This window comes from Lagenorhynchus albirostris, chromosome 3 (genome assembly GCF_949774975.1).
Source record: "Lagenorhynchus albirostris chromosome 3, mLagAlb1.1, whole genome shotgun sequence".
NCBI lineage: Eukaryota > Metazoa > Chordata > Mammalia > Artiodactyla > Delphinidae > Lagenorhynchus > Lagenorhynchus albirostris.
Window position 1 is genome coordinate 79,617,198 of NC_083097.1, and position 72,089 is coordinate 79,689,286.

At 40.8% G+C, this 72,089-nt stretch overlaps 1 protein-coding gene across 2 annotated transcripts; it reads left to right on the top strand.

The window, feature by feature from the left end:
* The first annotated feature begins 18,231 nt into the window (after positions 1-18,231).
* Positions 18,232-45,381, top strand: RGMB (repulsive guidance molecule BMP co-receptor b). Of its 2 annotated transcripts, XM_060143327.1 has the most exons (6): positions 18,233-18,411; positions 19,377-19,452; positions 22,662-22,930; positions 28,039-28,203; positions 28,492-28,547; positions 41,939-45,381. In XM_060143327.1, the coding sequence occupies exons 2-6, from the start codon at positions 19,448-19,450 to the stop codon at positions 42,605-42,607; spliced, it is 1,164 nt and encodes a 387-aa protein (XP_059999310.1). In that variant the 5' UTR covers positions 18,233-18,411; positions 19,377-19,447; the 3' UTR covers positions 42,608-45,381. The 2 variants fall into 2 exon arrangements, with proteins under 2 accessions (XP_059999309.1, XP_059999310.1); XM_060143326.1 differs by having other exon boundaries at positions 18,232-18,411; positions 28,039-28,547.
* Positions 45,382-72,089: the final 26,708 nt, after the last annotated feature.

A 72,089-nucleotide genomic window follows, 5' to 3' on the forward strand; every position in this document is an offset into this window, starting at 1 on the left:
GCTTATGCTGAATTCTGAATTATCTCTTTCTCATAGATTTTAGCTACAGCATGCAACCAGTTCCCCTACTTAGTAAAATCTCGAATGTTCTGAATTCTTTTTTCTATTGTATATCTGCCTATCCACTTTCCTGTTTGCTTTGTTTCAGTGCATCTTTTTGTCTCTTTCTTGTGAACATGCTGCATAATGCAAACTAATAAAAATATATGCTACTAAACTGTGGAGACTTGAGAACAATAAACAGAAAATAAAGTGAATTGCTCTTCCAGCACCAAGTGTTTCTCAATAAGCATTTTTCTGAATAACATCTTTCCTTCAGACTCATCCTTCAGACCCATAGCAAAAAAGCTGACAGATATATTACATTGCATATATTTTTGATGTGACATCATTCATTTCCTTTCTCTATCATTCTGTGATTATTTAGTTTTATTAATAAGATGTGTTAACATAATAAACCAGAAAGTCTCTACTTTCCCTATAAACATATTTAGTCAATAAATAAAATTTTTGTTTATGTCCAAGAACTACAAAATAATACATGATTAACTGTCTACAATGTAGATATAAAAAACTACCAAGCTTAGCACTCTTCTGTGAATCAGTTAAGAATTTATACAGTTATGATACAATCAAGTCTATTTTTAAAAACCCTAAAACAGGGCTTCCCTGGTGGCACAGTGGTTGAGAGTCCGCCTGCCGATGCAGGGGATGTGGGTTCGTGCCCCGGTCCAGGAAGATCCCACATGCCGCGGAGTGGCTGGGCCCGTGAGACATGGCCGCTGAGCCTGCGCGTCCGGAGCCTGTGCTCCGCAACGGGAGAGGCCACAACAGTGAGAGGCCCGTGTACCGCAAAAACAAAAACAAAAACCTTAAAACAATGATGACACAAGTCACCTCAATATAGCATGAATTCTTACAGCTCTAAGTTATAGTATGTATATGCAAACTACATACTTATCAAACCAGACATGGGAGGGTAGATGATTGGAAAGCTTCAAGTGTTCTGTCAATTACCTCTTATTCTCAGAACAAAGGACAGTAGTAAAAGGTACATAACAAAGTTCTTTCTTCTATCCAATTTAAAATGTCAAATTACTTTACGGCTTTTAACCCTCCTGATTAGAAACATCCTCTGAAGGATAACAAAAAAAAAAAAAGAAAGAAAGAAAAAAATCCCATCAAGGTACATTTTATTGAGTTTTTTTAAATTTAATTTAATTTATTTTTTTATACAGCACGTTCTTATTAGTCATCAGTTTTATACACATCAGTGTATACATGTCAATCCCAATTGCCCAATTCAGCACGCCACCATCCCCACCCACCATGGCTTTCCCCCCTTGGTGTCCATACATTTGTTCTCTATATCTGTGTCTCAACTTCTGCCCTGCAAACCAGTTCATCTGTACCATTTTTCTAGGTTCCACATACATGCGTTTATATACAATATTTGTTTTTCTCTTTCTGACTTACTTTACTCTGTATGACAGTCTCTAGATCCATCCATGTCTCAACAAATGACTCAATTTCGTTCCTTTTTCTGGCTGAGTAATACTCCATTGTATATATATATGTACCACATCTTCTTTATCCATTCGTCTGTTGATGGGCATTTAGCTTGCTTCCGTGACCAGGCTATTGTAAATAGTGCTGCAATGAGTATTGGGGTGCATGTGTCTTTTTGAATTATGGTTTTCTCTGGGTATATGCCCAGTAGTGGGATTGCTGGATCATATGGTAATTCTACTTTTAGTTTTTTAAGGAACCTCCATACTGTTCTCCATAGTGGCAGTATCAATTTACATTCCCACCAACAGTGCAAGAGGGTTCCCTTTTCTCCACACCCTCTCCAGCATTTGTTGTTTGTAGATTTTCTGATGTTGCCCATTCTACCTGGTGTGAGGTGATACGTCATTGTACTTTTGATTTGCATTTCTCTAATAATTAGTGATGTTGAGCAGCTTTTCATGTGCTTCTTGGCCATCTATATGTCTTCTTTGGAGAAATGTCTATTTAGGTCTTCTGCCCATTTTTGGATTGTGTTGTTTGTTTCTTTAATATTGAGCTGCATGAGCTGATTATATATTTTGGAGATTAATCCATTGTCCGTCGTTTTGTTTGCAAACATTTTCTCCCATTCTGAGGGTTGTCTTTTCGTCTTGTTTATGGTTTCCTTTGCTGTGCAAAAGCTTTTAAGTTTCATTAGGTCCCATTTGTTTATTTTTGTTGTTATTTCCCTTAATCTAGGAGGTGGATCAAAAAGGATCTTGCTAACCCTCTTACACTGTTGGTGGGAATGTAAATTGATACAGCCACTGTGGAGAACAGTATGGAGGTTCCTTAAAAAGCTACAAATAGAACTACCATATGACCCAGCAATCCCACTACTGGGCATATACCCTGAGAAAACCATAATTCAAAAAGAGTCATGTACCAAAATGTTCATTGCAGCTCTATTTACAATAGCCCGGAGATGGAAACAACCTAAGTGTCCATCATCGGATGAATGGATAAAGAAGATGTGGCACATATATACAATGGAATATTACTCAGCCATAAAAAGAGACGAAATTGAGCTATTTGTAATGAGGTGGATAGACCTAGAGTCTGTCATACAGAGTGAAGTAAGTCAGAAAGAGAGAGACAAATACCGTATGCTAACACATATATATGGAATTTAAAAAAAAAAATGTCATGAAAAACCTAGGGGTGAAACAGGAATAAAGACACAGACTTACTAGAGAATGGACTTGAGGCTATGGGGAGGGGGAAGGGTAAACGGTGACAAAGCGATAAAGAGGCATGGACATATATACACTACCAAACGTAAGGTAGATAGCTAGTGGGAAGCAGCCGCATAGCACAGGGAGATCAGCTCGGTGCTTTGTGACCGCCTGGAGGGGTGGGATAGGGAGGGTGGGAGGGAGGGAGACGCAAGCGGGAAGAGATATGGGAATATATGTATGTATATAACTGATTCATTTTGTTGTGAAGCTGAAGCTAACATACCATTGTAAAGCAATTATACTCCAATAAAGATGTTAAAAAAAAAATTATGACAATACATACAAAAATAAATAAATAAAAAATAAAAAAAATAAAAATTACATTCTAGAAAGAAAAAAAAAAAAAAGGATCTTGCTGTGATTTACGTCAAAGAGTGTTCTTCCTATATTTTCCTCTAAGAGTTTTATAGTGTCCAGTCTTACATTTAGGTCTTGAATCCATTTTGAGTTTATTTTTGTGTACAGTGTTAAGGAGTGTTCTAATTTCATTCTTTTACATGTAGCTGTCCAGTTTTCCCAGCACCACTTATTGAAGAGACTGTCTTTTCTCCATTGTATATCCTTGCCTCCTTTGTCATCAATTAGTTGACCATCGGTGTGTGGGTTTATCTCTGGGCTTTCTATCTTGTTCCATTGATCTATGTTTCTGTTTTTGTGCCAGTACCATATTGTCTTGATTACTGTAGCTTTGTAGTATAGTCTGAAGTCAGGGAGTCTGATTCCTCCAGCTCCATTTTTTTCCCTCAAGACTGCTTTGGCTATTCGGGGTCTTCTGTGTCTCCATACAAATTTTAAGATTTTTTGCTCTAGTTCTGTAAAAAATGCCACTGGTGATTTGATAGGGATTGCATTGAATCTGTAGATTGCTTTGGGCAGTATACTCATTTTCACAATATTGATTCTTCCAATCCAAGAACATGGTATATCTCTCCATCTGTTGGTATCATCTTTAATTTCTTTCATCAGTGTCTTATAGTTTTCTGCATACAGGTCTTTTGTCTCCCTAGGTAGATTTATTCCTAGGTATTTTATTCTTTTTGTTGCAATGGTGAATAGAAGTGTTTCCTTAATTTCTCTTTCAGATTTTTCATCATTAGTGTATAGGAATGCAAGAGATTTCTGTGCATTAATTTTGTATCTTGCAACTTTACCAAATTCATTGATTAGCTCTAGTAGTTTTCTGGTGGCATCTTTAGGATTCTCTATGTATAGTAGAATGTAATCTGCAAACAGTGACAGTTTTACTTCTTCTTTTCCAATTTGTATTCCTTTTATTTCTTTTTCTTCTCTGATTGCCATGGCTAGGACTTGCAAAACTATGTTGAATAATAGTGGTGAGAGTGGACATCCTTGTCTTGTTCCTGATCTTAGAGGAAATGCTTTCAGTTTTTCACCATTGAGAATGATGTTTGCTGTGGGTTTGTCGTATATGGCCTTTATTATGTTGAGGTGGGTTCCCTCTATGCCCTCTTACTGGAGAGTTTTTATCATAAATTGGTGTTGAATTTTGTCAAAAGCTTTTTCTACATTTTTGAGATGATCATATGGTTTTTATCCTTCAATTTGTTAAAATGGTGTATCACATTGATTGATTTGCGTATATTGAAGAATCCTTGCATCCCTGGGATAAATCCCACTTGATCATGGTGTATGATCCTTTTAATGTGTTGTTGGATTCTGTTTGCTAGTATTTTGTTGAGGATTTTTGCATCTATATTCATCAGTGATATTGGTCTGTAATTTTTTTTTTTTGTAGTATCTTTGTCTGGTTTTGGTATCAGGGTTATGGTGGCCTCATAGAATGAGTTTCAGAGTGTTCCTTCCTCTGCAATATTTTGGAAGAGTGTGAGAAGGATGGGTGTTAGCTCTTCTCTAAATGTTTGATAGAATTCACCTGTGAAGCCATCTGGTCCTGGACTTTTGTTTGTTGGAAGATTTTTAATCACAGTTTCAATTTCATTACTTGTGATTGGTCTGTTCATATTTTCTATTTCTTCCTGGTTCAGTCTTGGAAGGTTATACCTTTCTAAGAATTTGTCCATTTCTTCCAGGTTGTCCATTTTATTAGCATAGAGTTGCTTGTAGTAGTCTCTTAGGAGGCTTTGTATTTCTGCGGTGTCTGTTGTAACTTCTCCTTTTTCATTTCTAATTTTATTGATTTGGGTCCTCTCCCTCTTTTTCTTGATGAGTCTGGCTAATGGTGTATGCATTTTGTTTATCTTCTCAAAGAACCAGCTTTTAGTTTTATTGATCAATTTATTGATGTCATTTATTTCTGCTCTGACCTTTATGATTTCTTTCCTTCTGCTAACTTTGGGTTTTGTTTGTTCTTCTTTCTCTGGTTCCTTTAGGTGTAAGGTTAGATTGTCTATTTGAGATTTTTGTTGTTTCTTGAGGTAGGCTTGTATAGATATAAACTTCCCTCTTAGAACTGCTTTTGCTGCATCCCACAGGTTTTGGACCATCGTGTTTTCATTGTCATTTGTCTCTAGGTATTTTTTAATTTCCTCTTTGATTTCTTCAGTGATCTCTTGGTTATTTAGTAATGTAGTGTTTAGCCTCCATGTGTTTGTGTTTTTTACATTTTTTACCCTGTAATTCATTTCTAATCTCATAGCGTTGTGGTCAGTAAAGATGCTTGACATGATTTCAATTTTCTTAAATTTACTGAGGCTTGATTTGTGACCTAAGATGTGATCTATCCTGGAGAATGTTCCATGCACACTTGAGAAGAAAGTGTAATTTGCTGTTTTTGGATGGAATGGCCTATAAATATCAATTAAATCTATCTGGTCTATTGTGTCATTTAAAGCTTCTGTTTCCTTATTTATTTTCATTTTGGATGATCTGTCCATTGGTGTACATGAGGTGTTAAAGTCCCCCACTATTATTGTGTTACTGTTGATTTCCTCTTTTTTTTTTTTTTTGCGGTACACGGGCCTCTCACTGCTGTGGCCTCTCCCATTGTGGAGCACAGGCTCTGGACGCACAGGCTCAGTGGCCATGGCTCACAGGCCCAGCCGCTCTGCGGCATGTGGGATCTTCCCAGACCGGGGCACGAACGCATGTCCCCTGCATCAGCAGGTGGACTCTCAACCACTGCACCACCAGGGAAGCCCGATTTCCCCTTTTATAGCTGTTAGCAGTTGCCTTATGTATTGAGGTGCTCCTGTGTTGGGTGCATATATATTTATAATTGTTATATCTTCTTCTTGGATTAATCCCTTGATCATTATGTAGTGTCCTTCCTTGTCTCTTGTAACATTCTTTATTTTAAAGTCTATTTTATCTGATATGAGTATTGCTACTCCAGCTTTCTTTTGATTTCATTTGCATGGAATAACGTTTTCCATCCTCTCACCTTCAGTCTGTATGTGTCCCTAGGTCTGAAGTGGGTCTCTTGTAGACAGCATATATATGGGTCTTGTTTTTGTATCCATTCAGCAAGCCTGTGTCTTTTGGTTGGAGCATTTAATCCATTCACGTTTAAGGTAATTATCGACATGTATGTTCCTATGACCATTTTCTTAATTGTTTTGGGTTTGTTTTTGTAGGTCCTTTTCTTCTCTAGTGTTTCCCACTTAGAGAAGTTCCTTTAGCATTTGTTGTGGAGCTGGTTTGGTGGTGCTGAGTTCTCTTAGCTTTTGCTTGTCTGTTAAGATTTTGACTTCCCCATCAAATCTGAATGAGATCCTTGCCAGGTAGAGTAATCTTGGTTGTAGCGTCTTCCCTTTCATCACTTTAAGTATATCATGCCACTGCCTTCTGGCTTGTAGAGTTTCTGCTGAGAAATCAGCTGTTAACCTTATGGGTGTTCCCTTGTATGTTATTTGTCATTTTTCCCTTGCTGCTTCCAATAATTTTTCTTTGTCTTTAATTTTTGCCAATTTGATTACTATGTGTCTCGGTATGTTTCTCCTTGGGTTTATCCTGTATGGCACTCGCTGCACTTCCTGGACTTGGGTGGCTATTTATTTTCCCATGTTAGGGAAGTTTTCAACTATAATCTCCTCAAATATTTTCTCGGGTCCTTTCCCTCTGTCTTCTCCTTCTGAGACCCCTATAATGCGAATGTTGTTGTGTTTAATGTTGTCCCAGAGGTCTCTTAGGCTGTCTTCATATCTTTTCATTCTTTTTTCTTCATTCTGTTCAGCAGCAGTGGATTCCACCATTCTGTCTTCCAGGTCACTTATCCGTTCTTCTGCCTCAGTTATTCTGCTATTGATTCCTTCTAGTGTAGTTTTCATTTCAGTTATTGTATTGTTCATCTCTGTTTGTTTGTTCTTTGATTCTTCTAGGTCTTTGTTAAACATTTCTTGCATCTTCTTGATCTTTACGTCCATTCTTTTTCTGAGGTCCTGGATCATCTTCACTGTCATTATTCTCAATTCTTTTTCTGGAAGGTTGCCTATCTCCACTTCATTTAGTTGTTTTTCTGGGGTTTTATCTTGTTCCTTCATCTGGTACATAGCCCTCTGCCTTTTCATCTTGTCTATCTTTCTGTTAATGTGGTTTTCGTTCCACAGGCTGCAGGATTATAGTTCTTGCTTTTGCTGTCTGCCCTCTCTTGAGTTATTTTTAGGAAAATAAAAGAGAAAGATTGACTTGTAATGTCTGAGGCTTTTTTTTTTAAATTGAGGTATAGTTGATTTACAATGTTGTGTTAGTTTCTGCTGTACAGCAAAGTGATTCAGCTTTACCTATGTATATATTCTTTTTTACATTCTTTGCCATTATGGTTTATCACAGGATGTTGAATATAGTTCCCTGTGCTATACAGTAGGACCTTGTTGTTTCTCCATTCTATATATAATAGTTTGCATCTGCTAATTCAAAACTCCCAATCCATCCCTCTCCCACCCCACCTCCCCCTTTGCAACCACAAGTCTGTTCTCTGTGTCTGTGAGTCTATTTCTGTTTTGAAGATAGGTTCATTTGTATCATGTTTTAAATTCCACATATAAGTGATACCATGGTATTTGTCTTTCTCTTTCTGACTTACTTCACTTAGTATGATAATCTCTAAATCAATCCATGTTGCTGCAAATAGCATTATTTCATTCTTTTTTTATTGCTGAGTAGTATTCCACTGTATATATATACTACATCTTCTTTATCCATTCCTCTGTTGGTGGACATTTAGGTTGCTTCCATGTCTTGGCTATTGTAAATAGTGCTGTTATGAACATAGGGGTGTATGTACATTTTTGACTTATAGTTTTGTCTGGATTGGGATTGCTGGATCATATGGCAGCTCTATAAGAGACTTTAGAGTCATAGACGTGGGTTTGAATCCTACCTCTTCAACTTCCTTCTTTTTCCTGGGGCGGGGGTGGGGTGAGGGGAGGGTGGGTAGCATGACTTAGTAAGTTACCTCACCTTCTAAATTTCTTATCTGTACAATGCAGAAAATAATGATATCAGATTGTAAGATTGTTATGAGAATTCAATGAGATAATAGTGAAGTTTATATTGGTTTCTGAGCTAATTTCCTATGTTAATTAATAGAATTTAGTTACAATTATTGCCTTTCTAAAGCCAAAAACAGGTAATACAAAAGATATCCCAAGTATGGATTACTTTAAAATCAAGTCATTCTTTCCCCAAAATAAAGGGGATAGTCTAAATCAGATTCCCAAACCTGCAAACAAAGCTTGTTTATAATATTTTATAACATTTCACAAGTGCCTTTTGTCCTTGGACCAAAGTATAGTTTGTTCTCACTCTTTTTATCTTTTGTTCCTTAAATTTAACTTCTAAGATTTCTAAACTCAACATGTTCTTTCCTACCTAAAACTTCTCTATCGTCACTCTTTTCTCATTCCATATACATATAATTTACAATCTACTTTTTTCTAGTCTTTTCCCCAAAAGGCCTACATTTCCTACCATTTCTCTGACTGCTTTGATCAGATTGGCTGTCCTGAATTCATATGAAACATGAGGCACTCTAGGTGTTGGCAGGACATGTGAGAAAAATCCAGACCATTAACCTCTAACACTATAATCCAATGAACCATTTTATGTATTTTATTGTATATAGATATCAAAAAGGTTTTCATGTATCTTTAGGCAAATTTACTAAAGATAGGTATGTTTTTTCTAATTTACTGGACCTACAGGGGAAAGAACATATGATACACATAAGTAGGTGTGAATATGAAATCAATCATGACCAGTACCCTACAGTCTTTCGTGATCCATGGATCCCATCACTGAGATGTGGAATATCTGAAGTGTCAGATAAAGGAAAATTTGGTTCCAATTTCATTAAAATAATTTTAGTAATATGAAGGCTGTTAAAAACAAAAATACTGGGCTTCCCTGGTGGCACAGTGGTTGAGAGTCTGCCTGCCGATGCAGGGGACACAGGTTCGTGTCCCGGTCCGGGAAGATCCCACATGCCGCGGAGTGGCTGGGACCGTGAGCCATGGCCGCTGAACCTGCGCGTCCGGAGCCTGTGCTCCGCAACGGGAGAGGCCACAACAGTGAGAGGCCCATGTGCCGCAAAAAACAAAAACAAAAACAAAAATACTTATACAATAAAAAAATAATTCAGAGACTTCATCTGTTTACTGAAATGAAATAAAATTGATTATTCAAATTACATGTTTTTATATGCAGTGTGAGAATTCAGGGCTGGATACAGCAAACATCTTGATGTCAGGCAAGGAAATATTGAAGAGATTTTCACCAGGAAATCTAACAGAAATCTTAAACCTAATAAGTCCAAAACTAAACTCTTACTTTTCCTCACAGACAATATTTAACTTTACCTGAGCCCTCTGCTCCCACTCTTTTGTGTTCGAAGAAATGGCTAACCATGAAGCACCACCCTGCCCTCAAATATATCAAGATAACTCACCTCCACTCTTCCTCAAATGAATCAGATGAGAAAGAGCCCTTTCCATCCTTCCTCATGACTCCCATAAGATGACCTGATGACTCCATTTTGTACCTGCCTCTCCCTCAAGGCCCCTTCCTTGTTTTTGAGATGGTCCTCATTAATGAACTTTCTCCTTACTGCAACAGACTGAATAAAATCATCTCCTTAACTGGTGCATTTTGTCTTTCCAACCTGTTCCAACTCAGCTCAGTTGATGGCATTCCATCTTGATGGTGCCTCAGGCCAAAAGCTTTAGAGGGATCCTTGACTACTCCCTAACATCTCCATCTGATCTATCAAGAAAGCCTTTTGAGGGCTTCCCTGGTGGCGCAGTGGTTGAGAGTCTGCCTGCCAATGCAGGGGACACGGGTTCGAGCCCTGGTCTGGGAAGATCCCACATGCCGCGGAGCGACTAGGCCCGTGAGCCACAACTACTGAGCCTGCGCATCTGGAGCTTGTGCTCCGCAACAAGCGAGGCCGCGACAGTGAGAGGCCCGCGCACCACGATGAAGAGTGGCCCCCGCTCGCCACAACTAGAGAAAGCCCACGCACAGAAAAGACCCAGCACAGCCAAAAATAAATAAATAAATGAAATTTAAAAAAAGAAAAAAAAAGAAAGCGTCCTTTTAAAAAAAAAAAAAAAGAAAGCCTTTTGATTCAAACATCCAAATATATCCAGAATCAAACCACTGCTAAGGAATTCCTTTGCTACCACTATTGGTCTGACCTGCTATCGTCTCTTACACAGATTATTGAAATAACAATCCCAATGGACTCCCAGCTTCCACGTTTGCCTGGTCATAGTAAATTCTCAGCAAAACTACAGGAGTGAACGCCTAAAATTCAAATCAAGTCGTTCATCTGCTCAGAATTCTCTTAGGGTTCCCAAATTCAGTTAGACTCCTTACAATTGTCTTGAAGTTCTCTGTGATCTGGGGCCGCTTAATGTATCTAAACTCATAACTCTCCCTTGCTCACTCCATTCTGACAAAACTGGCCTCTCTTCTCGTTCTCAAAAATGCCAGGTATGCTCCTGCCTCAGAATCTTTGCACTGGCTGTTGCTTCTGCCTTGAACTCCCTTCAGATAGTTGCGTGGGTCACTCAATCAACTCCTCCAAGTCTTTGCTCAAATGTCACTTTCTCAGCCAAGCCCACCTTAACCACCCTTTTAAAAATTATACATAAAAACCAGCATTCCATATCTCACTATCATGTTCTATTTTTCCCAGAGCATGTTACTACTTTTAATATACTCTACAACGTCCTCATGTTTATGTTTATTTTCTGTCTCTCCTTCTAGGTGGGAGGATTTTTATGATTCATTCATTGATATATTTCTCAGTTCTTAACTCTTTTTTCTTTCACCGATATATCTCTAATGCCTAGAAGCGTACAGGCACATAGTAGGTAGTTCAATAAATGTTTATGGAAACAATGATTGGCTCAATAACCAACTGACTAGATGAATGAACAGTGGATAAAACAGTACTAGCTCTCTGTTAAAAGTAATAATGGGTACAGTAATGAAGTTGTGCATTGATAACTCGGATTATTTTCCATTGTGATTATATCAGACTTTTTCCACATAATTACCTCTCGTGTTCCTTCCAGGCTCTGGATGTTGTAGGAAACCACTAATATTATTGTGTACCTGGCACCATGGACACCACTCATGCATTTCCATAGTCGCACAGCCCTTACTAAGGAAATGGCACGAGCTACGTTGTGAAACAGGCACGATTATATCCATAAGATAATTCTGCTTGTGAATTCCCTAGAAACGTATAGGCATCCCATTGAAAGAGTGTGCATCAAACCTGTACTCCTGTGATCAAGCCATAGGCTACTGGACATTTAATCAAGTGAAGAAAGTTCATTCAAGTCTTGACAAAAGCTATATAGAGCGGCAGAGTATGAGTTGAGAAAATCTTTGGCTCTCTGCACTATTGAGGAGAGATTCTTGATTGGGCTAGAAGAGGACTACATTTTTAATTTTAAATTTCTAAAAGTAATTCTTAATGTTTTTTCCCAATTAGTTCACCTTTTAATCCTCCTATTAATTACACTCATTTTATTCGTCAGGGGCGCAAAAACTTTATGATGAATCTCTGTGCATTCTAACGCCAGGACTGTCCTTAAATAACATACAGCGATGAAGTCTAATGGAAAAAAACTGTACTTTAGAATCAGAAAAACTTGGTTCAAATCCTGTACCACCCACTTATTATGTATCTTTGGGCAGGTTTTTCAATCTTTTGATCTAAATTTCCTCATCTACAAAATGAGAACAATCTGTGCTTCAGAGAGAGGTTATGAGAGTGCACTTAGAGCCCAACCAGTCCCACCTACGTCGGAGTCAGACACAAGGTGTCACTCCTAATAGTAATTAAATAAATGCTTCTTCTGTTTCTTACCTTCCTGAGGTTTGGGAACAACCAAGAAATCTCCCTCATTCAAGTGCCAAAGAAGTCTGCCTTAGATTGCTAAAAATTCTCCCGGGTAAAATACTTTTTGCCATAGTTTTTTCCATTCCTTGAACACTGAAAGATTGTTCATACCTTGAGACCCTGACCTCTGCCTAGAACCCTTTCCCCCATATTATTACAGGCCTTTCCATGATATCTCAGAAAGCCCTTTCCATTAATGGTGACTCCTTCTCACCCTTGTTGCTAACATGCACCCTGTTCCTTAAACTCTATAGCATTATTAAAGTTATTTTGTTTATTGATTTGTTTACCTGTTTATTTTCCCACCATCCGAATGTACATTCTTCAGAGCCTTGTCTGAATTATTTTCAGCAGTATCCCCAGGATCTAGAGGATTGCCAGGCTCACTGGTGGGTGCTCAAAAATCATTTGCTTAATCGAAGGATTAAAAGAAAGGAATTATATTTGTGCATGATCCTTTCTGTAACAAGGAGTACGTATCCTGGATGCTGATTGTTTACCAGGGGGTCTGGAGGGGGGGTATATCCCCCATCTCCCTTGTGGCACCCCTACCAGGGGGCAGGGGAAAGGGAAACTTCATCTATTTCACATAGATCCCTGCACCAGTCATGCATTCCTCACATTCTTAGTTGATGGACAGTCCCAGCTGGGACAGCTGAAGAGCACATTAACAACTCAACAGCAAGAGCCTGACCTCTGAGAAGCCTTTCCTACTCTTGTGAAATAAGCCCCACTCCTGAATTCAGCCAGATTTATTTCACTAAAACATCTGATGAACATGCACTGTTTTCATCCCTGGGTTCATTCTCAGGCTCCAATCTAACCTTACTTCTGGCACAAACACTGCCTGAGTCTCTTTGTGTGGCTTAGACAACTTGAAAGGATGGCATGATGAAATATGAGAAAAAAAGAAGAAAAAGGAAAATACTTATTATTTTTGTATTTGTGATTATTTGAACACTGATTTCTTTGGTCCCATTATTTTTTCAATTTATTAAGTTGAATTAAAATATATCTCCTTGAAATTTTCTCTGATATTGGTAGGTATAAACATAACATTCATATATTAGAACACACTTAGTTTTTTTATTATTTAAACTCTTAATTGGTAATATTGGCTATTAGAATTGAGGTTATCCAATTTCCCAAATGTCATAGATTTCATGACATTTTAAGGATTTTGGCATATTCCATTCTGTCATATTTTTATAATGTTCTTGCCACTCTGTATACAGGTGAGTGTGGGAATAGAGACTTCATCTCTAAAAGAAGTTATGAATTACCATGGTAAGTCTAAATTGGTTCACAGAAGTGTAACTTTACAATTTTTTACCTCTCTTAAAAGGCTCTTTTCCAGCTTCTTGAAATTTATCTTTTATAGAGCAAATGTAATGTAAAAGAAAGTGAATATTTGGGGGATATATATTTTGCCTCTTAAGATTTATATTACAATAAACAAATGGGACCTAATTAAACCTAAAAACTTTTGCACAGCAAAGGAAACAATCAACAAAATGAAAAGACAACCTACTGAATGGGAGAAAATATTTGCAAATGATATGACTGATAAGGGGTTAATATCCAACATATATAAACAGCTCATACAACTTAACATCAAAAAACAAAACAAAACAAACAACCTGATTAAAAATGGGCAGAACCGAATAGACATTTTTCCAAAGAGGAAATGCAGATGGCCAATAGGCACATGAAAAGATGCTCAACGTTACTAATCATCAGAAAAATGCAAATCAAAACCACAATGAGATATCACTTCACACCTGACAGAATGGCTGTCATCAAAAAGAACACAAATAACAAATGTTGGCAAGGGTGTGGAGAAAAGGGAATTCTCGTACACTGTTGGTGGGAATGTAAATTAGTGCAGCCACTGTGGAAAACAGTATGGAGGTTTCTCAAAAAACTAAAAATAGAACTACCATATGACCCAGCAATTCCACTGCTGAGTACAGATCCAAAAAACAAACAAAAACACTAATTCAAAAAGATACATGCACCCCTATGCTTATAGTGGCATTATTTACAATAGCCAAGATATGGAAGCAACGTAAGTGTCCATCAATAAACGAATGGATAAAGAAGAGGTGGTATATACATACAGTGGAATACTACTCAGCCATAAACAAGAAAACAATTTTGCTATTTGCAGCAACATAGATGGACTTGGAGGGCATTATGCTAAGTGAAATAAGTCAAAGAAAGACAAATGTTATATAGAACAAAAAAGAAGCAGACTCACAGATATAGAGAACAAACTAGTGGTTACCAGTGGGGACGAGAGGAGTGGCAATATGGGGTGGGGGAGTGGGATGTACAAATTATTGGGTATAAGACAGGCTCAAGGATATATTGTACAAGATGAGAAATATAGCCAAGATTTTGTAATAACTGTAAGTGGAAAATAACCTTTAAAATTGTATAAAAATTTTTTTTAATGTTAAAGACATATTACAAGATCTAGAAAATTTGTGTGTGTGTGGGTGTCTTTAATGACTACAACTGAAAAAAATCTACAAATACAGTAGGGAAAAGGTCAGTCCCTGCTGTTCCTTGTTCTACTATCTTACACTGTACTGGATGGCTAAACGATTCATGACAAGAGCTTTTCTAATAGCAAGCCCACAAAAAATTGTAGCTTTTTCCCTAGAACGTCAAGGAGATTATTGTCTACTTTCTTTTTATCACATATGTTTTCAGGAATATTTATTAATTTAATACACATTCATTTATCTACTTTATTGTATATGTATGTAGGAATACTTTAGAATTGCAGGGTTTCTCTAAAAACTCAGGCTTTCTTTGCTGATAGAATGTAATAGTTTTCATCTTCTGAAGGATTTAAAAAATTTTTTTCTTTGTTCATTAGCTATGTGTCCAGGGGTTTCATTTTAAAATTTACAATTTACCAGAATTCTTTACTTCAACCATCACATGAGCTGATGGTTCAAGACAGCTGTCTTACATCTTTGTATAGAGGGAAAAAAGCAAAGCAAACTCTCACCCTTTTACAGATAGAAGTAGGTCTTAGATCCTTTATGTTTTCACTCAATTTAAACACTGATCCTGTAAAATAAAAAAGATCTTGATGAACTTCAGTAACATTTAACTAAATTAATCACATGTAGAAAGTGTAACAGCATTTTCTCCCAGCATTATTTTATATATGTTCTATTCCTTACCAATCTTACTATTGGTGCTACTAACATTTAAAATAGTGTAATTTATTAGCAATAATAATAATTCTCAAACATTATGAGTAAATAAAGGATATTAAATTGAGCATTAATCTGAAACTAGAAAAGAAGTACAACACATGCAATAAAAAGGAAAACAAATACTGAAAAATGGATTCATTTGGTGCTTGATCATTGAGATGACTCTTCCAATTTGCAAAAGGAAAAACTTAGAAATATCAAAAGTAAGCAAACTATGACCTTGACAACTGGAGAGTTGAATGTATACATTAACCGAACATTTTAAAAGCTGAAGTTCTATCACGTTTAAGTGGAAATTCAGAGGATGGTGCAAATACACATTGAATCATTAGAAAGTTTCTTTACAGTCAGTAGAGAAATGCTAAGTCAAACAATGAAGGTGACTTTTTTGTCCCTTTTCTATTCCCATCTTTGGTTTATTTTGGTTGGTATGAGAAAAAAAAGAAAGATTAAAATGAAATAAGAGAAAAAAGTTATGGAGCATTGAGCAAGATAAAGAATTTTGGGAGGAAAAAATAAGCCATGTTCTTTTACTAGTGGAACATACAGTGTCTAATAAGAAATATAACTGTTTTTAGCATATATGAATGGGACAGTTATGAGGGTGGGTGTGATTGATACAAGTGAAAGCAACAGAATTAAAAAAAGCTAAAAATGTTTCTCCACCACTATTGTTTAAACAATAACTTATATTCCCCAATGAAAGTGTACTTAAGAATTCTCTTTAATATATAACTTTTTAAGTGTGCATTGCTATGAAAGCTAAGCAATTCTAAAATTCTTTTGATAAAACTGAAGAAGCAAGAGATTTGTAGTTTGAAAATTAGCACTGCATTATGAAATTTCACTTTTTTTGTCTTGGTTTCAGAAAAGATTCCACACAAAACAGTCAAGGTTGTCCAGAGGGAGAACTAAGGCTAAAGATTCCAAAGTGAATAGTGAATTGAAAATTCTGGAAAGTATGAGGCTAAGGAAAAATTTAGTGTATTGATTTGATGAATGCATTTACATGAAGACTGACAACATTTGATGAATGCATTTACATGATGATTGACAATACAAATTCCACTGACCAATATTTATGGGAAGGGGGTGGGGAAGGGGATTCTGGCAGCTTCTGCCTACTATTTATGTGCTGTCCAAAGCCAGCTTTAGCAGGGGAGTGTTGAAGGACTGGGGCTGCATTAGAAAACGTCCTCTGGGCTGGCTCTCTAGTCTTGCTTTGAACTCTTGTTCATCATTATTTTATGTGGCAGCTTGTCTTTGTGTTGGTGGAAGGAAAAAGAAAAACACAGGAGACTTGCCTTTACGTTCTAAATTAAAGCTCTGCTCTGCTGCTCTGCTGATTGCTGGAGTGGCTTTTCAAAGGCAGGCAAGTGAGGACATTAAAATTCCTTGTTTCTGTGGACCAGGAGCTGAGGGTTATTATTTTTTTAATTCTCAATTGCAAAAAGAGCATTTTTCAGTGTATCTTACGTTTACCGTGACACATCCCCAGTATTTTTTTTTCTCAATTTGATTGGCATTTGGAGGAGATAAAGCAAGGTGGGTAAACGCTTCAAAGGGGAAAAGGGAACCTACAGAGAGGGTGCAAGGAGACGTCTCTCGTCATAGGATTTCAGAACCAGAAGGAACCCGGCCATTGCCCCTAACACACCCATTTTGATAGTGACCCAAGGTCCAAAGACATCAGTTGCCTAAGACTCCTATTCAGAAAGTTCTTCCTGGACCCTCCTCACTAGATTCCCACTCCTCCCCGTTTACCCTGCCCTATGCTGCCTCTAGCGTTAGACCGAGAAACTATAAAGAGTGGGGGCAGCAGAAGGTGAAGTAAAGCTAGAGAGGGTCGGAGAAACTCCTAAGGAGGCAAAAAGTGAAATACCTAGGTCAAGACACTTGAATATTTATTTGCCTGGACAAAGAGAAGCAGCCCGCTCGCCCCAGGCCTTGCACAGAACAGTAGCTACTGCTGAATACCTGTGATGCTCATTTTCAACTTTGGAAGATCAGCTAGTCCCTTCCCTCTCGCCCTGCATACATTCTACTCTTACCCAAGTGATTCTTTCCTTGAACATTGCGTGGGCTTGTTCTTAATAACACACTTCCTCACCTGTGTCTTAGATGTCTCTCTCAACCCTCTCTCCCCTCGTAATTCCCAAATCGTTATCCTGGGTTTTCTTAAGCTGCAAACTCAAGCCACATTTAGATGGACAGGAAAGGTCTTTGGATTCCTTATTTCAGCGAAAATCCAGAGGACCACTACTGCCCCCCTCCCCCAGTTTAGACATACTAGGAAGACACTCAAAGATCATTTATGCAAAGGAAGGAATGCATTTTGTGGCCGCTGGTGGACAGCTAGAGAAAGCGGTAGAACGGGGGACAAGGGACCGCACCTGTGCCTGTGCCGAAGCGCAGAGCAGGAACAACCTGCACACGTTCACTGCCGCCCTGCCCCGGCGAAGGCTGGCACACTCACCAAGCGGCAATGCGCTGGTGCCGCGGGTGGGCAAAAGCAATGCAGCCGTTCTGGAGGGCGGCGTGGCGGGTGGCGCTGGCAGCGTGAAAGGCTCTTTGTGCAGGCCTTGGGGTGGAGGTGTACGTGCGAGAGGCGCCAGCAGAGCGGGAGCCGGGGGCTGGGGTTCTGGGACACCGCTACCTGCCACTCCGCAGCCGCGCTGGAAAGATCCGGGATGTGCCGGCAGGGGGAGATGTGGAGGGGTGGGGTGGAGGCCCCTGGGTTTGGTCTTTGATTCCGGAGGGAAGAGAGAGCAGCTTGGAGAAAGCAAGACGGAATCGAGGGGTTTGCCTCACGCCCCCTCCCCGAGGTAGCGGAGACGTCGCGGCAGCCGCTTGCCGGGCGCTCACGCAGCAGTCGGGGAACAGGGACAGCAGCCCCCGAGCCGGAACCTCCCTCCTGCCTCGGGTTACCGCCGCCCCGACCTGGGGAAGAGAAGCGGCCGCCGCGCTGCCCCCCTCAGCGCCCCGGCCGCGTGGCTTGCCGCTTATTTTCCCAGCTGGCAAGCGTCGCGCTGCAGACAAGGGAATGCCTGTGGTGAGTTGTTTATTTTGTTGAAGTTTGCGGTGGGCCAGAGGGACGTGGGGGGTGAGCGGCAGGCAGCGGCCGGGACTATTTTGTTTAGGTCTCCGTCCACCTGTGTGGTATAAATCTGCCAGCCTCGGGGCGGCGAGAACCAGGGTGAGAAAACCCCAGCCCTCCAAAAGGCCCCTTCTTGCCCCTTGTAGACCTAGAACCACCTTTGCTTCTCCACTTTTGGAATCGGCTGGATCCTAGCTAACACTACCCCCACGCCCCTGATCAGTGCTTCCCGCCCCCGCTGCGAACAGGGCTGGCGTTCCAAAGGGGAGTCAGCGCCCACTCCCCGGGGACAGCTTGCTATTGAAGTTCCTCCCGGGTACCCTCCCCCGTTCCTTGAGGATAGGGGAGCTGAGGACTTGATACGAGGGGCTCTTGTGAAATTAGTGGGAACTTGTTTGGGCTGCTTCCGGCATGAAGTCGGTTCGGGGTGTCGGGTCAGCCCATTAGTACAAACTGGGATTTGGGTTGGCCAGAGTTTCCCAGCCTGCAGGCTGGGGGGAAGTAAGCGGTTGGCTCCCGGCGGAGCTCAGAGGAACCCCCGGGGCTGATGGCAGTCGCGGCAGCGGCTGCGTTTGCCTGGAAGAAAAGCTTAAATACATTAGCGAGCTGGTAAAGCTTTTAAGGCCTTCTCGGGAATGAGTGGCTGGGTAATGAGAGGTTAATTTTGTTTGGAAGGGAAGGCTGCGCTGGTTTCCTGAGATAAATGGACAGGAAGCGCATTACCTCCGCGCGCTGGCAAGCGACTCCAAAATGCTTTTTGCACCTGCCGCTTTGAGCGGTGCGAGCCGCGGCTGAGCCCGAAGGGATCGCGGGGGCCGGTTGTATACGCTCGGGTGATGAGCCCCACGCACGCCCCAGGCCCTCTCCTTCCGGGGGCGCAGCGCTTACCCCTGGCTCTGGGACTCTCCTCTCACATCCAGGTCCTGCGTGTTCCGGAGCTCAGGGATCCCCTGATCCCGCCAAGCCCCCTCCAGGAACGGAAGGGTTAAGAATGATGTAAGTACAATATACAAGCTGCTTGCCGCTGGGCTGTCGGACTCCGGGCTCCTTCACCCCTGCCTTGCGTAGGGTGGACTGGGGAACAGCAGGGGAGCCTTTACTCTAAAATGGGTTGCACAAATCGCAACCCCGGGTCTGATTCCTGGCTCCTCTGCCCCCGGTGATCTGTTAGAGACCTCGTGTTAGATTTCTGGAAATGGAGATTCTGTTTATTAACAGGGGAACAGTTAAGACATCATGTAAAGGTTAAGGATAAGAAACCACATCTTGTTTAGAATCCATTAATGTTGCTGGCATGTGTTTTAATTCTACCCATTTTGCACGGATGCTTTGCTGTGTCCCCTAATTATACTGTTCCAGTCTCATCTTTTTTTTCCTGAAAACAAAGACGCAGGAGGAAAGAATACAAGTGGCAAGAAACAGGGTGGATTTGTGAATTGTGCAAGCTGTCACTTCACGATTTTTTTTCTGATTAAAATGTAAAAACTTTTATAAGTCATCGATTTTATGTTTGTGTTCTAGCTCCCTCCCCAGATTTTTCTTTGTAGAGTCTTAAAATCCTCCTTAACTTGCAGCATACTAGCTGCGGGAGTGGATGCGCTGTAAGTGACCATTCACTACGCTCTTGCTTCCCAAGCTGATTCGGGATCTTACTAACAGTCCGAATTTACCCCGCCAATGTGTCAACTAGACTAATGTCTTGAAAATAGGAACCACCTTGTGGTTTAATTGTGAAAATTAACATTTTCCTCTAGCAGGCTGAACACTTATGCAGCAATAAAAAGTGAATTGTTAGGCGTATAAATATTAAGCTTGTCAAATTTTACAACAGAGGAGCAGTAAAGTGCCTTAGAAAAAATGAAGTTTTTCCTCTAAAGAACAACAGCTCCATTTCAGGACACCAGGATTTGCAGTGACTCGAGGGTGCCCTCTGTTGATAAAATCTAGAGCATCCGTGTACTTAAGGAGCAGGATGTAGGAGGGAGAAGAGGAAAGGCGGGGAAATCATAGAAAATCAGGAGTGAAAAGACTCAAACTAAACTGAATTTGATCCTTAACTCTTGGTTATATGTTTTAAAGTATGGTCAATAAAGTAGGATGCTTCTTTCATAGGGGTCGAATTAAATCTTGGGTTAAGGAAGAAGAAACATCTTACTGTTAGTCTTTGCTAGCAAAATACTTTGAAAGATAGTGTTCACATTTGATTACTATTTAAAAGACACTTACCAGTATTTCATTAACTTGATTTCATTTGTAATATGTAGTAATTGTAAGAGAGTAAATTTTTGATTTACAACACAGTATCATCTAAAAATCATATCAGATAACTCCCCCCAAAATGTCATTTCTCCAGGCAACTCTGAAGCTACTATTAAGCATATTATAGATACACACAAGGTTTGGATTATATCTTGGGCAGTGAAAGGTGTGTTTACCACTTGAGTCATCATAGTACGTAATAAGTAAGTAATGAAAAGTTGCAGTAAAAATAGATAGGCATCCTTCATTAGGGACCTAGTGGTTTGTATAATTCAGAATGCGTCTAATGAGTAAGCTGGAGCGTTGGAAGGTTTGTCCTCAATTATCCTGGTCCATTGATTAGCACTTTTTAACATGTTGGAATATTAACGTGTCCGTGGTTGATACGAAATTCCTAATTAGAGATTCTAAGTAATGTAGCAGGTAGGGTTGCAGACTGTGACTTGGATATCAGTGAATTTAAAATGGCAGCCCTTTGCCGTTTGGAGAAGGGCAAAGACAAGGGCAGTACGAAGTGGCTCCCGGCCTTTGAGGCCATTCTTGAGATTAGATACCACTTCACACCTACTCATAACAAATTAGAACCTATCATCAATCTCACAACATGCTTTCCTGTATCTCCACTGGCAACCTCTTTTCTGGCAGACAATTGGTTTTCCCTCATTTTGGGATCCATTCAATCGCAAAAGTAGAAACCGACCTGCCATTGGGTTAATTTGCTAATAGACGATGAAAATTTGTGGAAAAGCCACTGAGCAACAAGAAATCATGGCATAATTATTCTACACTGCATTAAAAACTTACTATCCTCATTAATCTAATTACACTGTAGCCGAACACGTTGAAGTTCGCCCGCTCCCAGACCCCTCCCCGCAGCTTTCAGGAAGGGAAATGTCAAAGGAACAAGAACACCGGAGCCTCGCACAGCTGCCAGCGAACTCCGTCGGGAGCTGGCGGGTACCTTCCCAGCCTATCCGATTTGTTCCGGACCGTGGGTCACATTCGGATTTCCAACGCGACTGGGTGGTAGCTTTACCAAAAGTCCGCAACAGGCTAAGAACGCGGTTCCGCAGATGTGATTGGCTGCGAAGGGACCTGCCGCAAGGCTCAGGGTAAAAGCGTCCGCTTCCTCCAAGGAGCCGTAGCCGTAGCTGGAGCTGGAGGGACAGAGTGAGGGTGATGAAAAAGAAATTTTTAATAAAAGTCATGGAGGGAGGTTGAACCTGATCACATTAATTCAAGGAGAGGTCAAAGGCCGGTGCCTTTGTAACGACGCCAGGACAAAGTTGCTGTCGCCTGTTTCAATTGGGTGCGAGGAAACAGTAAATCGCAGAACGGGGTGGAGGGAGAGCAGAGGAGGGAGCCGGAGGGAGGCTGGGCCCGGGCGCGAAGGACAGGATTCGCAGCGGGCGGACGCGGAACCCGAACTACACGGGGCAGGCAGAAAGAAGGAGGAGGCACGGAGGGGCGGGCGCTTTGGGCCCTACGAGTGGCGGGCTGGGCCCAGAGCGTCCGCCTCTCAGCCAATGGAGCTAGAGGGAGGGGCGAGGTCGGGGTGGGGACGACTCGGATTGGCGGGTGTAGGGCGGGCGGGGCGGCAGTGAGGGGCTGAGATTGATTGAGAGCTGGGCAGACGCGGAAAGATATCCTGGCCGGCGGTGGCCGCTGGTTGGGGCTGCGTGCTCCTCATTTTCGTCCACACCCGAGCTCCACGCCTGGTGAGCCCACGCTGGCCGCGGCCAGGGCGCCCGCGCGCTGCAGGTCGGGCCCCTCACTCGCTCACGGTCTTTGTGTCTTCTCTCCCGCCCCTTCTCCCTCCGCCCGCCGCCGTCTCCGGCCGCCACGATGCCACTGCGCCCTGTTGCCGCCGCCGCCAACTCGCTCCGCCCGCGGCGCACTGCTCGCTGCGGCGGTGGCGGCGGCCCGTGCTCGACGCGGGCCTGAAGGAGGAAGAAGAGGAAGCGAGGCGCGTCCTCCGGCCCATGCCGCAGCCACGGCCCGGGACCCGCCACGGCGCCCGCGCCGCCGCCCTCGCCGGAGCCCACGAGACCTGCATGGACGGGCATGGGCTTGAGAGCAGCATCTTCCTGCGCCGCCGCCGCCGCCGCCCTCGCCGCTGCCGCCGGGGCTGAGCAGTGCCCCCGCCCCCGGCTCTGCCCGCCGCCCCTGGCGTTGCTGCTTCTGTTGCTGCTCAGCCTCGGGCTGCTTCACGCAGGTATGAGGCGCGCGCGCGAGGGGAGCCAGCTCTAGGGCCGAGTGCTTTGTTCCCCGACACCCCCGGTCCCGTAGGCGCTTGCCGGGGCGGAAGGCGGCGTGGCGCGACGGGAAAGGCCTCACTAGCCCCTGCCATGCACCTTAGCTGGGCTCGCGGGGCGGCGGCAGGAACACACCCACTGACCGAGCGGAGCGCCCGGGGCGCAGAGGAGAGGCCTCTTCCCCTCCCTCCCGCCTTCCCAGCCTTCTGCTCGGACCGTTGATAAATCTCCCCTCCAACAGCCACTTTATCAAAGATGTAGCGGGCGGGGGCTGCGCACCCGAGACAAATGTTCCGGATGCTTTATTGCTCTCTGCATTGGTGTTTACTGAAAGTCAGGCTGGGATCAGGTTTCCGCAGCCGCCGCTGCCGCCTCGGTGGGGTGACTAGGAGCCTTGTGCTGCTTCTCTGGAGTTGGGGTTGGCGGCGAGGCGAAGAAATCGCACCAGATGGAAAGATTTTCACCAGAGCTGGAAAACCTGGGGGTTAATCTCGAAGTAACTTAAACTTTTTAAAACTGGGATTTCTTTCATATTTGCGAAAGCTGCTTTTAATTCAGCTTTCAACCTCTTTGGAAAAACTCGTGCTTTGTGGCTAGCCGCGTGTTTTCGGGTTCCAGGAGAGGCTGACAGATGTCTTGCCTTCTGGAGGTTTGGCGCTTCCCCTATGGAAGCAGCGGTGAGGAATCTGTTCTTAACGAAGTAAGCCTTCTTCGTTCTTCTTAGCGAAGATGAGCCTTTTAGCATGTTTAACCTACTTTTCTTTTTAAAATCGTTTCATTAACACGATGTTATATGTGAGTTGCATTTCAATAAAGCTGGGGAAAAATCTAGGACACTCTTTACTAATAAGTACCACTTCTAGGAGCAGATCTAGACAAAGAATTTTTTTTTATACCAAATTGAAAGATAATTTATCTTGTAGTTTGAGCACACTTAGAGCATTAGGTAAGTTTTCCTTCGCGAATTTTTTGTCCTGTATTTGTAGGACAGCAGTCACAACGCTCTGATCTGGAGAATACTGAACTTTAATGCCACCCAACTGTACGGAGTAATTCTTATTTATTTACTAAGTCATAGCAGCAGTGTTAAAAATCCAGGAGGTCTTTTAAGTAATAGGGAAAAAATGTGGCATTTGAGGAGGCGACTTAATTTACTTTGCATAACTTTGCATTGTGATGTAACAGCTGCATTTTAACACTGTCACTTGTGGAAACAGACCGAGGTCTTAATAGTGTAAATAGCAAGTTTTATGATGATTAAGGTTTTAAATTAGTGACTTTAGAACCTTAGAAAATAAAGTCAGTTTGCTTATGGTTACATGGAAAATTTTTTATGACGTGTCAAAAAATCTGCTCAGGAGGGTTTTGTGTGAAAAAAATAAGTGTCCATAATGTCAAAGTGTAGGTTGCTTGAAATGGAAATTGAAGTGGTAGGCAGGACTGTGTCCCTCTTGACTACTTGGATATCGTTTCCTTTAGTTGCCATTGGGTCCTATAACAGGATTGGAATGTGGTCCTTGAAGATTTCTTCGCTGGCCCATGAAAGGCCTAAGAAGTTGGTTTAAAAGTTTAGAAAATTAAGGTGCCTTAGTTCAAGAACTTGGAATGTGAAACTCCTCTCAGTATCCTAATGTGCTCACGCTGAAGTCACCATTAGATTCTACCCAGAGTTGCTGTGGTGAGTGATATCTGTGGACAGCTTGTTGGAATGGAGCAGTTAATCTGGTTACAGAAAAGAGGGCTCCTTTTTGAGAGATTTCTTTGAAGAGCAGTGCTATTGAAATGCAGGGGGTGTTTCTCCTCAGAGCAGGGAGCCTAGCCGAGTGCTCTTTACAGATGGGCTACCATATGTTTGATGCCTGGATCCATATAATTTGCCTCTGCACCCCATATGGCTCTGCATTTCACTTAATTCACTTCAGCATATCTGATTTATTTTATTATAAACTGGTGATTGGGCTGCAGATTCACACGCGCAGTCCGGACATTGAGGAAACTGTCTTGAATGGTGAGGTCTTTATGTCTGGATCATTAATGAAAGCTATAGACCCACAAATCCCTTAGTAAGTTTCATTTACCGGAATGAAAATACTGTCACATCATAGATGATCTGATTTGAAAAATAGATCTGTAGCTGCAGATTTTGAATTCTGCCCTTGGGAAATGAAAAGAATACTTTTATTCACTTTTTTTTTTTTTCCCTTAAGCAAACCTCTGCGCTTCCTGAATGGAGATCCAATATGGGAGTTCCTTGCTTACTCATACACTTCATGGCCTTCTTGGCTGCATCCTTGAAATTGTTTCTGCTCTGCATTGTCTTGGTATTTTGACAGGAGGCTTACTTTACCGCCTATAACAGGCAAAGTGCGCATTGTCATTATAAATTCATGAAGCCTGGATGTTTCTGGGTGTATGCTGCAAATTAGTCATTATACAGGAGCCTGTGATGGGGCTGAAACTGCTGACCCAAATACACTTTCTCTCTATTTAGCCCTCCTCCCTCCCATCTTCTCTATTCAAAAAGTCTGTTAGAAACCTCATCCAAAACAAAGGAACCCAAGGAGTTCTGTTTTATGTGAGATTTCTCAAAGGAATCGGCACCCACCTGCTATGAAAAAGCGAGAGGGGAGGAAGGAAAGGAACAAAAAAGGAGCTGGGAATCTAAATTCTGCTTTTCTCTTTCTTTCTGAACAGTTGCATCTGCATTTCCATGCTGGTCTTACTTCTGATATTTTATGACTATTTGAAATAATGATTAGTAAGTGTATGCTTGGCTAGATTTTATAGGCCATAACAAAGAATAGGCACTGCAAGTTTAGCAGAAAGTTCTTGTGCTGTCATTTATATGTTGTCCAAGAACTGTTCATTACTGAGTGATCTTGGCCCATATTTTATTTTCTTGCTTACTGCTTACTGTGAAGCTGATTTTAAAAGAAATACTGTAGTTACGTCTTTTTTTAAGCTATCAAGTACTGTCTTGAGAATCAGGCATTTAGTAGAGATGTGACATGTGGAGGAATGAAAACAGGATTTGAGGAAAGGCACCATGCTCTGGGCTTCATACTAGCTGTTTACAATCCAGCCAGGACAAGGCCTTTAGTGTCCCTTTGTCTTGATTTTCCCATCTGTAAAATGGGTTTAATACCATTTGGGGGGTTGTTGGTTGGTTGTATTTTTTTGTTCGCATTTTTGCTTTTTTGAGTAAAAATAGTTGAAAAATGATTTGATCTACTTTATAGAGAGGAATTCTATAAATATCAACTTTAGAATGAGCAAACATAAAAGGGACCAAACACATCAAGATGTATTTGATTTTTTTAAGTGCGATTTAGTGATAGCTGTAAATTCATAGCTCCAAAATATTAAAATATTTTAATCTCTTTTACTTGTGTTAAATCAAATATCCAATCTTGACTATATTTTTCCCTTTTTGGTTTTTGAAATTTAAGAATGGTTGGGAAAGTGCCTTAAGAGGTTGTCATTTCCTACCCTTTGTTTCCCCAGCTGATGCCATGAGCAGAGATTACAGGCTATTTTATTCAGATTTAAAAGCAGTTTACTACTGAAAAGATTAAAATATCTTTCTAAGATGATTATTAGGGTTAGTTTTAAGTCTTTATCAGGTAAATTACTAAATCTTGATATTATCCTGAAGTTTTGTTATGCCTAAATCTTGAATAATTATACATTTAATAATACTCTACTGACTGATTCCCCCCCCCATAGATATTTTATGCCTAGAAAAGATCACAGAGTTTACTGTAGAACAACCTACTCATTTCTCATATGAGGAACCTAAGACTTGACACTGAGGCTCCTCCATGGTTGAGAGACCTATAAAGGATGGGCAAAAGTAATACAGATACGCGTTACAGTTCATTTGTATAAAATTTGAGGTGGATGATAAAGAAAATTGTTTCTCATTTCAGTAATCCTGGTGTTCCCATTTTAAGGAATATAGTGTTAAACTGATTGGTGCACACCACTGACCTAGTCTTGGCAGTTCATTGTGTTTTTTGTGCTTTGAGAGATTTTACACATTTTTATATGAGAGGCTAGGGGCAAGCCATAATTTGAAAACTGACTTTTTAAATAGTAGGGCAGTAATCACATGATTTTTCATTCATTTTAGCTTGACTTAAATCATTAAGTTAATGTGAATTAATCATTAAGTTTATGTGAATTGTTGATTTAGGGGAAAAGTAGTTTATACTCTAATAATTCTGTCTCTGGTTCTGTTTCTGGAAAAAAACATAGTTGGTGGGATCACCTGTCAGTGTTACGTACTTTTTGATTTAGTGTACTTTTACTGGTGAACTGTTTAGGAGCTGGAATCCTAGTGTGGTTGATGTTATGGGATAAGTGAATACCTAGCTTGGTCAAATCAATCACTTCATTTTTTTAAGGGAACATTTACACTTTGTATTGATAGAAACCAGGAGATTAAGTGTTAATTTATATGCAATTTGTTGATAAACATTCCTCAAGAAATGCAGAATAACTTAGTACCTGGATTTTTTTCCTGATATTCTTTGCCTATAGCCATAGTAGAATCAGGTAAAGGTGTTTTAACTAATCATGCTGTAATTTAGGAGTTTCCCCTCCCTGAGGTGTGCAGGCTTTACTCGTGGTTTTGTGCATAGACAGTGATTTCCAAAGCACATTACTTATGCAGTTTTCAAAATCAAAACAAAGTTCATATCTTTGACTTGGTCTTAAAGCAAAGACATCTTTCTCAAAATCTATATAAACAATAGCAAAGTTGATAAAATATTTCGTTTATCATTCCCTTGTAATTTTACCCTAAGAACACTGGGCTAGACTCCTGTTTACTCACAATGGCCCATGCTTTAGTCTCAAGTTAACTAACTGCATGCAGTGTTTCTCCCAGTGGCTTACTTTGTGAGAGGCCAAGAAGCACAATACAGCCCTATTTCTGAAGGCCTTCTTAAAATAGGAGTATATGAAATAGAACAAACAGTTCCCAGAGGAGAATGTCATTTTCTCATGTAGCTCAGGAAGTTGTGAAGCATTTAAAAAATGTTTGTTCTTATCTTCTTTCTCATAGGTGACTGCCAACAGCCAGCCCAATGTCGAATCCAGAAATGTACCACAGACTTTGTGTTCCTGACTTCAAACCTGAACTCTGCCATTGATGGCTTTGACTCTGAGTTTTGCAAGGCTCTGCGTGCCTATGCCGGCTGCACCCAGCGAACTTCAAAAGCCTGCCGTGGTAACCTAGTATACCATTCTGCTGTGTTGGGTATCAGTGACCTCATGAGCCAGAGGAACTGTTCTAAGGACGGACCCACATCCTCCACAAACCCTGAAGTGACCCATGACCCTTGTAACTATCATAGCCACGCGGGAGCCAGAGAACACAGGGGAGGGGACCAGAACCCTCCTAATTACCTTTTTTGTGGCTTGTTCGGAGATCCTCACCTTAGAACTTTCAAGGATCACTTCCAGACATGCAAAGTGGAAGGGGCCTGGCCACTCATAGATAATAATTATCTTTCAGTTCAAGTGACGAATGTGCCTGTGGTCCCTGGATCCAGTGCTACTGCTACAGATAAGGCAAGTGTGCTTTTTTCTTCTTTCCAATAACTTTCAGAGTTTGATTCTTCAGGCAACTTTTGAAGTGTGATACAAAAGACCTAGTTTAAAAGGAGCTTCTCTTGGTCATCTTGGCACGCAGGGTGGATGAAGGATTAAATGAAAATTACTTGGTAAAAAATTTCTCAGTGGAATTCTAGGGCTTATGTAAAATGTGGGTCTAAATTTAAATAGGCAGTGATATGAAACATAAAAAGTAAACATTGAAGTTGGGTTCTCTAGGGAAAAGGCAGGCTTGCTTAATGAAAAAAAAAGTTCTTTATTTTTTCAGTGGTGTCATTTTTAAGTGCAGATGTGTGTGGCTCTTGAAGAAATCCATGTTCAGATTTATCAGATGACTGAAATGGGTGTTCTGAATAAAGAACGCTGTGAAGCCAGAGGCAGTAACCCATCAGGAAATTTTATTGGGAACTTGGAAGCTATAGTAAAATGTAATGGCTATAAGCCAGCTTCTCAGTGGCAAGCCCACAGTGGTGTTTTAGTTCCTAACCTAGTGGTGACCAAGGAAGTTAAGAATTGGATATTGCAGAGCAGTGATTTATAACCCCATGTCATCTCAGGATAAAAATGTAAGTCAGCCTGAGGGGAAAACTGACATAGTTAAGTTAAACTTAACCTGTCTAGCTGCCAGTGTAGGTGGTTGTTGTTTGTTTGTTTTAAAGAAACTAATACTGAATAGAGATCCTCTAAGCCAATTTTAAGGCACCAGTGTCTTAGTGCAAGTAGGTGGAGAGGAGCTATGACTGGCTTTCCAGTTGCCAGTCCGAGCTGATTCAGGTGTTAATAAATAAAGCAGTCAAAAAGGGTTGTCCATGAAAATAGCATCCCAAGTAAGCAGCTCCTTCACCGTCTCCTCCAACCACAAAATCACATATACAGGTTTTCTCATCTTGCTTGATTTCCTTTGTTTATCTTTTCATCAGTTGGTTTAGGCTAAAATATAATTGACAGGGAACAAGCTTTTATAATACTTAACGACTGTTCTTTTGATTCCAGGACACCTCCCTTGCCTCCAAACATATGTGGCATAGTCATTAAGTGAATTTAAATTATTTTACTTCACATTTTGTGGAGGGAATTTTACAGCACCTCCAGAGATGTATGGAGACACCCCGGGGGTGTCACAAATCTAAGATTAGAAGTCATTGCTCTGAACAAAGACTATTACATCGATCTAGACAAATTAGGGGGACTTAAAACTATTTACGCTTCAACTCCCAATAAAGCCCAAGCTTACCTTTCCAAATCTTATATCTCAAACTTTTCTTCCTCTGTGTTTTACAAGTATGCAAGTAATTTTTCCTATCTGTATATTAAAATATGTATTTGCTGTATGTTATGATATGAAGTTAGTATAATTATGAAGTCATAAGACAAGCCATGGGCAAAAAATCCATCATTATTGCAGTCATAGGATATAAAACCTGGGAATAGTCTTTGGAAAGACATAACACTGAAAATTCAAGAAGACAGTTCCATTAGGAATGTAGAAAATCATCAAAATCATTGTGTAAATAATTGAGGGCTTGGAGTGGTATCCTTCAAACGATACTTTTGAGATTAGTAAGTGCTGTGTGCATGGGAAAATACAGTTGACCCTTGAACAACATGGGTTTGAACTGCACCAGTCCACTTACGTGGATTTTTTTCCAGTAGTAAATACTACAGTACTACATGATCCATGGTTGGTTGAATCCTTGGGTGCAGAACTCTCGATACAGAGGGCCAGCTATAAAGTTATATGTGAATTTTCAACTGCACAGGGGTCTTTGCCCCTAATCCTCCTGTTGTTCAGGGGTCAGCTATATTGTTTCTTTTCACAAGCCCAAAGTTTTGTTTTCCAAGCCTTCCATCCAGTCACATGTCACTTCTGTTTGGTGTTCAACCTTTCAAAATTTTATACTTTTTACTGATCATGTTGAAAATATTTGGGGACAACTGGTTACCTTATGAGTATTAACATTATATAAATGGAACAGTTGACACTGAAGGACTTCAGATCATTCTATTTCAGTTGTGGTTGAATCTCTCATAGTTTTTAGCAAATAAATAAATACAATTTGTTTTCTCCCTCACTTTGGTAAGGATCAAAGATTTTACCCATTCCAGAAAGGAGAGGGGAAAAATTATCCTCTAACATAAATTCAAGCAGACAGTGAGAATGTTTGGTCTTTAATTGCACTATTGGAAAGTATTTCCCCACATCTGGTGACCATGCTGTTCAGCAACAAATTACTCTATGACCTCTAGTAGTTGTTTCTTTCCTTCTTCTTTTTGTAACTCTCTCCAAAGCCCCCAAAAGCATCTGGAAGGTTACTGTTGAGGGCCTGTCTCCATGTTGGTATGGCTTCTGCTGGTGAAACCAAACAAAGGCCTAAAATTTTGCACTGCAATTTCCTTTTACCAACCCAGGGCCAAAATGAACCCTTTTAAAAATTCTAAGCAATGAAAAAATGATGGCAATAAAAATAAAAACAATGAGACAAAAAAGTACATAAGAAATAAGTTCCAAAAAAGATCTAATTTTTTTTCCTTGATGTCTACTGTAATACTGTTTTCAAGAAACCTTTAAGAAGAATTTTTTATATGAGTCCCAGCTTTACTGAGACCTTAAATACATACATAGACCAGCTATTGGATAACCCAGCACTGCACATTGCGGATACTGTGTCATCCTGTGGTCAAGCATTTTTAATGACCTATGTGCTCAGTGTCACTAGATTTAAAGACTGACCAATGATGTCATATCATAGAGGCTGGCTGGTTGTGATGCCAAAATTATAGTATTTAAGCAAACATTCATTTCACCACCTTCAGCACTAAACTGAAGCACTAGACTCAGGTGTTTTGCTCAGGGAAGTCCCTAAGGCAACTCAGTCCTGGTAACCTGGCTTCTTAAGCAAGTCATCTTCAAGGCTGTCTTTGTGAGCTCTACCTGCCCCTAAACACCCACGTTTCAAACCTCATCACGAAAAGACAAAGCTTGGGGGGAAAAAAAATCTAAACTACAGAGTCACCTGTATACTCAAGGGGTCATTTATTAGCTAAGACTTTTCCTTATCCACATGGCAAGCAGTGAGTGTAGGGCAGCAAGACCTGCAGTGCTTGACAGTTTGGCCTCATCTTCCCTTGTCTACTTTCTCTCCCCGTTCCCCGGGAAACGTTGGTCATGCTGCATGCAGGTATGCCTTCTCACGGCCACTGGGTTTATGTCGTGCCCTCCACCAGCCTGTTGGGGATCCCTTCCCAGGAGTCTGTATGGTTGGCCACCTTGCCAGCTAGATGTGTTCCTAAAGAGGAGACCAGGGCTATTTTTTCATCTCTCCCCGCCCTGGGGCTGCCAGGGTTCCTGGCACACCTGCACACCTCTGCTGAGATCCATGTCAGCTCTGGGCCACCTTCTACACCTTTGGCTGTAAGGGGCAGCTTCTGGCCTGCAGGCACTCTGCGGGAGAGAGATGAAAGAGGGGGCAGGCTTAGAACTGGCAGCGCTGGCTACATGGGAAGAAAAGCAGTTTCTGTTTTGGGCTGGGGGTGGGGGAGGGGACACAATGCCAGTATCTCTCCTGGGCCTCACACAGGTAAATAACCAGGTCATCTGTGGGGATGCTGGGCTTCTGTAACTCCTCTTCCACATTCTCTTTGCCAGCCTCTCAGTCTCAACTCCTTTTTACTTCATTCTGTGCATCTATGTATCCCTGTTTATGTGGATTTAATAAGGAATTGTATATGCCATGATTACAGGTGATTTTGGTATAAATTATTTTATGAAAGGATTCTGCACTTTACAAATGTATTCCTAGTAACATGTATTAAAAGCACCAGTCTCTCAGGTGCATTTAAAATGATTCCTTTAACCAAAAAATTTCAAGGATGAATGTATTACACACCTAAACGATGGCAATATTTTTAAAAATTATTCTGTACAAATAATTGGTATACCTTTGCTTTGTTTTCCCTTTTGTTTTAACGTAATCATGTCCTTTCTCATCACTCTAGCTTTTGTATGCTGTTCTTCAAACTCAGTGGAACAAAACTGCAAGTAGGAGGGGAGATTGAGATGACTGCAGGTCCTTTATAGATCTTCAGATTTTTCTGTACTTCATCCTTTAGTGAGAGAAGGTGGTTTACCTTCAGGCAGTTTGACTTTGGGGAAGAGGTGTGTTCTTTGTGCTTGACCAAGCCGGGTGGCTGTTGAACAGGTACTCTGAGGTGCCTTGTGAATTCTTGCTGCTGCCATGGGCCACCAGCTCCCAGTGACCCCATGGGCAGTAGCTTTCAGTGCCTATCCAAAGCATGGTAAGAGACCCTGTCCATAATTATCCCTAAGTCTCGAACTCTAGCTGCTTTCTGGGAAATTTCCTGAAAACTTCCACTGGTTGATGATACTAGAGATACAGGAAGACTTAGTCCCTTTGACCCATTCTTGCTTACTATCTTCATCAAACTGCATAACCCAAGGTGTTCCCTGATGATAAAATACTCTTCACTTGTAGGGTCCTAGAGCATGATTGGATCCTGTGCTCCTTTCTGATGCCCCTTAGCATGAACTGTTGTTCGACAATCAAATGTGGGCATGTAAACCAATGTTCTGGGTCATTCTCTGTTGGTTACAAAATCAGAGCAGACGCGCCTGCATTGCAAAGGCTTTCCACTGTCTTTTTTAGGCATATCTTTGGATCAGGGTTTGGAAATCTGTCCTCTCTTGACCCTAGGCCTAGTGCATTTTTTTGTAGCCAAGTTTTTGTAACCAATTATGTTTTTAGTATCTTCATGGAGACAATGTGAGCTACACAGTGGTGATCATTCTTATTTTTGTGGACTAAGGAAGATGCCTTATCCTTCCCTCTGCCAGATTGTGATTTGAATACATGGACACTGTGCTTTCGTGCAACATTGTTACAGAAGGGACACGTGGCAGTTTCTTTGAGAATATAGAGCCCTTTCCTTCCAGAGAGCACAAGCTGTCTTGCAGATACATTGTAACTAATCCTTAAAATCTGAGGTTGCTCTTTGTTTTGTTACGATTATCTGTTATGCAGCTAATTCTTGCCATCTTTTTAAGATTTGCATCTTGTCATGGTCCTCCTTGTTTTGCAGAAATGCTAAAAAAAAAAAAAAAAAGTTATAACACCAGTTGAGGCATATTGCAGAACAGATGGGAAAGAAGTTTGCAGTTGTAGCTCCCAGCTTGTATACTATATTCATTTCTCTGATAAAATGTATAATGTGGTGCTGCATTTGAAACACCCAGCATTAAAGGGCCTATTATGCATGGGAGATGCAGAGGTGAATGTTGTCTCTGCCTCAGTCTAAGCACATAACTAAACTTTGCAGCAGTCAGTGGAGAATTGTGGGTTTGTGTGTGGGGGAAAAAAAGCCATTTGCAGGGTTTCTTCTTAGAACATTGGTGGCCCACATTATAAGCTGGTTCCAAGAGCTGCGAGTTTTCTCAGGTGTCAGGAAGGACCAGGAGGTTGGGCCAGAGAGATGGGCTGCTGTACCCAGGGCCTGACTGTCCCCGCTGGTCACCATCACAGGCCAGTGTTCTTACTCCTAGGATTTGTCACAGTCTCCCTTTTCACTTCCCACTGTTCAGGTGGCCCCTCACCTGCACCCAGGTCTCCTCACTCCTGTATACCCTAGCAGGCTCTAGAACCGTGGCTGCCACTGTTGAAAGGTTATTGATCTTTGATTTAATACCAGAAAGCTTTCTAGGGAATTTGACCATCAGTATCACCAGTTCTTAGTTAAAATCATTTTTTCAGGGTTCCATCTCATCTTTAAGACACATGAAAACATGTCTTAGATAACCTTATCCTCCCTGAATTCACTTATTGTAGAGATAATATTGAAACATTAAAGAATAGTTTTTAGAAAAGCAGAAATCAGCTATAATTGCAGGTGGTAGTATTTCTATTTGTCCTTTTCTGTTTCCTGCATAGCTCTCGTTTGTACTGGATTGTAAGGTCTCAGGCCCAGAAACTATTCAGCTTTGCTTCATAGAACTATATGAAACTTCAGCAGATTGCCTGGAGGTAAAAGTATATGTGGGCAAAGGAAGAAGGAAAAGAAGGAGAAATTATTAGCTCCATGATATATCTGTAAGTGTGAAAGATCATTTTGTAAGGTGAAAATGGGCCTGCCTTATTTATTCTTTATGCTGTACTTTCCAAACAAGATACACCTTTATATTGTTCATACAGATTCATGTACTCTGGGTAATGAGTCTTTTATCATCTTTCTGTTCTCTGGAATAGAATGAAGAAATACGGAAGATGTTAGTGGAAACTGTCTAAAAATGTATAAAATTTGTGTCTGTGTATCTTGTCAGTTTTATATTTTGAATCTCTCTGTGCTGCTCCCTCTGTGCCAGATGTGGTTTGGAAGGACAAAAAGGACCTTCGTAATCCCCCATTTATAAGAGAAATTAACCCAACGCCTGCCTGAGCCAGCCAGGATTCCATGCGAGTGCTGTGGACCTCTACTCCTTTAAAACAAATCCACACTCCTTCATAGTTTAAACCAGAGGCAGGAGGCCAAGTCTGATGCACAGCTGAGAGTTAGAACTTGTTTTTCTGTCACATTTCCAAATGTTTCTCTCTGCCCTGTTAAATTTTCTTTGAGTTAACATTTTGAGAGGAAGGGGCAAGAAGGAAACATTGGATGGTTGGTACTTTTTTTGTTGGCTTCAATTAATGCTAACCAAACAGTTTCTGCCTGTGCGGAATGTGGGATAGTTACCTACAGTGTTGAACAATGAAAAATGCTACCTTACCCATTTTGTCTTTATTTGTTTTGACTGTAGTAGAACTTGCTCTTCCACTGTTTTGAATTTTGTGTTCTCATGGGTGGGGTAACTTCAGGACTTCTTAAACTGCTCAGCTTGTCAGTAAGTAATAACTAACAAGAATAGCAGCACCCATCTAAGATGCAGAATGTAGCTAGAGAGGCTTGTAGTGAAAACATGATGCTGTCGGGTCTAGAAAGAACTTCAGGTGAAGTTGGGTCTGTGGAGAGAGGAGCTCTGTATGTCCCGGTTAGCTGGTTATTAAGAGCTGGAGCCCAAAGTACCTTTGCTGCTGCTGGTGGGGTTCTTTCAGTGTTGGAACTTAGTATACACACTGTGGATAGAATTGATGTGACAACATTTAAATACTAACTTCCCATCTGCTCTGCATGTGCTCCTGAAAAAAGGGGGTCAGGGTTTAATCTTTCCGTCTAAAGGTGTGCGTGAGTACACACATAAGCACACGTGTGCATTTATGTGGTGTTCATGCTTTCCCCGCTCCCTGCCTCAGGAAAATGAAGACAGAAGGATATTGTTTTGTAACTTTCCAGTTAACTGGCTTCTTGGAATATATGGTCACTGCCTGTAACCACCTCGTTCCTGGGCTTTGCTTTTTTTTTTTAATAGCCCTGGGAACCTGCAATTGAACCTACAAGTGACAGAGTGTGAGTGTATTGTGGAGACCTTCAAGCCCTTTTGCTTTTTAAATCACCAAAACTGAAAAATGATCAATGAGACTGTGATTTCCTAATCCCCATTGGTTTGGGAAACAGCTGTGCTGAACCCTGGCCCTGTGCCCATCCCCCCCCCATCCGCCCCCCCCCCCCCCCCCAATTAGGAGGGAGATCCCTAAAAGCACGACTTGCTAGGGCAGATTCCTGCCCCTAGAGTTATTGCCTCTGGCCCTGGCTGTCACCTTTCAGAATATTTTTAGCCTCTGGTCTAAAGCACAGTGGCAGCCTCGGCCTGTAATACTGTCTACACATATCTAACTTCGCATCTAGCAGTGTAGTGAGTTCCTACATTTGCTGGCCTCCTCAATGCAAAGTCCGAACACAACAAACAAGGAGTTCCGTTTGGAGTTCTCTGAGTGCCAAGACTGTGAGGACCAGAGGCCTTTCCTCCCCAAACTCAGCTCTGGTCTGTACAAGGAAACTGGCCGATTTCCCTGTCTCTGAGCCTATTTCTACTTCCAGCCTTCCTTGTTTTAAGTGTACAGAAATTGCCCTTTGGAAGTCGACATTTTTTTTGCCTGTCCCTTTTATGTGTCATCCCTGGGCCTGCTTCCCTTTCTCTCTCACATGCTCTTTCCAGCCACTGAGCTTAATGCTTCTCCCCTGGACCACCCTAGCAGCCTCAACTGTGGGTGTCCTTTCCCTCTGGTTTGGTTTCTTCTTTCTCCATCTGCTGCCAAGAACCCCTCCAGCAGCCAAGGCAGCCCTTGTTCCTGCATGTATTACCTAGGGCAACACTGAAGAATAAATAAGTCTGATCCATTCCGTTTCTCTGGAATCCTGTACATGTTTCTAGAACAGAGCTCTGTGGAAAGAGACTCATGAGCATAGAGAAACCTATTTTGATATCCTTAGAAGGTAGGAGATTTTTATAGTCTCATTCAGGACTTAAAAGAAGTCTAGAGTAAGATTTTTAACCTGCCACCCTCCTCTTAAACACATGTACTACTGTCTTCCTGTTAGTATCTTGTCCTACTCCAATGAAATTACTTAAGAAACTATACTCTTATAGATCTTAAGTTCAGATTTCCTATAGGTAGATAGCTGATATGTAGGCTGAGTCGGAATGGTAAAATTACATTCGGTTCATCGAGTTCACACCTTCCTGACAGATTTTTTTTTCTTAGTTTTTCAGGAAAATTATCAATGACATCAGTTATTAACCAATGCAACATTTTTTCCTTAAGTATGGTACATACACTCTCCTAGGTTTTGTATGAAACTGTTCAAACAGAAAGTTATTCTAGATGAATATGCTTTTGTTTCCTGCTCCACAAAAGGGAGAGAGATCCAGAGTTCTCCCCAGTCCAGCCGAGATACTTCCTTATGGTGCTTCAGAGCTTCCTAGGCTCAGACTCCTCAACATTTATAAAAACTGACCCTCTGAAGTTAAGATTATGTGTTTTAGAGCTGGAGATAGAGCACGTGTGTTTATTTCTTTGAAGCATGTGCCCTTTTTGGAATGGTTTCTTGTTTTGCTCAGCCTTGAGGACTGAGTGTAGAGGCTGTACTCCACTGATCTGGTAAGAGCAAAGGGGCCATGGGCACAGCGTTCTCTTATTCTCCCACAGTCGCCTGTTTTTTCAACCTATAATTGCACCCAGAGGATCTGAGGAAGTAGACTTATCAGCTAATTATATGAAATAAAATTAATTTTAGCTTCCTTAACACAAGCAGAATCTTAATTAGGTACATATCAAAATTGTTTCTGTATGTTCCAGGCTGATTTCTGTGACTTTCAGTTTGGTTTGCGGGCCCATCTTAATCCAAGAGATGGAGTCCCTTGATCTTAAAGTCGAGTTCTGCTATTAGAGAAATCTAGTAAGGTCCTGCACTTGCAGTGCCAGATGGCCTGATTAAACACCAATAAATGTTTCTTCCAAAATACAATAAGCACAAATAGTTAAGTGCACAGCCTGTGGGGAATTCTACCGTTTGAAAACTTCTGTGCAGCACTTTGCAAGGCTGTCTAGCCTGGGGAAGCTCTGTCTGTGCATTGCCAAGGCAATGCCTGGTTCTCTGGGCTACGTCGTTTTCAGTTAATTTTTTTTTTTTACTTTCCTGGTGGAAAGGAGAGGCAGCTGCCTCTAAATATTGGTATTTCACAGCAAACCTTAAATCCTTATGGCCTTACTCGTGTGGAAAGGTTGATTTGTAGCTGCTCTCTTGCTCTTCCTAAGAGACCCGTTGGGTGGTAAAGATCTCAGGGAATGAAACATTAAAAATGAATGAGGGGACTGGAGTAGTTTGTCTGAGGTGAGGGTTGGGAGGGGCTGGGCGGGGGAGGTTTAACAAAAGGCACTGGTGTTTTAAATGCACAGAAATGCCATCCATCAATAATAAATGGTGTGGCATAGAACAGATGTGCCAAATTGAGTTATTACAGCATATGGATCAGTTCATAGAGGGGGGAAAGTAAGCAGCATAGCTGGTGTTTTTAAATTATCTGTTTGAGAGCTTTAGAATACATTTTTGAATGTCCTGTTTTTACCCTCTGACAGCTGCTAGTTGGAAATAGAAAACGTGTGGAATTACCAAACATGCCAATTAAATTTTGAGTGTTTTTAAAGTAAGAATTATTGAGAGTGAATAAATTTTTTTTTTTTTTTTTTTTCTGAAGAGGGAGACAGAATCTGGAAATGAATTTCTGGCCCTTCATGGCTGAGTGCCTGCTTTTTAAGACCGCGAGTTGTAATTAATTGTATGAGGAATGAAATTACATTACAAAACTTAAGTCATGTGAAACTGTTACCTAGTGTTTTCTACTACATTGATTATATCTCTAGGTATCTCTTCAGTACTTACTTAAACTACAGAGGACCACTCAGGAAACTTCTCTCAGGCTTTGAGGTTGCTTCATTACCCTCAGCATCTTGATTCAAGGGCTAATTCTATACATATGCTCCGAGCGAATTATTTCACCTAAAGGAGGAACAACAAGAGAAATACCAGCTTCGTTGTCTCATAGAGAAAATCACTCCTAGGAAATTGGACAGACAGAAATACATTAGGTAAACTGGAATATTTTGTAAGTGTAGATAGTATGCAGCGGTCAAGCTTTAAGTTTTACTTGATCTTCTAGAAGTAATGGGAGTTACTGTCAGTGTCACAGGCATAGCAGAGGACAATAACGTGAGAGTGTTTGAAATGACTCCCGAGTTGGAATTGGTGGACTTGGTGAGAGCTGGAACTATTCCACTCATCTTAATATTGACCCTTGCTTGCCTTTTTAGAAATTTGTTTGGAATTGGATCTCTCTGGTGTGTTGTCGCAACAAAACTAATTCCTCTGTGTTTTTCCTAAGGTGAACTAAAAAGTACTTAATTCTTGCAGATAACGCCAAGTTGGTTTAAATTTGAGGTTTGTTAGACTGGAAGGACAAATGGCCTAGCTGTTGTAGAAGAGTTCATTTACTCTTTGAGTGTGGATGTTCTAGTTGAAAATGAGGAGAGTGGCTGTATGAAAAGTCTGTTACTCTTATTGTAGCCGTCTGTATTAACTTTCAACTCTTCAGGTGCAGAATTTACTTGAATAAATCTTTTTCACCTCCAGGGGATCCCAGCTTACCTTAAAAAAGCACTTGTCAAACTGTCTTTAGAGCCACCAAATAAATCTATTTTATAGTACCATTAGATATCTAGCTCAAAATCCCACTCGCTCTGGAAGGTCGTATGGTTGGATGCACAACAAATTTCCTGAAATCATCTCTGGTACACCTCCTTCAGGTTGTTAGGAAGGTGTTGAAATGTGAGAAGGCTGGTCATGAAATTAAATTGTGGCTCAGGGTAATTAGGAAGGGAGAAAACCAAGCATTTTCTTAGTGCATTGTCTGAGTTTTAGTTGCAGCTGCAAACAACGGATATGAATTTAACCAGTTGCTACAGTGCAGCTGGTTCAGATGTGGCTTTATAACTGGCTGAAGTGAAATGAACAGGCTGGAAAACTCCAGTTAGGTAACACTGGTGGTAACATGTGGAATTAAATAGTGTGAGCAAATGGCTGGCCGAGCTGGGGAAAAAGCCCTTCGGACATAAACTTGAGGGTGGTGGTGAGGACTTGTAGAGAGCGGGGTGGGGAGGGGCCAGCATGGCCTTTTAAACAAGGGTCTATTGTTTTGATTAGCCCCCTTGCAGGAGGTGGAAGGTTCCCTCCATTCAGAGTAATCTGTAGAGTGTTTGGCTTGTCTACCTCCCTCCTTGACTGAAGTCACCTGATACTTTTTTTTTTCTTCAAGAAGAAAGAATAATTGGGATTGACACATACACTCTATTGATGCTATGTATAAAATAGAAAACTGATGGGAGCATACTGTACAGCACAGGGAACTCTACTTAATGCACTGTGGTGACCTAAATGGGCGGGAAGTCCAAAAGGAGAGGGATAGGTGTGTATGTATGGCTGATTCGTTTTGCTGTGCAGTAGAAGCTAACACAACATTGTAAAGTTTTGCTGTGCAGTAGAAGCTAACACAACATTGTAAAGTAACTCTACTCCAGTAAAGATTAATTTAAAATAAAATAGTTCTCTGAAAAAAAAAAAAAGAAGAAGAAGCTGTTACCTCAGTTATTGACAATAACTCAGATCTCAAAGCATAGTCTTTTTTCCCCCTTGGGGACCGTTTTCCCACCTGTGTGACCCAGAAGGCCCTGTCTCTTCCTCGTCATCTTCCTTCCATCCCCTGCGGCAGAGATGTTGAGGATGTTGGAGACAAGGTGCTCAAGGTTCATTTTTTTTTAATAATTGTTCTAATTAAGGAAATAAAATCAGTTCACTCAAGGGAAGCTTTTGTATTATCAGTAGTTTTTTCTTCATGAATTGTCTGCTTAACTTGGCGGGTTGAGAGTTGACTGGGGAACAGATTTCTGAGAAGTCGAAGGGCCATCGTGCTGTTTGGGGAAAACATTTGCTGTAACTAGGTTTAGGGTATTTAGTCTGCCAGTGCTTGGGAGCTGCATTTGCTAAGTGAGTTTGCTGTCACAGCGATTAGTCAGTCATGTGAAACATTTGATTAAGGGACTTAAGAGAAATCTTTCCTGAGGCACATGATTGGTAGCTGTTGCTGGGATGGCCCCCTCCTCAGCTTTCCATTTCCTCCCTCAGTGTTTATAAGTAAGTTTGTAGTGATGAGTCATGGGATATGGTTTTAGCGTCCAAGGGAGAAACTTTTTAGAAATTGAAGTTCTGGTACGGGGCTTCCCTGGTGGCGCAGTGGTTGAGAGTCTGCCTGCCGATGCAGGGGATGCGGGTTCGTGCCCTGGTCCAGGAAGATCCCACATGCCGCGGAGCAGCTAGGCCCATGAGCCATGGCCGCTGAGCCTGTGCATCCGGAGCCTGTGCTCCGCAACGGGAGAGGCCACAACAGTGAGAGGCCTGTGTACCGCAAAAAAAAAAAAAAAAAAAAAAAAATTTCTGGTAGGTTTATTGTTAATTAAGCCACTTAGAGCTTCTGCATAACTGAGGACGGAATCTTTTTTTCTCAGAGCTCTACCACAGCTCATCTGTTTTTGGAAGGAGACAAGATATAAATTACCAATAAAAATTGCCTGTATCCCAACAACAGCATTGTTCTGTCTTAGGAAAACGAACATTTTTTCCGGAGGCACATTCCCCGGATCTGTGTTAAATTATCATTCCAAATACATAGGACTTTTAAAAGTTTCCCTAACAGTGACACCATTCACTTGCAAGGCAGAAGCAAAGAGGCCTAGTCTGGAGATTCTGCCTCTAGCCATTCAACTCCAGAATGGAGAGCAGCTCTTGCCACACAAGGATGCACCGTCCCGTATCCCTCCCATCGTGTTAAACTTTGTACGCGTTCCTTCCCACAGATCACCATCATCTTCAAAGCCCACCGCGAGTGTACAGATCAGAAAGTATACCAAGCTGTGACAGATGACCTGCCAGCTGCCTTTGTGGATGGCAGCACCAGTGGAGGGGACGGCGACATCAAGAGCCTGCGTATCGTGGAGAGGGAGAGTGGCCGCTACGTGGAGATGCACGCTCGCTACATAGGGACCACGGTGTTCGTGCGGCAGCTGGGTCGCTACCTGACCCTCGCCGTCCGCATGCCTGAAGACCTGGCCATGTCCTACGAAGAGAGCCAGGACCTGCAGCTGTGTGTGAACGGCTGCCCCCTGAGCGAGCGCATCGATGACGGGCAGGGCCAGGTGTCTGCCATCCTAGGGCACAGCCTGCCTCACACGTCCTCGGCCCAGGCCTGGCCTGGCTACACACTGGAGACTGCTAACGCTCAATGCCACGAGAAGATGCCGGTGAAGGACATCTATTTCCAGTCCTGTGTCTTTGACCTGCTCACCACGGGGGATGCCAACTTCACTGCCGCAGCCCACAGTGCCTTGGAAGACGTGGCGGCACTGCACCCCAGGAAAGAACGCTGGCACATTTTCCCAAGCAGTGGCCTCGGGACGCCCCGTGGAGGCAGCCATTTGCCTGTCAGTCTAGGCCTCGCGTGCTCCATCCTTATCGTGTTTTTGTAGGGGTTGTCTTTGTTTTGTTTCTGTTTTTGTCTATAACAAAATTTTAAAATATATATTGTCATAATATATTGAGTAAAAGAGTATATATGTATATACCATGTATATGACAGGATGTTTGTCCTGGGACACCCACCTGATTGTACATATTGTGTTTGACTGTTTTCACGTCTGTTGGATGTAGTGTTCTTTGATTGTATCGATTTTGTTTTGCAGTTTTGTGAAATGTTTTATAATGTCCCTGCCTGGGGACCTGTTAGAAAGCACTTTATTTTTTATATATTAAATATTTATGTGTGTACCTGGTTAGTATGTATATAGTACACGTGCACAGACACCGTACGCAGCGTTCCCTTTGAAGATGACCGGTGACGTTGTTTGTAGCTCTTCCTGGCTGCGCCCTCCTGTCCTTTCCCACTGCTGCTCATCCCATGCACGCAGCTTTCACCTGCCGCCTCCTGGGGCAGCTGCCTCATTCCTTTGAACTAGGTCCTTACCCTCTTCTTCTGCCCTTGCTCGATGTGGAAGGACAGCTAACCCCCTCCAGGTGCTTTTGGCTGTTTAAACACTGATTCTAGGCCCTCTTCCTCTTTTACAGCTGTCACTTTTTCGGAGGGTGGGGAGAATGTTAGTACCGTTCTTATTAACTAGGATTGTTATATCTGAGCACTTATAGTATGGTAGGTTGAATGAAAACTGCTGTTTTTATAGGTCAGAAGGGGCTAGTGATGACAATTTCATAGATAAATACCAGGCATCTTGCTAGACCCCGGCAGCTCTCAGAATTTTGTCATCCCGTGTCCTTGTGTAAACTGTAGCTTTTCCCTCTTTTAACTCTATTCTACATTGAACGAACAAAACGCAAAAACGTAAATTGAGTGATCATGCCTTGCTCTTATCTCTGTAATTTGTACAAGCCCACATTCTTAGCCTTCTCTTCCTTGGCTGTTTGGGCTCAGAAACACACTGCTGCCTGTGTTCACGCCCAGTAAGCCCTCCTCAGTCTCACTTTAGGACCCCAGGGACTGGGGTTTGTTAGATTCTTGCTTTAACATCAAGGCCCAGATCCCATCACAAAGTTTTCCTCTTCCTTGCCCTCCGCACCGAGGCCTTCCTCAGCCTTTGACACATCTGTGTGCATAACGGAGTGGACTGGGGCGCTCATGACAGAAGCGCTTCCTTGGCCTGACTCTGTATGTAGCTAACTCTGGGTGCTGGTTAGTCCAGACATTCGCACTGGGCAGTATTGCACCCCAGGTGGCCTCTCGATTTAATCAGATACTCTCCCTCTTAACATCAGTAGGTGACTATTATTTAGTCATTTTACTTTATAGTAATTTCACCAAGCTACAGAGAAACTCCTTGCCTCTTCAATTCCATTGTTGGCACCTCTTGCAAAAGGAAAACACCACCAACAAAAGGCAAGAACGGTAACTGAGAACATGAACTCCAGGCTAGGTAGGTTTATGTTGTTACATCTAAAATGTAAATGTATGGTTCCAAGAATTAGTGGTAATATTTATACTTTACCCTAATCATTTACGTAAATGCAAACAAAAGTTAGTGAACTTTAAATTTCACAGCAGAATCTTTGGGTCAAGATTCTGCTTAGTTTTAGTTGGCCAGGTAATTTCTTCCTTTTGCCATGTCCTGTTGATAAGTGGCACTGCCAGAGGCCCAGACTGGCAGGAAAGAGGATGTCATTTTGTGAAGTTCTGTTTCTTCGTGAACTGATCTATCAGTCACAGGATGGAGATGTGGGTTCATCCAGAGGTGGCAAACCTCCTCTCGACCATCTTCTGGTATATGAGAGAATAATCTTGGCCAGTCTGGGAAAATCCTGAAGGCATCCTGCTTACAGAGGGTTGAAACCCAAACCTGTTATCCTTATATAAGAGCTGGACCGGGGGCCTACCTACCATCAGCTCTGAGCCGTGACTTCTTTTGTTCACTTACAGAATCCTGTGCCAGGTTAGAAGCTATAGTTAGCTAGTAATTTTGACGTAATTTGAGTAGAATGAAGGAAAAATATTTAGGGTACTTCTAACCACTATTTTTGTGCAAATAGTCTAAAAGTGAAGTAAAAACAGTAGAAGTTTTCTACAGTATCTGGGTTTAGAGTGTATATGATTAACATACCTTTGTCCTTTTCAGGGAAAGCAAAACAACCACCTCTGCTAATAGTTGGGAAAAGAAAATTGGGTTGTTTTGCCCATATCATTTACCTGGAAAGGGTGCTTAAAAGCATCCTACATCACTATTATTAGTACCAGTGTATTTAGCTGTTCTCCCTTTATAGTCAGTATCTCTGTATGACACTGAGGCCCTCCCCACAGATAACTGTTTCAGAAATACAGGTATTTCTCTAGAGAAGGGCCTGGTTTATCTTCTCCAGTTTCTTTCGTAGAATGTCTAAAGAAAATGCTACTTGCACATGTTGGTTTTTGAAATCCTCCTTAACCAGAAGAGTGTCGGGTCATACTAACACATAGGTAGGATGTAGCTGTTCAAACGTCTTCTGGGGGAGCTTAAACTTGTGGGAAAACACTGGTTTTCACAGATGCTCCACGTGGCTGTCTTTAAAAGACTCGAAACATTTTTTTGTCCTTCTCTTTGTTATGCTTGGAAACTCCCACAGTGTGTAGAGTCTTTGCAAAGAAACCTTTAGATGTGGTTCATAGGTGTATGAATAAGTATCTGTGTAAAACAGTGAGTGTGCAGTGTGTAAATACTTTAAATTATGGTAGAAAAATAAAGTTACATACCATCCTGTGGAATGTTTGTTCTGTGATTATAGTGACACCTGCTGGAAGAGCCGAGAAATAGCAGAAGAAAGGGAGTGAGGGTGTGTTTGTGCAAAATCCTTTATGGTTATTGACAGTAAGTCGTACAACTTGTCCACAGACTCATTTTCTAAACTATATCACTACTGTGATTTTTCCTTTTTAAATTTTAAGCAGTTGCAGATAAGTCAGTATTATCCCAAAGGTATGTCTGTAGTATTAGTTTTGGGCCCCTGCAGACATGGGACCTGCATTTGGTTCTTTGAAGGCAGCCTGGATGGCAGCAACTTAGTCCTGGTGGGGAGGATCTTGGGGGCAGGATTTTCTGGCTTTGGAAACTTCTATAAATCCCCACTTCTTGGGTGTTCCAGAAAGAGACATCACAAGACTGTAAGTTAGTCTTTGTTCACGAAACATGCCAAAGGGTAGAAAAGCTTGAAAAAGAATTAAACCCAAACTGAAGGCACAGAAAAGCACTGTTAGTGCTATTAGGTAGAATATTAAATGGAGCGAATTCTGATTGGGGAAAACATATATAATCATTTCTTAAAGAGAAAGTTAATCCTTATACTTAGTGTTTATGTGTGGCTGTTCAGAACAAATAAAAAAGGAAAATTATGTCAACTGAACACACATGAAGTAGGATGACAGTGTTAACAGCCACTGAGTACATAGTGCTTATGTCTGTACTGAATGAACACTACGAAATAATCTGTCACAATGAGGTCTATGCTTAAAAATAAAAAATTCTTCACTGTATTCATGTCCAGACCTCCAGCTTTTCAGGGATTGAAACTTGAGCAGCTGTCCAAAAATCTTAAAAAGAGGTCGTTATTGTCTTGAACTGCAGATGGTGACTAACAAATATTAAGAATCCTGTTAGTTATCTCAATTTTCTCTTTTGTTTATTTTTTATTAAAAAAAATTTTTTTTTGGTACCCACAGCAGTTAGCAGCATCCTGTTGCCTGGAATCACCTGGAATAACACAGTCTTGGATTGCTGCCGCCCTTTCTGGGCAAAGATACTTTGCCACAGTTTTTCCCCTGTTCCCATAAACAGTTATCTATTTGTATGTGAACCAAGGAGCATCTCCCTCTCTCGTAGAGAATGTAATCAAGACGTTCAAGAAACAGGGCTTCCCTGGTGGCACAGTGGTTGAGAGTCCGCCTGCCGATGCAGGGGACACGGGTTCGTGCCCCGGTCCGGGAAGATCCCACATGCCGCGGAGCGGCTAGGCCCGTGAGCCATGGCCAGTGAGCCTGCGCATCCGGAGCCTGTGCTCCGCAACTGGAGAGGCCACAACAGTGAAAGCCCCGCGTAACGCAAAAAAAAGACATTCAAGAAACAGCAAGCAGTTCCCAGTTCTTTGTTATTTCACTACCTAGCTCACCATATTGTTTCTGCTTCCATCTATTTTCTGTGTGTCTTTTAAATGGACAAGTCATATTCACATTATTATTTAGATGGTATTTTCATTTGAATTTACTTCTCTTCTTTCCCCAAGTATCTCTCGTAGGCAGGATGCTTAACGCAGTCCTTTGTGCCCTAAACGTGATGTCTGTGAGGTATGTGCTTAGAGTGGGGATGTCTGTGTGCGTCCTCTCCCTTGTGAGCAGTGTGTGGATTTACAAAGAGACTGGACATCCAAGCCCCAGGAGAATATACTAACAGATCCTACAGAGGTAGAATGTATGCCATTGGCCTCGTTAAAATGATGTTCAAACCACTTGCACAAACCAGTCCTGTCAACTAAAATGTATTAAAGTAGGTCCATCAAACTCTAGCCAGAAGAAAGCAACCAGGCAATGTTTTCTAACTGAGAGTTCTTCATGGGTGACAGTTCTAGGACCCATTTTTTATTTTAATAATGAAAACTCCAACTCCAGAAGAAGGAAAAAAAGTAAACATTCTGCTATCAGATTGGATATAGATCAAACCACACACAAATTAACCAAGTATGAATTGTACCTACCTTAAATGACGTTTTAAAAACCAGGATTATCTCAGTCAATAATGTAGCACTACCAAGGGAAATGATGCTATTTGATGGCATAAAGGACTTGCTTCCAGGGGCTTCTAACAAGAAGCAGTAAGGTAGGAGTCACTGAAGGGGAGGATGAGGGGGACGATAAATTCATTTTCTCCCAAGACCTTCTTTGGATCTGCCAAATAACAATGTCGTTTATGCGTTGCTGGCCATCGCTGCAGTGAAGTCTGTGGGGAGCTATCGACTGGCTCACTCTAAGTACACGGGAAAGATTCTGCGCCAGAGTCACCGCATGGATGTTCATCTTCCTTCTTGGGAAGGAAAAGGAAAGAGCAGTGAAATAACTTGGGATAGCACAGAATATAAGATTCTCAGTATCCTGCCAAGATGGAAATTTTGGTGATGGTTAGAGGCTGGGAAAGAGGTGAAAGTTTATCTAGGGATCTGGGAGGAAACATGGCAACAGGACAGGAAGAGCTCACAAACCCGAATGACAAATATGGAGTGCATCCTGATTACATTTGCAGCCACAGGGCCATTATCACAGGTTCTTTGGTGCATAAACATGTGTTTTATATACTCTTCCTTAGAGGAGGTGGCATAGCATAGCGGTCAGGATTATGGATGGTGGAGTCACACAGTTCTGAGTTCAAATCCACATACTCTACTAGGCGTGCAGCCTTAGATTTGCCAAGCCATATAGAACTTCACACTTCAGACATTCATTATGAGAGTTAAATATGTTGCCATTTCTAAAGTGCTCAGCACAGCACCTACCTAGTACAGACCTAGCCCTCAACATATGTTACATAAAAATGTACCTAAGGTGGAGATTTGTTTGTTTACTTTTAGGAACTGGCAAACTCTTGAGCTATTTCTAGAGCAAAGTTTGCATGTAGGCCCCTGTGAACATTCCAGAATTTAGGGCTGGGTCAGAGTTCTGCCGATCCCTGAGATTAGACACATCCACGAGGGTGTTGAACACTGTACCATGGCTCCTAGGGGAATGGGTAAGACCAAAAGCAAGAGCTGTGCATCCCAGATGCCTCCTGTCTACCTCCTCACTGCAGACCCGTCCCCCCGCAAAATCTCAGTGTAGACTCTTCCAGGACTCTACTAAGAGAGTAATTCAGACGTGTGAGCAACCACTTGACCTGGACACAAGCTCAGGGATTCAGGATGGCCTGGGGACCAGAAGAACTCTAAGAAAAGCTGCTACCAGTGAAATAATTGCTAGAGATTTCTGGTCATGTGTTATATATCTCAGCAAGTAAGAGTCCCAATGGAGAGAGTATCCAACTTTGGGAAGGGACACTGCCATGTTTTCATAGATTGGGTTGCATGTAGAAGGTTTGCTAGCAAGGCCTTCAGTACTCACACGTAAACTGAACTCTTACCCACAGATCTCTTCTAGTTGTTCAGACTAGGCCAATTTAACACGTTCCTATCTTCTCAGAATTGTTTGTAGGAGAAAATGGAGGAAGGAAAGAGAAGAGACCTACCATGGCAGCTAGCAGTCTTTGATTGAGCAAGCCCTTCTGCTCTCTGATGTTAGGATTTTTTTCAAATGTTAAGAAGTGAGAGGAGATGAGTCACTCAATAAAAAGACCACACAGAAAAAAAGTTAATGAAAAGGTGTTGAAAAAGACTACAAAAATAATAGAAATAAGAAAGAAAATGGGGCTTCCGTGGTGGCGCAGTGGTTGAGAGTCCGCCTGCCGATGCAGGGGACATGGGTTCGTGCCCCGGTCCGGGAGGATCCCACGTGCCGCGGAGCGGCTGGGCCCGTGAGCCGTGGCTGCTGAGCCTGCGCGTCCGGAGCCTGTGCTCCGCAACGGGAGAGGCCACAGCAGGGAGAGGCCACAGCAGTGAGAGGCCCGCGTACCGCAAAAAAAAAAAAAAAAAGAAAGAGAAAACGGAAAATGTGACAAAGAAGTAAAGGGTGAAGGAGGGATGACTGAGAAAAGTTGTAGACAGCAAATAAAAACATGGAATAGAGATACAGAAATGCAGTCAGTGCTTGAAGTAGTTATGAAGAAAGAGCAGTGACATAGAGGAATCAGATATCCTTGTGCAGTTAGGGTTCTCCAGAGAAACAGAGCCAATAGAATACATATATGAAGAGATTTGTTATAGGAACTGGCTTACATGGTTATGGAGGCCAAGAAGTCCCACCATCTGCTGTCTGCAAACTGGAGACCTAGGAAAGCCTGAGTGTCATTCAGTCTGAGTCCGAAGGCCTAACAACCGGGGGGCACTGGTGTTAAGTCCCAGAGTCTGAAGACCTGAGACCCAAGAGCTCCAGCATCCAAAGGCAGGAGAAGCTGGATGTCCCAGCTCAAGAAAAGAGAGAGAATTTGCCTACCTCTACTTTTTTGTTCCATTTGGGCCTCCCATTGGCTGATGACTGCCCACATTGCTGAGGATGGATCCCTTTACTCAGCCTCCTGAATCAAATGCTAATCTCTTCCAGATACACACAGACACACGTAGAAGTAATGTTTTACCAGCTATCTGAGCATCCCTTAGCCCAATCAGATTGGCATATAAAATTAACCTTCACATCCTTCTGTTATATATTTGCTTTTACATTTTATTATATATCCCTCGGGCATTGGAGGGAGTAAGAAGGAGTCAAGAGCCTGATTTCATCAACAAAATCTAATTCAAACTACCAAGCACAAAAGGGGAAAGGAGGGCCTTGTTGTAAGTTATAGAGCATCTTATGGATCTAGGGCAGGAATGGCGCCAGGCTCACAAGGAGGGAAACAGAGTCTGGAAAGTTGTGAGGGTCTCATCTCTGCTTCTGACTCTAAACGCCTTTTCTTTTCTATCACGCTGCAGGCTGATTCCTCTACTTCACAGGAACTCTTGGTAAAACTACAGAGTTGTGGTTCCATCTACCTACAGACAGTTCGTATTCACTGAGGATCTCTTTGGCCCAGCTTCAGCCAGCCAGGTAAGCGATCATAACACAGGATGGCAGCAGGCATCTCCACTACACGACAGGCCTCTATGAAGTTTTGGCACTTGAGAGCTCTTAGGGCATTGATGGTGTGGCCCACTTTATTCAGTCCTCGAGAGGCCCACCATGACTGCCCCATCCACAATGATACCCCCTCCCTCATTCTCTACTCCCAAACCCTGCATGATTTATTTCTTCACTATCTTACAATATACTGTGTTTCATGTTTATGTGTTTATTGTGTCTCCCCTGCTAGGATGTAAACTCCATAAGAGCAGAGATTTTTTTTTTTTTTTTTTTACTATTTACTGTTTTGTCCCTAGAGAAGACTGGCACTCACTATGTATTAATAGAGTATTTGTGGAAGGAAGGAAGGAAGGAAGGAGGGAGGGAGGGAGGGAGGAAAGGGGGAAGATATGCTGAAATTCAACTTAGTGATCCCTCAAGAGTAGAGCTAGGACTGAAATTAGAAGAAACAAAGAACAGAGGAGTTGAGAATAAGCTGACAGATGTGATTATTACAATCAGGAAGACTTCAAGCTATGGTGACCACTTTTTCTGACACTTACCTATTAGGAATATCGAGGTGGAGGCTGTGTGAAAGGGGAGGAGCTGATTCTAGAACTGGACTAATCCTGCATCCAACAGAGATCTAATAGCTGTTGGTCGTTTATTATGTCTCAGACACCATGCAGGCACCTTGTAAACTCCATGAGATCTGAGAAGACTGAGGGGAGAGGTTGAGTTGTTAGACTGTGATCACCAAGCAGTGGGGGGTGGAGCTTTCATTAGCATCCACGCTCACTGGAACCAGAAAGCCCACACTTGCCAGTGAGATGATGCTCGAGCCCAATAATGTTTTGCTGTTGCTGTATGGTTTACATTAAATTATAGTACTTGCTTGAAAGGAAATGCTAAAAAATCTGGTTAAATAGCCTATTAAACAAACCTTCTTTTATGAATAGTAAATACTACAAATTACCATTTTAATTGTTTGCTAACAAGACATCTAAAATATTTGAGAATATTGTCATAAGAAAATAAATAGTACATCTGTAATCTTACTTAAACACTTTGCTTAATTATTAATTAAGCAATAATTAATTAATTATTACAAAAAGGAAGTTTATCATCCTTGTTTGAATCAGTGGGGTCAAAAATTAAAGAATGTTTAGTCTGTTTTATGTGTAAATACCTATATAAATACATATGCATGTGTATAACATTGATAAAACCTTACATAAGTTTCAACATTACTAATAATCACCTGACAAAAAGGTGCCAAAACTTGTCAACTCATCAGAACCACATTCTTTGGCAATCATGGGGTAGGATTATGAATTCAATGTATAAAATAACTTACTGACATTGAAGAGGAATCTTAATGAGTAGGAAAATTGGACTGAGTGTAGTATAAAAGGGAAGAGTTATTCATTTAACAAACATATACTGAGTATCTACTAAGTTCAAAACATTGTTGAATGCTAGAGATTCAAGTCCGAATAGTCATATTTCCTTACCTAGAGGAACTTACAGTTTAGCAAAAAGGAATATTATGTTCAACCCTCAGTGCTCAACTTTGTATAATTCCATTTATATGAAATGTCTAGAACAGACAAATTTATAGAGACAGAAAGTAGGTTAGTGGTAGCCTAGGGCTGAGGGAATAGAAGAAAGGTGGGTGACAGCTAAAAAATATGGGCTTTATTTTGGGAGTAGTGAAAATATTACAAAATTGATTGTGGTGATGGTTTCACAATGCTGTGAAGAGAAAAAAAACCTTTCAATTGTATACTTTAAATGGACGAGTTGTATTACATGTGAATAAGATTGTTAACAAAAAACCTACATAACCCAACATTTATTATCTCATATTGTCTGTGGACCAGGAGTCTAGGCATGGCTTAATTGGGTACTTTGCTTAGGATCTCACAAAGCTGCAATGAAGGTGTTGGACAGAGCTGTGATCCTATCACTCAGGGCTCAACTTTAAATGAAATGTTTTTAAATGGGCTAATATGTATTTCATATATCAAGTGTAACTTATTTCTATAATATCAATCCACAATTTCAATAAAGTAAAGTACTTTCTCTCATGGTTCTACAGATTGGCTGGGCTCAGCTGGGTGGTTCTTCCCTGGGATCTCCCATGCAGTGGTGGTTAGCAGTCTTCAAGGATGCAGTGATCCGAAAGTTCAGTTGGCCTGGACATCCAAGATGGCGCGCTCAACTGGCTGACAGTCAGAGGTGACTGTTCGCTGGGAGGTAAGCTGGGCTAGACACTAGAATCCCTGCACGTGGCTTTCCATGTGACTTTGACTTGGGCTTTTCATACATAGCATGGCAGCTCTAAGAGGGAGCACATGGAGAGTAAGCATGATGCAAAAGCAGTTAAGATAAATCAAACACTTTTAAGGGCTACACCAGGAACTAGCACAGCGTCACTTCCACTGTATTTCATAAGTCAAAGCAGTCACAGGGCTTATCCAAACTTAGGAACATAGAGAAATAAACTCTATCTCTTGATGAGGGAGTATCAAGACCACATTGTAGAATAATGTGGGATTAGAGTTATCATTAGATATCTTTGGAAAACATCATCTGCCACAGATAGAAAAGTCATTGTTTTGAGCAATGTTTCATTTCAATTTTTTTTTTTTTTAATTTTTATTTGGCTGCACCACATGGCACATGCGATCTTAGTTTCCTGACCAAGGATCGAACCTGTGTCCTCTGCATTGGGAGCACAGAGTCTTAACCACTGGACTACCAGGGAAGTCCTAAATTATGTTAACCTAGCATTAAAACTTTCAAATGCAGTAAATCATTATCTGTCTGACAAGCAAGGTTGTTCCCATCTACACTTACCTAAGGGAAAGAAGGAAATGCCACATATGGGGAAAGAACTTCCCTCCAATGGTGAGACAAGTACTAGTGCAGGTCTAACATGCACACCCACACCCCAAGTAGCACAGAAACAAGTCTTTAATATCCAGGGCAAGATAATACATCCAGACAGTCTTCGGTGATAATAAATCTAAATGCTTATCTATGAGTGTCATGTCCTTTCAGCTCTTCATCAATTCAAACAGAAATTAATCTATTGAAATCAACTATATGATACTGTTAAGTGTTTTAGACTGTATAAAAGCTTATAATCCAGAAACCGTGTCTTCCTGTAATTTACAACTTATGCCAAAGGGCAGAAAAATATTGTCTCTTCTTCATGATTGGTCTCAGCAGTGGTTGATGTGTCCCTTATTTTTGAGTGTTATTGGGTTTTGGCCTTTTTCCCCCAAATGGCTACCAGAATAAGTTGCACAAAATTCAGAATTAATTTTGCGTAGGCTGCCTTTTAACCTGCATTAATTTAGAAACATGTTCAAGCATTTCTTGTTTACCATCAGTAGAGATAAGATTGTGATAAGAGTCTCAACATTTTTCCATAGTGCTGCATATAAAAGAGAAATATGAACAATTTTCACAGTAACTGACATAAATTAATTTTTTTAAACTATTAACTCTTCATGTTTGAATATGGTCATTAGATAGGCTTGGAAAACCCCAAAATGTTCTCCCAATGCTTAAAAATTTCTATGTCCCTGCATCTTTTAGTCTTCTTAAAAAGAAAATGTGGGCTTCCCTGGTGGCGCAGTGGTTGAGAGTTCGCCTGCCGATGCAGGGGACGCAGGTTCGTGCCCCCGTCCGGGAGGATCCCACATGCCGCGGAGCGGCTGGGCCCGTGAGCCATGGCCGCTGAGCCTGCGCATCCGGAGCCTGTGCCCCGCAACGGGAGAGGCCACAGCAGTGAGAAGCCCGCATACCACAAAAAAAAAAAAAAAGAAAAAGAAAATGTACCTAAGTGGGGACCTAGAAAATCCCAGATGGTTGATACACAGGTTCTGTCATGGCAGGAAGAGAGATAAAGGTATTAGAAAGTTGCGTTTTTTCCTGACAAGATATTCCTCCTGTCTCACTTTTTGGTACGATGGAGAGCAAAGATTCAGTCCTTTACTAGGTCCCATTCCCAGCATGAGCCTTGCCGCCGTTTATCAGTAGGGACAGTCCTGATAGCCCCCAAGCTCTCTGATGAGGTTGCAAAGAAAGTAGCAAGAGGCTGGTTCACTGGAGGGCACTTTTAATCGATTGTGAACGTGTGTTGTGTATGTAGGTCAATGAATTTCTGGAAGTGTGCCCAGGTGGCTCAATGAAGGTTACTTCCTTGGGCTACCTTTGACCTCAATTTAAGCAATTTATTTATAGTTGGGACAATGTTGTTTTAACATGACCTTAAAGTAAATTGAACAAGCCAATCCCCAGTGCAATGATCGGCCACTATGAAGCCCTTTTTTTACAGGAAAGAGATGCATTTAGATCTTTGGGAAGAACTGGATAGGGACCAAGGTGGTGGAAGTGTGGGAAGAAACTTCAGAAACAAAGATAAATGGTTTGTTTTTTAGAGGAATAAATGGGTCAGTGTTCCAAACACTCCATTTCATTAATCAAGTTGGCAACAGTATCAACAAACTCAATTGCTAGCAAATGATTATCTGATTAAAATGGCAAGAAGAATATGTCCAAATAGGTAGAGAGTGTGTACTAAATTTTATAAGATTTAAAATACCCTTAGTGCATTCGTTTCGACTGTATCAGTAGTACATGGGGTACCATTTCGTCCAAAAAAAATCTCAAGGATTTGCTTATTCTTTACAGACTATGCATCCCTTGTTCTCTTGAGAATCTTACTCCACTTCTCAAGTTTACTGAACTACACTGATCCACTTAAAAAACTAAACTGACCTCAGTTATCTTTGTTCATGCTGCTAAAATTGAACTCCTTAAGGTCATGTTGTGTTATGTGGTCCATGCATTTTGTTGTACCATTCCCAAATATTTCTAGGTACCTAAAAATGTTTAGGGTAGACAATAAAGTCACTGAATGAAAATTGGATACAACTTGCCCAAATTTCAAAAAAGAAAGGAATGTTCTTTTCACTCCACCTATGGAGTATGAAAATGACAGAAAGAGGCATTGACTAACCCCCAAACTCTTGCCCCAAGGGCAGGCCAACAATGTTGCAGATAGGTGCAGATGGGTATCTAGGACATTCAAGCTCCAAGCCCTGGGCCTTCAATGCCTCTGTCTCCTTCATTTGGATGATTCAGTGCTACAGCCTGGTTTTTCTGGTCCCCATTCACCTGCAGCTCTTGCTTAACCAATCTATTGTGTATAAGAAGGTGACTTTCCCACCAACACTTCTGCAATCTCTTTCTCATGAAATGCTTTGCAAGACAGCTCTCCCTTTGACACCTTATACTTATACTGTATCCTGTGTAGATTAATAATGTTTTTGTCCCAAGATCAGTTATCTAGAAAACTCAGCTATCCAGAACACAGCCAAGAGTAAAGAGGAAGATAAAAAGTCATCTGAGCCACTAAAGGAAACTTAGAGAATATGTACACAAAATCTTGCTCATTTTACTCAGAGAAGAATCTCAAGCCATCGCTCAGGGCTTATTTACTTCTATTTTACGTGCAATTCGTACATGATAATCAACCAACTTCTTATTCAACATCACAAGAAAACCAACAAATATTCAGAAGGAAGAAAGAAGGCTGGTAGAAGCAGGCACACTAGCAATAACCAAAATAAAGCTGACAACTGCTTTGGATGAGAAAGAGAACTTCAAAATGTACATCAGAATAAAAGATACATCATTCTAAATCAGTGCGTGGGAGTATCGCAACATCGCCTGAGGCCATTACTGATGTTCAGTACAGTGGAACTGAGTCATCAAGAAAAGGTTAAATTATATTTTGAATTCCAGTAAGAAGGCAGAATGTGTATTGCCCATTACATAAAGTTTTTCAATAAAAATGGCTGAAATAAAGGATTTCAGGTCATTCATTTATTAAATAGACATCGAGTGCTTACTATGTGCTGAGCTCGACTTCCATTCCCTGCCTTTTGTTTTTAATTTTAGATAACTGAGGCCTGGAAGATAAGCTATCTGCTCATTCCTAACAATTTTCTCAAAATTGCTGAGACTAAGCCGGGCCATAAAGATAGCACATCACTGCCCCGGTGCTCTCCCTTCTGCAGGTTTGCTGCAGCCTCAGACTGCTGTCAGTGGATTGCTTGATGTGTCTGAATGGAGTGATGAGACACAGCTCAGTTAAAACCTATTGCTTTATTAACTGTGAGAAACTTAGTGCAAATAATAGATATTAGGACCTGGGGATGCAGTCTCTCTGTTCTTAATATAAGGAATAAGGCTATCTCTTGTTAAGTTATGGGCTCTATTAGGCAGATAACTGACTGCCTTGCCTTGGTACCAGAAAGCGCAAGCTAAGACTGTGACCCACTTCTCACTATTGAAGGGATTTCATGGGTGTTATGTTGTGCACTGCGTTTTGTTTCCATACCTTTTGTTTTCCATTTGCCTCATCCTTTTCACTTATTTTGAATGTATATCTTTTTGCTCTATAGTTTGTTTATTGAAAACTTGTATGGAAGTTGTCATGCGCTAGATGCCATTCTAAGCCCTTTACAAATATTAACTCATTTATTTCTCATAATTATGCTATGTGATATCCATTTATAGATCATTAAAAACTGACACTGAGAGATTCGTTATCATATGTATCTTTTAATCTACACAAAGTCTTTTTGGAAAATAAGAGAATATATTGCAATTCATAAACAATTAGCTAATAAAATTAACTGGAAAATTTACTTAAATGTATCCTTATTTCCCAGCAGTGTCAAATATACCAGAGGTGTATGATATAGATAGAGGTGTATGCTTACATTCAAGTGATGTTAAAGTGTTTATTGTATTCTTGAGATCCTTAAGACACACCGTGATCTAATCAGGCAGCTAACAGCTAATCAGACACCTGGGTGGGGAAACGCTGCAGTGATTTGATGCTCCCTGGCACACTTCCTCCTGGCCTTCTGAGGGATGTGTTTCCCACCTCTTTATAGGACATGCAAGCCCTAGTGAATGGCCTCAGTCGTTCATCTTATCTTACGGTTAATAGTGCTGTTAGCTGCCTGAGAATAAGTAACCCAAGTCTCCAGAAATCCTGAGAGTGGAGGAACAGATTTTCCATGATTGTTTCAAGGATTCTTTTGGAGATTTTTAGTGCAGCAGGCTGTAAATTGTTTCTTGAATTATTGAAAATCACGGACATCTGGGTTGATTAGCTGAGTAAACTTGAATGAGTTCTTTACTCCCAAGTGCTGTGTTCCTCTCCTCCTGGGTTGATATTACACCCTTGTGTCTGGGTCTGGACAATTCAGAGGCTGAAAGAGGCATTATCATCTCAGACAAGACTAATCTCATTACCAGGTACAAAATGGCAAAAAAAAAAAAAATCTTTTTGCCTGTTATCCACTTTAAAATCAGCCCAAAAATGAGAACAGAAAAGAAACAGAAACTCAGTTTTTGACGATACTAAAATAAATCCATATTTCCTAAACCCGGTGTAAGTCAGAAGTGAATAGGGGAACGGTCACTCATCTACCAGAGTGAAGAAACACCCAATGCAGATAAAGGTAAAGGTAGATACCAGTGGGAAGCAAGTCAGTTTGCCCGGCAGCTCTTCTGAAAGGCTCAGGAATGGGAGAAACCAGGTACCAAGAAATGCCTGGGTGATTCCAAGTTGTTCCTCTGAGCCAGTTTTTGAGCGGAGACCTGGGGTCTTATTGGTTCTTATGTAATTATCTGAGTTCATTATCTTCAGATTGTTGAAGTTCTACTTCTCTGAAACACAGTACACCTGTTAGCATATATTTTATAAATTTGAAATGTAATGTTAATCATATTTTTTGCTAAAATCTCATTACGTTTTAATGATTTCTAAACGTTTAGAGGCTGTACATGTGCTATTTGGACTATTTGATCAAGAAAGTCTTGCTTGATATTCAACTAAACTGAAATATTATCTCAATGCTCATGGTGCTTTCAAGTCAATTAAGTATCATCACTTAAATCTGTTAAACTTTCATTCTTCATTGCTATCATTCTAATTCAAAGGAAGTATATCCATAGCTTAAAAATAGTTCTTTAAAGATTAAAAGGAGTGATGAAAGTGGTAGTATAAATACTGCAACTAAGAATAAAAGTGGAGGGCTTCCCTGGTGGCGCAGTTGTTGAGAGTCCGCCTGCTGATGCAGGGGACACGGGTTCGTGCCCCGGTCCGGGAAGATCCCACGTGCCGCGGGGCTGCTGGGCCCGTGAGCCATGGCCGCTGAGCCTGCGTGTCCGGAGCCTGTGCTCCGCAACAGGAGAGGCCACAGCAGTGAGAGGCCTGCGTACTGCAAAAAAACAAAACAACAACAACCACAAAAAAGAATAAAAGTGGAAATATAGATAGGGAGCAGAACTCCAGGGTGAATATAGAATGTGAATCTTCATAAGCTAGAGCAAGGAAAATTAAACTTGTAATGATTTTGCACAAGCAGCCAATAAGAAAAGTGTGATTACGTACGATGGTGAATATAAGATAAATGAACTTTATTGGAAAATTGATCCACTGCCACCAGTCCCAGTGCATTATCTGTTAAAACACTTGTCTGTAGTGGCATATAGCTGTAGGGGATTTCTTGCATAGTGACTAGTCTTGTAAAATCAATCACAGTTTTACAAAACTATGCAAAATGATGCTATTCATTACATAACTGCTGAAATTTTTTCTGAAGGCAGGCAAATGACCAATATCACAGACTGATATTTATTCATATTTATATACCTCTTACCCTTTATTGCTGTGAAGACTAAAACCAAAAAAGGTCAATACTGTATGCTTTATTAGAGAGAAAGCAGAATAATTCGGAAGCAAAACATGTCCAAACAGCATGATTACCAGCTATCTATAACTATATAACATCATAACAATTAAAACAGTGTGAAACTACCTCAGAATGAGAAAAATAAGCTAGGAAAACAGAATAGAGGTCAGAAGTTGACCCGAGCATAAATAGGAACTTGATATATAATGGAATTGATCATTCAAATCAGTGAGAAAAGAATGAAGTATTTAATAAAGTGTGCTTGAACTGTTGCTTATTCACATGCAAAAATTGGCATTGTATCCTTACCTCACTCTAGATGAAAATAAATTCCAGATGATTTAAAGACATAAATGTTAAAAGAAAAACCTTTTTAAATTTGAGAAGAAAATATAGATTGATTGATTGATTCATGACCTTATATTAAGTAAGAATTTCTTAAACCATATACTAAAAGCACAAGAAGCAAACTACATGAAAAAAAGATTGATACATCTGCAATATTTAACTTTGACACAAAATTTTAGGACATATTATTTCGTTATGTGAACAAAAATATTAAAAAGTGAATCATTGTCAACTTGGGAGAGGCATAAAGGGAAAGATTCTGGGAAGGTATCCAGGAGATTTCAATTATATCTATAATTTATCTCTCAACAATATGTATAACAAGCATATATGGCAAAATGCTATGGTCTGACGAAGTTGACTTACTGGTGTGGGTTGTATTGTTTTCTGTAATTTCTCTATTTTATGCTTAAAATAGTTTATAGTAAAAAAAAATTAAAGAATGCTTAAGAGACATGCTGATAGAATGTGAGGTCCATCATATGTAAAACACAGGTTCCAGAAGGGAATGTTAGAGCGAATGGAAGAGTGGTATATTCAAAGAGATAATGCCTGAATATTTTCTAAAATTGTTGAAAGACATGAATCAAGATATAAATATACACACACCCTCTCATGAATTCTTATGAATACACACTTTTTTTTAAAGAGAAATTGAGTTTGAGCTGAGATCTTTTCGGCTACAATTTGTACCAAGAGAATAAAAGTGTCTGGGATGGGACGTAACAAATGTATTATGAAACTTGAATACCAACAATTAAATATTCTCATGTGCCTGCCAGTGAACGGCTACTGGTAAAATTCCTTATTCAAATGACACTGTTAATTGTTATATAATATGAATGGCACATAATGTGGATGAGCAATCATTTTCTTCTGGGTGCTAGCAGATCGTTTACTTCATTGTTAATCACCAGTGGTCAAAGTATGGTTCAGATTTTGGCATCTATGCGAAACTTATAAGGTAGAAGTATGTGATGATTTACTGTTTATTTGCTTTTTACCGAAAACCCAGGCTACGTAAGAACAGACTTTTCATTTTGTTAACTGGTTTCTTTTTGAGCCATGATATGGGCCAGGGGTTAGCAAACTATAGCCCACAGGCCAAGTCTGACTCACCACCTATTAGCCTACCAGCTAGCAGTAGCTTTTATATTATTAAATGGGAAAAAAAAATTTAAGAGTAAATTTCCTGCTGTGTGAAAATTATGTGAAATTAAAATTTCAGTGTTCATAAATACATTTTTTTTTAACACAAGCGCTTTCATCTTTATATTGTTTATGCTACTTTGATACTACATTTAGGCCTGCAAAACCTAAAATATTAACTCTCTGGACATTTACAGAGGGTTTGCTGACCCTCTGATATAGAATATAAATGTAGCTCAAAACACTCCAGCTGATATGCAGGAAGGAAGAGACATAAATTGCAAATAATTTATACATTAATGTGAATTTACACACTGCTTTATTTACAGAGAACAGTTATGTAGAATATATGACATTCAATCATGATTTGCCACTAAATGAAGTTGTGAAAATTATTAATATAATTAAATTGTTGTGATGACTATAGCTGCTTTTCCTCATGTTATGTGAAGAAATAATAAGTAAATGATGCTGCTTTTACATATCACAGTAAACTGGCTTTTGAAGGGAAAGTTGCTCTCATGAGTTTGTAAAAGGAGAGATGAAATAAGACAGTTCATCATGACAATGAAAATGCCAGTGAAGACAGTATTTTTACTTTCATGTTGTGTTATTATTCTAGTGATTAGCCAGAATCTAATAATTCAAGACCAAAATTCCACAAGGCTTAAGTTTGAAAATAAGAATTTGACTGAAAATAATGTTGAAGATAAATTCTCCTAAGAAGACAAAATTTGGGTTCAAATCACTGCATTGCTGAGTTTGACTGTTTACAAGCACTTGATGTTTTTTCATCCTTCAGAGAATGAAATCAATGATATATTACAGTACAAACCTTGTCTCTACTTAAATGCTAAAACAGAGCATGAAGAAATGTTCCACAGCTAAATGAAACCTATAAGTTCAACTTTATATGTTGAAGCAATCAACTTTATAGGTTTTTATTGTTGCTGGTGTTGTTTTCAGTGTAATAACTCATCTACACAGTGTCCAGCAAAGTGATGAAAGTTATTTTCAGTGAGCAATCTAACTTCAATGTTATGTACAATACAAACATGGAAAACTGATTATCAAAACATTTCTCCCATTCTTAATGATACACAAATGTGATTTTTCTAATCCAGTTAAAATAGAGATCAAAATAAGAAATACCCCAGATGTGGAAGGAACCTCATTACGCTACCTTCATGAAGACTGCACACACTGTCATTCTTCTCCATGGTTTGAAACAAAGATCATTCATATTTTAAGTATTGTTCCCCTTTTGTAAATTGTGATGAATTCTTGTTTTTTGATCTGCCTAAAAATTAGCGGCTAAACTTTGGCTATAAAGTGGCCCACAGCCACTGGTAGTTTACATAAAATGTTAAAAATGTAATAAGTATCCTTTTTTTTTTAAGAAGTAAATGGTGAAAATGCCACAAAGAAAATAGGAAATAAAGTGGGAATTGAAGGACAAGTAAGACTTTGCTAATAGATATATTTCAGGACCCAGAAATGTACATGCAAAGGTACAGAAGCGTGAAAACTGAGGTAAGTTTGGGGGTGGTGAGTAGACCAGTGCCTGAGGGTGAAGAAGTAGTATATAGGAGATGGAAAACAACTGCAAAGGTTATTCAAAGGGCAATTCTTTGTTTCCTCAGTGATGACTTATAAAACTTCCATTTACTTTATTTTTGAAACTTTTGAGCTCTTTTTTTTTTTTCCAAAGCTTTTTCAAAGGTGGAAGCATATATGATCTTAAAGAATTTGCAGATCAGATTGTGAGTGTCTGGCACAATGAATGATTCAAGAAGGAGGAGAAGAAGATGTTACAATATGGACAAGGATTGGAAAGCAACATGTTCTCCTAAACCACTGGTTTGAAAAAAGAAAAAATGATTTCCAACCTAGATTTTTAAAGGCTTCTCTATTATCAATTAAGTTGCAGATTTGAAAAAAAAAAGATATTTTTAGACATACACTTTCAAAAACCGAATTCCTATTCATCCTTTCTCAGAATGCTACTGGAGAATATGTTCCACCAGAATAAGGGGATGAACCCAGGAGGAACTAGGGGATCCAGGAACCAGGGGATCCATCGCAGGAAGGAAGCCGACAGAATTCCTAAATGAGGCCATGGTCATGCAGCAGGCTAGAGGCAGCCCCATCCCAAATAGGAAAGGTCAGAAGACTTTGGAAGAGACTTCTTCAAGAAGATGAAATTGAAACCTAACATGTCTGAACATATTAACTGAAGACATACAATTCAGGGGGAGTTTGGAACTGAGTTGAGTACATAGAAAACTATTAAAAATTCCAAGGAAAATGAAATGTTGTGCAGGCAAGACAGAGTAATCACAGTGCACTGAGTATGTGGCTCAGGTGCAGATAGTGTTTAACATGACCCTCATAATGTGGAAACTGAACGTGTTTCCTGCTAAAGTTGCATCTATACAGGGAAGACTGGAGCATGGGAACTCTATGGGGTGCAGATGGAGGTGAAATTGAACTGAATCCTCATCTTTCATAATGGAAAGTTTTAATAGTTAATGCCTAAAACTGTAAGACAGAAAAGCAGCCATACCCACATTGTATTTTGGTATATGTCGGTTACAATCATAAGACGGGGCAAGAGCGTTAAAAAGGGAGGTAAACAATGCTGTGGTGAGGTGATTAAGACCCAGGACTGTTCTTTTTCATAAAAGCTTTGTGGAGGTATCTCTATCTTTATATCATGAGTATTTTTAATTTCAATAAAAAGTATATTTCAAACAGTTAAAATGCAGAATACAAAAGCATATCTATGATGATAAGAACAAGAATTAGAAGAAGGTATAGACTAATAAGCACATTGATTTGGAGAAAGAAATTTCTTCATTGGACCTTAAAATAATATGTTTACTTAGATTAAAAGCAGATTTTGGGGCATGCGTACTTCTCAGTTTTCATCACATGTTCTCAACTCAATTGATTTCAGAAGTCCGGAAGTGAGAGAAGTTCTGTGTTTTTATTTTGTTTTAAGTTAGTTAGGACAATAATCTTCCAACTGAAGCACATGAAGACTTTCTAAGGCATATGTGCATGTGATTTCCAGATCCTCTTGTTTCATAGGTAATATTTCTTAGAACTGTTCTACCTGAAGCCATCCCTGAAGTTGAAGATCATGCTGTTTTCCTTGCCTGCTCCCTCTTCATAACCAGCCTTCTCCCAATTAACACCTGAAATGCATATCCCTCAACCATCCCTAGTCTTCCCATGGAACAATGCTCTGATTTGAAAAACCTCTGGAGCATCAAGCCAGGGGACAATTCAAAATATTGCTTAAGCAAGTGAATGACTCTAATGAATGGGTAACAATCATTATGCAAATCAAATAGTTTTCAATTATTTCTTAGCACAAAATAGGAAGATCTAATCCAGTCGTCAACTATTAGATCATTTCTGATGATCAATCACTATGTGACTTTCAGCATGTAACCTGGGAGGGGTTCAAATAACTTTGTGACATTGCCTGAACAAAACTCCTTCCATTTCCATCTACTTATTGATATGATCGAGTTTGTCAGCATAATACAAATAAAATTGATGCTGAATCCTGTCTTATTCTAAAATAAATATATCCTCATTCACCTCATTAATATCTACATTTAAAATACAATTTTACTTTTTAGGTTTAATAATTCTATATCAATGTTTATAATACATGTATGCTATTGTGATTAATTGTATATTAGTAATATCTGTAATAATTATGGTCACTTGAAGTTTTTAAAAACTATATTTCGATTTATGTATGTATTTTTGTTGCAGGAAAGTGTGAGAGGGTGATCCAAAAAAACCCTACAAGTATATGTGATGTAATGAAAGTGGAATTTATATACAAGTTAAGAAGAAAATAGAAAAATGCAAATTTTCCAATTGCTTAAGAAAGCTTTTTCCATGTATATTTTTTAGGGGTTAAAAAACAAGAGATTGTTTAATTAGTAAAATACAAGGATGAGGCCAGGTAGGGCAGGGGTAGGGGGGAACCACCTGGGGTCCTCCCTCCACTACATCCACCATTTTATTTTTGAATGGATGGTGATGGGTATCAAGTTGGCCATAGTATTTAGTTTCCTTTGGATATATGGAAAAGGTGATATAAATTTTATTTTAAAATATAAATATTTCAAAATATACCAGAAATGATATCCTTTATTATAACATACAAAACTTATGTCCTTATGTTGAAATTTTTTAGATATGACTTAAACTTTTTGGAAGGATTCATAATTTTAAAAATTATTTTTAAGAATCTCAGAGCAAAAATTTTGCAGAACACCTGTCTTTTCTATGGTTCCTTTTAATGGGTGGATTCATACTGCCCTCTGGTGGTTACAGAGGTTGGAACACATGAAGTACAGATTTGGACCTGTGGCATTTTGGAAACAGAATTCCATTTCCTTTTTGCTGCATTGAAAAAATAGCAATTTGTTGTAGAGATGACTACATTTCACACATAATCAGAGTTTTTATGAAATGTGGATATAGTGACAGGATTTTGAAATTTAGGATTTGACATCCAATGGATCAAAAAAATCAGCTTGTCCACCTTTAATAACTGTAATTTGGCATTGACCAAGCAAGCAGATTTTTGCTTTCCAGAGATATCCAGACAGTACTCAAGAGTCCCCAGACATGGGGACTTTCCTGGTGACACAGTGGTTAAGAATCCGCCTGCCAATGCAGGGGACACGGGTTCGAGCCCTGGTCCAGGAAGTTTCCCACATGCCACGGAACAACTAAGCCCGTGTGCCACAGCTACTGAGCCTGAGCTCTAGAGCCTACGAGCCACAACTATTGAAGCCTGCGCGCCTAGAGCCCGTGCTCCACAACAAGAGAAGCCACCGCAAAGAGAAGCCTGTGCACCGCAACGAAGAGTAGCCCCCGCTCGCCGCAACTAGAGAAAGCCCGCGCACAGCAACGAAGACCCAACGCAGCCAAAAATAAATAAATAGATAGATAAATTTATTATTTAAAAAAAAGGGAAAAAAAGAGTCTCTAGACATGATACAGACACTCCATCAGCTGAATGTAAAATCGGCGTTTAGATTCGGGTTTTTCTCCGTGCAATCGTGGAGCTTTACCTTCGTTTAGCTCTCCCTGTAGCATCCTCCCTCCTTGCCCTTCTCTGCCCCCAGGGGCTCCATGCCTTGAGGATGTCAGTAACTGGGATGAACATAATGGAGAAAGTGTGGCATAGTGGAAAGAGTGGGGCATAATGAAATTTGAAAGAACTGTATCTGAATTTTATCCCCAGCCATCACTAGCTGTGATCTTGGGAGAATTAACTTCTCTTGATCAGTTTCCACAACAGGAAAACGGTTAAACTACCGGCCTCGTAGGTGCCATGGAAAACAAAAACACATAGGTAAGGTGCTCAATAAGAGCAACCAACTGAACTTATTCCTATTTTATACATTTGAAAGATAAGCAGGTTTGACCATTTGAGGGATAAGAAATATAGTCACAGGGAGTCACTTGTTGGGGTATCTTGGTCATTTTTATTTAGTTAGTTACAGTAGTGCCATTATATGTATCTTGCTTAAATATTTCTTTCCCTTTAAGAGAAATAATTCACCATTTTTCATCTTTATTAAACTTCCTCTCCCTTCTCCATTTCTCAGATGATTGAACTTGGTTTATACTGAGAAAATAGATAGAGCCTCTAAAATTACCAGCCTGTGAGCAATCACACCCATGTGCCACTCACAGTTCTTTTACTATGGACAGTAACTCCTTCCCCTGTGCTCTGAAACTCTCTCTTCATAAACTCCCACCTTTATAAAGGCTTGATCCTTGCAATTATCCCCTCTCCTCTGCATCATGTTTTTTTTCTTTCTACTGGGTCATTTCCACAAATGAAAAATATCCTCAAGTATCTCCTTCTCTTTCAAACAACCTCCGCCCCTAAGAAATCTTCCTCGATTCCACATAACCCTGTAGATAATGACCTATTTCTCTGTTCCCCTTCACCACTGAACTTCTTGAAAATGTCTGTGCGTCACAGTTTCTATTTCCTCACCTCACTTGCTTTCTTCAATCTACTTCACTTGCAGTAATATCCTTCCACTTAGCTGAGACTTGTCAAGGTCAGAAATTTAATTCTGTTACCAAATCCAGTTAAAAAAAAACCTCTCTGTTCTTATCTTAAGTGACTCAACAACTTTTGACAGTTGATCACATGAATGAGAAAAAATATGGTATGTGAAAATGGCATCGTAGGGATGACTTTGTGGTAAAGACTATAAACTCAGTCAAAGTAACTTAAATAGAAAAAAATTTTTTTGGAAAAAATCTAATATTATCTCACACAATAAGAGGAGGAAGTACAGCCAAGCCCCGTAAGATAATTCACTAGGCTGCTCTGAATGTGCATGGTCTCTTGTTTTTGCTTCTCTCTGCATGTCTGCTTCGTGCTTATACTCCTTTAAAGATGACCGATATATACACCTTTCTAGGTCAAGGGATCAACAAAGACCCACAAGAGTCCCTAAGTCCCTCATAATAAATTCCAATGAGAGAAACTTGATTAGTCCTGCTTAAAGTGTGCATCTTTTCCCAATTAGCCATGGCCAAGGAGTGGCAGGGTCGTGGTGATGGTTAATTTTATGCATCAACTTTGCTAGGCTACAGTACACAGTTGTTTGCTCGGCTACAGTACACAGTTGTTTGCTCAAACATCAGTCTAGATGTTGCTGTGAAGGTATTTTTTAGATGTTACTAACATTTAAATCAGTAGCCTTTGAGTAAAGCCGATGACCCTCCCCCCCACCCCCATTATGTGGGTGGGCTCATTCAATCTGCTGTAGGCCTTAAGAGCAAAGACTGAGGTTTTGAGAAAAAAAAAAAAAAAGGCTTTTGCCTCCAGACTCTGCAACATAGAAACGCTGACTCACTTTCCAGGCTGTGGGCTTGCCATAAGAATTTTAGACGCACCATGCCCTGCATTCACATGAGCCAATGCCTTAAACTAAATCGATCTCTGAGAGAGAGAGAAAAATCTATCGTGTTTCTCTGGAAAACCCTGACTGACACAGTCACAAAAACAAGCTTGGCCATAGGGGTCTCCCCTATGGCTGGCGAGCAGGTTTAGAGCACAAGGTATGGGCAGAAATGACCCAGATGTATTATATTTAGGATTACCAGAGAATCTCAAACTTATAAGCAGTTATGCATGCTCAAGTAGAGATTGGCCAACAATAATATTAAAATATTAGCATGCGTTCATTACTATTTATTGTGTCATCAATTCAAATAAATACAATTAATATTATTAGTTACATAATTTATTTTCAATCTCTTCTATCATTATTGACATAGCTAGAATTAAAGTAGGAAAGATACTTTGGAACCCTCTGCATTCTTGGAGTAAGAGAAGAGGTGACAGTTTCAAAAGACACCCTGTGTATAAGAAAGGTTCATTGTAACGGAGCAAAGAGATGAGAAGCCCAAGGAAAAGAGTAGGAAGGAATCTGACCTCACTTTCTGACAGCAACTAGTCACTAGTAAACCTTTCTCTTGCCCCCTTCTTTCCAGGATAGCAAAAGACTATCTTGAATTCCATTCTAAATATAAAATACTTATCCAAATGCTAAAATGACTGAAGAAATATAGATGAGGTGGTGTTTTGTTTTTGTCTGTGTGTCTTATTTTCACATCATTGATAGTTAGAGTAGATCCATAATTTAACTAGAATTCTACTGACTAGAAAATAAGTTATGCAGGAACTGAGGTGTGGAGACACGGTGTGAGGAAGGAAAATGTGATGCTAAATTAAACAGTTCGGGGTGCTAGAAGACACCTGTTATGACCCTCCCAAGTCAGCTCCCTACAAGGGGTCTTTCTGCCCATTGTTGCTCCCGTCAACAGAACGAGATCCAGTTCAGTTCAGAAGTAAAGGAAAGCTTTCTGCTTTGGTCAAAGAACAAGCAAGCTCTCTAGCACACGTGCTCTCCAAAGCCCGTGGGCGGGGCTGCTCTGTAGGGTTCTGGTCCACAGCAAAAGGGGCACAGCTGTGAAGGAGCTGCTTCACTGGGATCTCCTGAGCGGGGAGGGGCGGAGTTCTCGAGGGCTGGGGGCTGCAGAGCTGCTCTGGCTCCTGGTGGCAGAGGCCTATGCCCGCACTCCGCTGAGCTGAGGTGTCAGGCACAGCCATTTCGCACTAGGAGCTCCAGTCTGAAGCTGCGGGTAGGAGGCTCTGCACGCGCCATCCTTTGAACAAGTGAAATTATATGACGCACGAAGGAAAAAGAAGAAAAAAAGGTTAGACTTTATTTTATTACCCAGACTCCATGTTTATTTCCTGGGACTTGTTAACGGGCTTTGCTGATGACAAATCCGTCTTGTCTTTCATCCTGCTCCTCTTTCTTGAGGGGCACTGAGGGGTGCAGCTCCATCTTCTGAAACTGCTTCTTGCTGAGTCTGTGTGTTGTCATAACCCTGGGTGGAGGAGAAGAGCTTCTCCGCGGTGCCTTTAGATGCGTTTGATGGTCACCAGGCCCTAGCCCTGACTGTTTGCATTCCTGAGTGACCAGGATTTGGAGTTTTATAGATTCTGTTACTGAACCAAACTTGGGTCTACCGCTCGCCCTTGTGCAGTAAAGCTAGACTACCCACCTCGGATTGTGGTGAAGAAAAGCGCAGTGTTTATTGCAAGGCCAAGCAAGTACTGGTGGCTAATGGTAAAAAGACCTGAACTCCCTGATGGCTTTCAGGTGTCCTTAGTTTTTAAAGACAGGGTGAGGGAGAAGGTTGCACGGTGCACGATCAGCTCATAGATGTTCTTCTGATTGGTCCGTGGTGAGGTAACAGGATGGTATTTTGGGAATCAACATCATCAACCTGCTGGTTCCAACCGGTCTGGGGCCTACGTGCTTGTGGGCGGTATGCAGTTAACATCTTCCACCTGATCGGGCTTTTACTATCTGTGAAACGGCTCAAGGAATTGGCTCAGAATGTTACCTATGGCCCTTGAGGAGGAACTAAGGGTCCTTGACTTTGTTTAATGGCTAAAGTGTTATTATTTTGTCTTGCTTGACTCTTTTCCTTTGTTTCTGTATTTTCTCACTTCTCTGATTAAATTTATTCTTTGGAACTCAGGGAAGGCCTAGGAGGCTAAAGATTTTCTACAAACAAGAGGCAGGTGAAGGACATGGGGCAGAGGGGGTGTCTGTCCCAGAAAGGCCCCATAGGCTTCTGCTCCCTTTCATAAAACTTTTGAAGATGAAGGACACCAGACAATTTAGGATGCATGGCCCAAGTATTAGCAAGAGAATCATGGTCATTAGGGGCCCAGGAAAAGTAAAAACCAAATGATGCCAGGGAGGACCTGTTTTATGTTGCTCCACATTTGTTTGGCCAAATTCAGCTGACTCGGTTCTGCTAGTCAAGCTGCTTTTTCCAGTAGTCTGAAATACCTGACAGTGAAATCAATCTGCCAGTCTTCCCCAGGGTATGCCACTCTGGCTGAAAGGGCCTTATCTGGGAGCCTCCTCGGGGGGGAAGGGGGAAGGTGGTCTGGTATTTGTGTTGTTTACTGTGCATATGGGACATGTCTCGACTATTCCACTGATTATACTTTTCATGCCAGGAGTTACCATGAGCTCCACTAATCAATTATATAGGGCTTCCCTCCCATAGTCAGTTCTTTGATGAGCCTCCCTGATGGCTTGACAAGCTGCAGTTTGGGAGAAGTATTGCTCATGATCATTAACTAGCCACACATGGCTTCCTAGATGTCTGTTGAAGCCCCATTAACGGGCTTTGTCTAATTCTTCCTTTGTGTAGATTGGGGAGTAATTGGATGGATCTGGCCTTCGAGGTATAAAAGGTAGTTGCCAAGTTAGTGGTTCTAGGGCCACCCTTTTGGCAGTTGCGTCCACTTTTTTGTTTCCCTTTCTTGTCTCTGCACCTCCTTTTGGCGACCCCTACAATGAATCACTGCCACCTTTTTTGGAAGCTGTACTGCATCTAGAAGTCTCAATATGTTTAAACCATGTTTCATCTGCTTATTCTATGCAGTAAGCACACCCCCTTTTTTTAAAAAAATAGCTCTGTGTGCATGTAGGATGGCATATGTCTTCCGGGAATCTGTAAACATTTAAGATCTTCCCTGTCCCGAGCTCTACGGCCCAGGTGAGGGCTATCAGCTCAGCCTTTGGGCAGAAGTCCCTGGGGGTGGGCTTCTTGCCTCTATGACTTGAGCCTGGGAGGTCACTGTGTATCCCACCAACCTTTCTCTCTCTCTCATAAAATCACTCCTGTCTGTGAACCATTCCTCTTCAGTGTTTAGGAGAGGCTCACTTCCTAACATTCTAGGTTGGGGTGACTGCAATAGATTGTGTCTATGGTTTCTATACAGTCATGCTCCAGGGATGCCGTTTCTGTGGGTAGCAGGCTGGCAGATTTTAGCGTGTGACAGGTTTCTATGCTAGCCACTGGGTTGTCTAAAAGCATAGCCTGAACTTGAATCGACCTTCCAGGGCATAGCCCCTCTGTTACCTTAGAATTTACTAAAGCCTGAATGTGGTGTGGGGTCCATAGAGTGACTGGCTGGCCAAACGTTAACTTTTCAGCCTCCTTTAGCAGGGTTGTAGGAGCTGCTACTGCCCCTAGGCAAGGAGGCCATCCCTCAGCAGTTTGATCTAACTGTTTAGAGGAATAAGCAATCACCTGAGCAAGGGGTCCCAGTTTTTGAGCTGATGCCCAAAGGGCGATTCCCCATCTCTCATGAAAGGTTTAGTTAAGGTCAAAGGGTTTAGTTAAATCTGGGAGGGCCAGGGCAGGGGTCTCTAGTAATTGCTTTTTCTTTTTCTTATTGTTTTTTTCCTCTGACATCTTGCACTTTATTTGTTTTTTAATTTTTTTTATTTTATATTGGAATATAGTGGATTTACAGTGTTGTGTTGGTTTCAAATATACAGCAAAGTGATTCAGTTATACATATATATATATATATTCTTTTTCAGATTTTTTTCCTATAAATGTTATTACAGAATATTGAGTAGAGTTTTCTGTGCTATACAGTAAATCCTTGTTGATCATCTATTTTATATATAGTAGTGGGTATATGTTAATCCTAAACTCCTAATTTATCCCTCCCCTCTATGTTTCCCTTTTGGTAACCATAAGTTTGTTTTCTATATCTGTGAGTCTGTTTCTGTTTGGTAAATAAGTTCATTTGTATCATTTTTTTTAGATTCCATATATAAGTGATGTCATATGATATTTGACTTTCTCTGACTTACTTCACTTAGTATGATAATCTCTAGGTCCATCCATGTTGCTGCCAATGGCATTAGTTCATTTTTTATGGCTGAGTAATATTCTGTTGTATATACATACCACATCTGCTTTATCCATTCGTCTGTCAGTGGGTACTTATGTTGCTTCCATGTCTGGGCTATTGTAAACAGTACTGCAATGAACACT

Excerpts from the sequence above, each read along its gene's own strand:
- RGMB (XM_060143326.1), top strand. Across the intron at positions 22,931-28,038 it reads CCTCGGGCTGCTTCACGCAG|GTGACTGCCAACAGCCAGCC; the intron begins GTATGAGGCGCG and ends TCTTTCTCATAG. Across the intron at positions 28,548-41,938 it reads GTGCTACTGCTACAGATAAG|ATCACCATCATCTTCAAAGC; the intron begins GCAAGTGTGCTT and ends TCCTTCCCACAG.